The sequence below is a fragment of the Macrotis lagotis genome, chromosome 7, assembly GCF_037893015.1.
Source record: "Macrotis lagotis isolate mMagLag1 chromosome 7, bilby.v1.9.chrom.fasta, whole genome shotgun sequence".
Lineage (NCBI taxonomy): Eukaryota > Metazoa > Chordata > Mammalia > Peramelemorphia > Peramelidae > Macrotis > Macrotis lagotis.
This window is the reverse complement of record NC_133664.1, coordinates 16,775,288-16,836,235: the sequence shown is the minus strand read 5'-3', so window position 1 is coordinate 16,836,235 and position 60,948 is coordinate 16,775,288. Positions and strand designations below refer to the sequence as shown.

Sequence of the window (60,948 nt, the reverse complement as noted above, 5' to 3'; positions counted from 1 at the left end):
AAGAATTAGACTAGAGGCCTTTTAAAGACATTCACCCATCAGTAGTTAAATCACTTAACTAATAAGCAGGAAAGCTATGTTTATTTTACATGCTGCCATTTATTAAAGGCGAATTCTGCCAGCTCTTTAATTATGAACGAAATAGATCTGAGAATGAGACAACAGTCCCATTGCTCAGAGCGGCTTCCATTTCTCTGCCATTAAAAAAAATGTCTTGCCACTAAAAATTGGGGAGGAACAAATAAACACATTCAGAAGTCATCCAAAGTCCTCAAGTGAACTGTGTTTCAGAAGATGGGAACTGGAGGCGCTGGGCTTCTCTAAACCTGGGGCTTAAACTTCTTAGTCCCCTCCCCCAACTTGTAAAACGAAATTAAATCACGCTGAAAATAGCAATTTTGCCGAGAATCATTAATCACCTCATACAATAAATACTTCTTTGTAATTCAACAGCAATTCTGAAAGGCATTCTCCTGGAAAAGTCTGTGGAGGAGCAAAGGATGTCCCTGGAAAAAATGTGGTCATATATAAAGATGGAAAATCTGGGCTGCTTCCTAAAAACATGCAGACTCTTGAAGGAAACGAAGTGCTGGCTGCGAAGTCTCTTATGGCAGATTATCATCATATAAGGTAAATGTTCATATTTACTCTTTGTGTTCTGAGAGTGGGAGGTGCCTAGAAATGAACAGGCCTTGGTTTTTGTCTGTGTGTCTGTGTGTCTGTGTGTGTGTGTGTGTGTGTGTGTGTGTGTGTGTGTGTTGAGGGGGGCCTTGGGTGGATTATCTAGCTATATCTTGAAAATGAGGTGGAGAGCATTTCTAAAGATAAGGACTTGGAAATGAAATGCCTGAAGAATTAAGTTTAGTGTGTGCTTTTTCAAAACTCGAATTACCTGGATAATTATCTCCATTCCACACTTCATTCGAGTCTGTTGTGATTTTCGAGCCAGAATATTATAACCATTTGGGAAATTCTGCTTTGGAGTTTAAGCCTTGGTATTGTCCTTCTTTTGCTAGGGCAACCATAAGAGGTCATTGAGAGGACAAATTTTCTATCCCATTAATTGTTTTTTTTAGAGAAGCCCATTGGCCCTGGGGACCCTTGACCTTTAAAGATAGTATTCTGTGTTGGCCTTACAGCTCTCTATCCCCACAAAATAGTCTCCTGCTCTCTCTCTCTCTCTCTCTCTCTCCTCTCTCTCTCTCTCTCTCTCTCCTCTCTCTCTCTCTCCCCTCTCTCCTTTCTTTTCCTCCCTTTCTCTCTCTTTTCTCTTTTTGCCTCCCCCCCTGCCCTTTGTCTCTGCACACACACACACACACACACACACACACAAACACAAACACACAGCTGCTTTAGCCACAGAGAAAAGCCATAGAACACCAAAGCTAAAACTTTTGTCCACATCTGAAATCAACCTAAATCGGATCGGAGACACTTTAATTGTCACAGTGTGAAGCAAGTGTTTAACACTCTCCCCCCTGAAGGAAAATGGCAGTTTGCAAGCCCTCTTTCCTAGTTTTTGCTGAAATCTATGATATACCCGGTGTTTTATTACAGGAGGAATTCAACTGTGACAGGCAGAGTACAGTACTTAACACCCAGAATCGAGCTCCATGGGAAGATTACCTAGATATATTCCAGTTGGGGTGGGTGGGTGGGTGAAGTTAGCCCTCTGCAGAGCTTCCTGAATTTTATACTTGGGGGGGGGGGCTCCTGGGAATTTTCTTCATTTTCCCAACCTCAAATCTCCTTCACAGTTCGAACCTGCCTCCCATTAGCATCCTTCTTACCCCTTTCCTTCTTACTTTCCCTCCCCCTTGAAAGCTCAGAGCTCTTGGTTACCCTTCAGTTCTCGTATCATTTCATTCCAGCAATTACAATGAGGAAACCGATTGGACTCAATTTAAAATATAATTATAAAGGAACTTTCGAAATATCAATAAAGAAGATAAGAACCTCAGGTTTCCTGTGGGAAGGAGTGAGCTCCATTGAGTTAGTGGGATTGTTCTTTCTGGTCCCCATCACGATCTCTTTGGTAGAAGTTTTTTTAAATTAAAAATATTATATATACACACACTGAGGCCTAATCTACTGCACACCACCCCCGCCTTTACTCTTGGTCTTAAAACGGTTACACCCATCATTTCTGTTCCCAGGACTTGGATGTTGGGGGAGATATTTGATTTCTGACTCCTTGTTAATACAAGGCAGAGTATTGATGGTGGCTTGAGACTGAATTCAGCACCTTGCCCCAGTCAACAGGGCTAGAAGATGTGAAGGGAAGCTCAGAGCAGATGTATTAAATGTATGACACGGCTCTTATTCAGTAACTAAGGGTAAAAGAGGGTGAGGCAAGATTTACTCTACAGCTGGAGAGCCACATAACAATGAACTCAGTTCATGTCCAGTCTTAAAATTAATGGCTAATTTTACCCCCGCCCCCATTTTCTTGGCATTAATATCAGCCTACAATTCAGTAGAGACTTCTGCCTCTCTCTGAATAGGTGTGATGGGTCTATAGAAGCACATATCTATACACACGTGTCCTTTGTCTGTCAGCACACAGATATGTCAGCATGTTTCTAAGTCTGGCCTGTTTGGGAAGAAATCTACATTCAATTTGGCCAGGTCCTAGAGATTCATTCTTTCCAGGCACCAGGGCAGCCAAGCCAAGGAACAATATAATATGTCCATCCTGAGCATGTTGGATCCAAAGGTTTCTGGCTATAGAAGAGGCAACCTAAGAAGGCTGCACTGTTAAGGCAGCAACCCCTGACTCAGAATCTCCATCAGGAACCAAAGGACTCAGGCTGCACCTTAGAAGGAGGCAGTTCTCAGATTATGGCCGGTTGCTCATTCAAGATAGACATGGGAAAGTTGCCCTAAGTCCCAGAGATCTGGCTGCCTAAGAATGCAAAAATGAAACCCCAGTGGCTCGCAGAGAAAGGTGTTGCCTCTGTTCTGGGGGATGATATTGAAATGGTAAGCTTTGGAGTATCACGTGACTCATTAAATAATTAATGCCGACAGGCAAGAATGGATCTGTGGTCGCCAGGATCTCATTCACTAGGAATGATACTCTCAGAAGTGAAATCCAACTTCCTGGTTGATAGATTTCCAAATACATATTTTCAATTCATATTCAGATTTATCTCGAAAGACTTTAAACTCTTTAAGAGGGGGCAATAGGGATTCTGCCGGTGAGTATGGAGGGCTCAGTCTTCCTTCTTGTTTGACCATTTTGTGGATATTTTCCCGTGGGTCGGATGAGGGAATAGCAGATCATGGGTGGATGGGAGTGGAACTGGGGGGGGGGGGAGATCTCCTGGTGGTTATAGTCTCCCTTTTGTGTTGGATGGGTTGATTACTTTTGGTAATATTCTAATTCAAACTGTGGACTGCTGGCTGCCACAGAGCAGGAGCAAACCTTTGTCCTGTTTTCTTGGAGCTAATAAATCACAGGCCACAAGAGCAGGGCCAAAAAATAAAGCCAATTCCTAATTCCAAGGGTTTGGGGTGAGGGCAGGAGAGGAGAGGAAAAGGAGACAGAGAGAGAGAGAGAGAGAGAGAGAGAGAGAGAGAGAGAGAGAGAGAGAGAGAGAGAGAGAGAGAGTCATTCTAAAGGAAAAGTCAGGGGTGAATTTTTGTCTTCCTGATTCATTCATTAATGAGCATGATTTATGTTTGTACCAAGTTGGGGCGCCCATGGTGTGCTTTGGACTTCCTCGGGTAACAAAGTAGCAACAATAATCATAACAATAATCATTATCTTGGTCATCCGTCTCATAAATGGCATGGCAAATGGCGACTTAGCAGTTCCTTTCTGGGAGAAGTTGTGTTGAAAGTCCTGAGTGGAAACACTAAACAATGAGTGGTGGTTGTGGCTAAATGAAGCTAGAAGTGGCTTTCCGAGATGCAAATGGAAAATTTAAAAGAGGAGGAAAAGGCTGCTGCTGAAGTATATTGCCATTTGTAACTGAGTATTGATTACAGGTCAAAGGAGATCAGAGTGGATACAGAGGGAAGTAGCAGGCTGATTTGGAAACAGGGCAAGGCAAGTGTAGAAGAGGGGTGGGTGGGGGGGCTAGCAATGCTTCCATCCACTCACTGAGCAGGCTAAGGAAAGGCAACTTTCACATTTCAATATTGTTGGGCAGCCAGTGGGAGAGCTGGACCCTCACTTCTACAATGGACCATAAGTCAGGATCACCTCTCTGGGCGGACCGGGTGGGTGGGTGGGGAGCACACACTGAATGAAGACTGGAAAGAAAAAGGACCGTTGAAAGGGATGGAACTCTGAAGTCACACAATCAAAGTTTCTTTCAAAGAAGTTTTCTCAAGACAGACTTTGAAGCTCTCCAAAACATGAGTTGGAAGATCCCACCACTCTCATCCTCCCCGCAACAAAGTTGCACGATCACATCATTGCCCTTTGCTGGTCAGACAGAAATTCGGGGGGGGGGGCATTTTGTCTGCAAAGAATGCATGTTTCTGGCTTGCTCTGCCAGCAAGGAGATGGATCCAAATAGCTCCCTCATTGGCTTCTTGTAATATTATTTTTCAAGGGATCGCTTCGGGTTTTCCAGGTTCCAGCAGAAGTTCGTCTAGTGTCTGAAAGGTCCAACACAGCTGGGCCCTCTTGTCAGGCTACAATGAGGCTTGGCTCAGAGATGAAGAAGCCCGAGTTTGAATAAAACAGAAGACAAAAACTCCCGCTCACAATGCTGTGCCCGATTTGGGGACTGAAGCCCCGGTCTGAAACTTCCCCAGCGACTAGGGAGATGTCGAATGTCTACTTGCTCAAACGCTCCCCACCCCCCAAGAAAACCCCAAGGCTAGCCTTTGTTAGCAAAAGACGACAAAGCCGACTTCCATAGCTTAGAATTTAAGGGCCAGAGAAGAGGGTATATAGCCCAGATTGGCTGAGAGCAGAGAACTCCCTTTTCTATGCCCATCTCCCTTGCTCGTCCCCATTCCAACCCCGCCCCACAAGAAAGAAAGAAAAAAAAAAGACAAGAGAATGGGTGTGGAGCTAGGAAATGCATTTATTTAATTTTTTTTTTTAAAGAAGTAAATGATGAGATGGGTAGGTTAGCTCCTTTCGGGTGATCAAAGTGAATCTGGGAAGAAACTCTTGGTGACTGCGTTTGTGAGCTCACCATGTACCGAAGGAGGTTCCTGTTCTGCACGTCCCTCACTCCCCCGATTCTCCCCTTCCTTCCCAGCCACGATTCACCCACTGCTGTCTGTTTGTCTGCAGAACTGCCTGGGCACCGGCAACGATGAGTGACTGAGAGCTTGGGCAGGAAGCCATTCCATGATCTGACTCCACTCTGAAGAGGTAAGAGGGCTCCAAATGTCTGACCTCCGTGGCATGTCCTGAAAGGGGGTTGGCATGGACTTTCCATGGGGGGAAGGGAGGCAAAAAATCTTTTCTCCTCCTGCTTGTGAGGGGAAGGGAGGAGTTTTGATCAATTTTTAACCCAGTTGGAATTTTCTGGTCAGCTTCTATTCAGCGCCCATCCCCAGCGAGCTCTGGGTCTAGCCAGAGAAAGAATGTCCAGGAACCGGAGCTAGATCTGCAGGGACATTTAGATTTGGGGGCGGCTACAGATCCTGGGAATGAATGGCGTGGTATGGTGTGGTGTGGTTAGCTAGCGCCTTGTCGATCTCCTTCTTCCAACTAGCCCTGAACAAACCTCCACTTGGACTACAACGGTTACCAGCCAGTGAGGACAATGAAAACAATTGGGACTTTTTTGGGGGGGAGATGATGTTGGTGGCTGGGGGTGGACTGCTTTTGGCAGACCCTTAATAAGGGAGGTTAGGAGTTGAAAAAATCAATCTTGATTCACTTTTAAGAAAACTGGTCTCAATGACCCTGCTTTTTCCCAGGCTTTCTTTTTCTTCTTAGTCTCAGAGATAAGTGAACTCACTGGCATTTCATAGATCTAGGCCTGCTCAACTGTTTATTTCTGATCTCTAGTCCTCTTCTGAAGTGGACAGAAGGTCGCATGATCTAAGATGATTGTAGTGGTCTTTATCGGTTTTAGGATTTTCTTTTCATATTTAAGACCAGGGAAAAACTCTCTGGAATCCTTTCAAGTTCTTGCTGAAGTTGTTTGGGATGCAGGAAGGCAATTAGTGTGGTTTATTACCTTGTAAAAGGGTCATAAATTAAGGGCCTATGGGGGGGTATCTATTGGAGGATTGGGGTAGCCCTCAGAACCCTGTCTTTGCACAGAGCTGTTGCTGAACACGAAATAACTTCTTTGTTCTTTGGAGGATGACTCTCTTTAATGGAGGTGAAAACAAGGAGTTTCAGGAAAGTCTGTCTGTATTTCTAAGGTTTAAATCTTCTCTGACATTTACCCTTCCCCTCTTCTCCCTCTCCCCAACCCTATCAGATTGTGACTTCTTTGCAACTTAGGATGAGTCAGACTCTGCTGATATGATTGTTATTCTAAATTTGATTTGGATTCGATAGAAAGTGAAGCATGTTAGGAGACTGAAATGTCACTTTTATCAGCTACTCTGGGTCGTGTGCCTGCATCCCAATATACTTAGGGTATCAGTTATCAGCACTCTTCCCATTGTAATATGCTTGTATCAGGGAAGAGCTTCAGGAGTCTACCATACCTTTTACTGCCCAGAAAATTGAGAGTTTGAAGGCATTGCAGTTGTACCTAATAAATAATGATGCTTCCCTCTTTCCTCTGAGATCAGGAGAGCCTTCTTTACCTGGTGCTTAGAGAGAAAAAGAGACCATGAGAGACAGGGACAGAGAGAGAGACAGAGACAAAGACAGAGATAGAGACACAGAGACAGACAAGAGACAGATAAAGATGGAGAGAAGAGCCATCCAGATTAACCACTGAAAGAAAAAGATCTTGAAGTATATTTATTGTGGAGAGTCATATTTGAATGGGAAAATCTTCTGATAGCTTTTCAAATATTAACCAAAGACACCCTTTATTGGTTTCCCTGCCATTTACTAGACAGCTCTATTTTTTTTTTTGTTATTTCATTTGCCTGGACCCATACTGAAGTATCTCTCACTCACTCCAGTCCCAGATAGCCAGTAGTTTAATTCTAGGAAAATTTTTTAGAAGTTTGGGAGTAGGATTTAGTTATTATGGAAGGTTGGAATATAAATTTGAGGGGGAGCAATAAAGACTTTCTCCCTCCTCAGACTGCCCTAGGTTACAGTGGAATGAAAAGGGAAATTTTTTCTCTCCTCTCTTCCATTAGAATTGTGATACATCATAATTCTTTCCTAGGGAATGAGTTGTACTTCTCAGTGCAAATGAATAATTTTCGGTTGGATTTTCCTAGTTATTTGAAGTCTAGGCCCCTGGGAAGTCTGCAGAGCATTGTCCTTTTGCCAAAGTCCACCCTTCAATTTCTACTTCTTTGAAAGTCCTTAGCCACCCCCCTTCTTGTTCTTACAAACTGGCCCCACTCCACTCCAAGATGTTAATTGTTAAACAGAAGTTTGTGCATTAACTTAGCGGTTAACAGAAATGAGGACCTTCTGGGGACTTGAGCTGGGAGACCCAGCTTCTTTCACTAGCATTAAGCCATTTAACTGAAGATGTACCTCTCTGTCTTATGATGGTGATTTATGGTTGTTGGAGTTTCTGTTTGCTTGGGATTCTAAGGTCTGAAACCGCTCTGCCCCTCCCACCCTCAGTGGAGAACACTTTTTGTTTTGTTTTATTAAAGCCCAGATCTCTTTCCAGGCTCATATTCCATTTTGATGGCTTGGCAAGCCCTCAGGATTTGGGAGAATGTGGAGTGGTGAGATGAGTGTCACTATCTTTCTTGGGAGTGATGTGAGCTCTCTCTCTCTCTCTCTCTCTCTCTCTCTCTCTCTCTCTCTCTCTCAACCTTAAATCCCAGCTGTGATCATTTTCACTTTCAGTTTACTCCTACAGCTGGACTAAGTCAGTCTAGTTAAATCAGAATATCCCAAGGAGACAAAGAAGGGTTTAAGAAAGAAACTACTGGCTGAGTACACTCGCTTTCCCTAAAGGTAGGGGTAGACTTCAGGGCAGGGCTCCTCTTTTTGAATTTCCAGATGACTTGTTTCCCAGGCTGGTTATCCCATAGTTACAGAAGTATAGATTCAGTCCCTTTCTGTTCCCCTTGGAAAGAAAAGAGCAATCCTCTGGAGTTTCTGATGATTAAAACTTTACAGAAAGGAAGGTAAGAGGAGAGTAGGGAAAAGTAGGGAAAAGAGGACAAAAATGGAATTCCAGGACTTACTAGGGGTTTCCTCAAAGTTAAAGGAGAAAGAGTTAAGAAGGGCATTGAAGATATTTTCCTTGTTAAACCCTGGTCACTGAGGATTGGAGTCAGAACAGTAGGGACACAAGTGTCTCCAGATCGGAGAGCTGAGCTTCGGAAGGCTTGGAGTCCTGTATGGCCTCATTTGCCTGTGAGAATATCAGTTGTCTGAGTTCATTTTCTGTGTTGTTGGATAAAACGTTATGGATGTTGGAAAGGACTAAACAGTTTTAAGGGAAGCCCTTCGGATGTTCATGCAGATAAGGCACCAGCTTGTTTTCTAGGTTAACTCAAGGGACACAAGTGAAGGTTGTTTTTTTTTCTCTTGGACAATTAGATCATTCCCTCTCCGCCCCCCTTTGCATTTTTCATCGTTAGAAACCTATAATTTCGTGTAGCACTGTGCATAGGAAATGCGTAAGCCCAGGTTGAACGGGGATGGTCTCTACAGAGTTTGAAAAATTCAGATCCACCCCACCGGAGTCAGGCACATCCTTCAGAGCCCAGGCTCCCACAACTCAAAACATCTCAGCTTCCAGGAGACGCATCTGCCTTTGTCAGGTAAATTACAGGCCCTTTCAGGCGCCCCGGCAGCCCCGGTTGTACCGCGTGGGTGTGGAGCAAGTTCCACACAATAGCGGTATAGTGGAGCCTGTGGGGACGCTAGTCTGGCAATCAAGTGACTCATTAAGGAGTTTCCTTATCGAAAACAAGGGATCAGCGTTTTGATTTATTATTGGAGCAAGGACCAGATGAGGCTCTGGCCCTGAAAAAGATGCGGGGTGGCCTTCGATTAGCAGCCGAGCAGGGGCTGTTACAAAAGTTGCGTAGACTCTTTGAATGGGACGATGTTTTGTTTTGTTTTTTTGTTAGTGTAACTGGTTGGAGTGAGTGTGTGTAAAGAAAGAGAAGTGAATATGGGGAGGGGGCAAAAGGACGGGGCTGAAGAGTGAGACTGTCCCAATAGGAGTACCGTCTGGCACTACAAACTTCCTGAATGCTTTTGGACAAGGCTGTCTTCCTTCCTTGTTTCCTTCCATCCTTGTCTTTTTTCTTTCTTTCTTTCTTTCTTTCTTTCTTTCTTTCTTTCTTTCTTTCTTTCTTTCTTTCTTTCTTTCTTTCTTTCTTTCTTTCTTTCTTTCCTTCTCTCTCTCTCTCTCTCTCTCTCTCTCTCTCTCTCTCTCTCTCTCTCTCTCTCTCTCTTTCTCTCTCTCTCTCCCTCCTTCCCCCCCTTCTGTTCTGCTTGAAAATCGAGTTCCTTCAATGATTCCCTATTTCAAATAAAAGGATTTAAGTTGACGCGTGACCACGTGAGCAGATAATGCGGCGCATTATTGTGGCACTCGGAGCGGACAGCGAGGCGGGCTTCGTCTGTGATTACGTGCTTCCCGATTCCCTTCAGAACGAGAGCTTCCCCCCCCATCTCCGCACCCCCACCTCCCTTCTTCTCTTTCCCCTTCTCCTCCTCAGAGAGCTTTCCGAGACGGCTGCAGGATTCTAGGACTCATGGAAAGATTCCCGGCGAGCTGATGGGACCCGAGGCTTCGGGAGGAGGATGGATTTGGTTTTAAGGTATTTCCTTTGATTGTTCGCGTCTTCGATAAATTATTGCTGATCGAGGCAAAGGTCAGCCCAGGAGGCTCCAGGGAGTATGCCGACCAGATTGCAGCGCCTCTTCTTTTTCCCTTTGTCTTGGTTCAGAACTGCAGATCGTCCCGAACTCTCAGGGTCGTGCAGTTAAGCCAGAGTTTCTTTTCCAGAAAAGTATGTTGTGTAGAGGTGGGTGCAGGAGAGGAGGTTTGGGGGCCTCCCCTCCTAAGGAGCCGTCTTGGACTTCCACAGTGTTAGCTTGTTTAGAATGGGGTCTCCTTCCGGGAGCCTGGCCGAAGGTGAAAGCCAGAACCCAGAGCTCAGGCCTGGGGAGTTAGTTTTTGTTGGTGTGTTTGGCCAGCGGGGGACTTGGGGGTGGGTGGAAATCAGGGGGCCTCTTGCCTGGTTTGTTGGAGACGGTGGCCTCGCCGTGGCTACCGTGCCTGGTGGAGATGGGAGAGGGAACTGCTGTGGCTTCCATCTTATCTGCGATGGGTCTCACTACTGTGTTTACTAGTCGGGTCCTGCCTGGGCTCCTACTCTTTCCTGGCAACGGTACAGAGGCAGTCCAAAGCGGGGAGAGGGACTCCATTGTTTTCTTCTCTCTATTCTGTGCAGCCGAGGTTGGATGGGAAAGTGGACAGTCTCAGCTTGGAGAGAGAAAGGGGGAAAAAAGGGGGGGATACATAGGCTGGGGACAGGGGCCTCCCCGGATTTGGTTTCTCCTAAAAACTGGAGAGGAGGGGACAAGCCTTGGGTTTGGAAAGATCTGGTGAAAAGGACAGGAGCCTGGACCCACTTTTCTCTCCTTGAACGTAATCCCAGTTCTTGGCCCAGAAGCTAGGGAGTTGGGAGACTTTAGGCCCGGGACCCCAGGTCCCAGGGACCCCAGGCCGAAGTATGAAGTGACTGGGCTGGGCAGGCAGAAGCCAGCTCTGGCATGGGACTAGAGCGGGGCTGAGATTTCTGGCAATCCGAGGTCCCTGGCAGACGTTCCCCTACCCCGAGGAAGATGCTACTGAGAACTGAACCTGTTTGTCTCGAATTCCCCACCTCCGGCTCTAAGCTCCCTTCGGGGACATAAACAATCTGGGGACTCGAGAAGAAGCCAGGTTTGTTCCCTGGCTGCAGGGAACGGAGGGTTGGTCAGGGGAACTCCTAGGACTTTGGAAGTAGATCCGAACAAAAGCAACTCTTTCCTTCTTTTTCACTTCATTCTCAATTTTTTAAAAAAAAGTCTAACCAGGTTTCCTGGGTTAAGTGGCAATTTCTTCTCCCCCAGAGGCCCTCCGCATCTAGCCAGGGCTACTCATCCGCTCCCCATTGCCGATTTCTAGGTAAACATGTTTTACAGCGGCTATTTTAAGTGGCCTAAAACGCGCCTAGAAAATAAAATGTAAGCTTTAATTGCAGTTCAATTACGTGTCAGCGTTTCCTATGATTTATGACCCAGTTCTGGGGCGTTTTTGACCCAGTTAAGGAGTCATAAATAATATAGTTTCTCTAAGAAGAAAGTGAGGAAAAAGCGGGGTTTGCAGAGCGCTCCTTTATTATCTGTTTAATACAGGCGAGGCGAATGGATAGCCCAAGAGCCTCTCCCCGATCTCTCCTCTCAAGGAGCCTCCACACGGAATAAAAAGTGGCAGCCCCAGTTTCCAGAATTCGCTCCTCCGGAAAAGGGAAGGAGGCAAAAGCCCAACCGAATCAAAGTCTCCTTCCCGGAGGCACGGCCTCGTCACCCCCATTTTAAGAATGGCGTGGAGGTAGATTGCATCCCGAGTTTTGCTGCCTCGGGTGAGATTTCGATAGTCGATTCTAGATAACAAAAATCCCTCTCCCCCCCATCCTTAGGGAAGCTTAAGGAAGCTTCCTTAGCTTGTATCGGGAAACCAAGGCTCCTAAGAGTCCCCCCACCCCCCAGAAACCCCAAATAAAAGATTGGAAGGTGCCTCAATTTGCTCAGAAGAGTTTGAGTTTCTTCTCTTCGAGAGCCCAGAAATTGTAGTTTTTCTGAGGCTCAAGGCCGGGAGGAAAGATGAGAGCCTCAAGCTTCCCTTATTGAACTTGTTCCTCCCGGAAAAAAGGGAAGCGGGTTGAGTTCAGCAGGAAGATGGAAAGAAAAGGGAAGAAAATGTAGGAAAGAAATCGGACTTTGCAAGATGGAGAGCAGAGCCGGGGGGGCTGGTGGGGTGGGGAGTGGGAAGTGGGGAGAATCTCTGAATCGATAAATCGTTTCAAGGCGCTTCGTTTTATTTTTGTTGTCGTTTTAAAACAAACAAAACCCAAATCAATTACGAAGGGAAAACCCCAACCACGGATGAGCAGAATTATTGTTAGAATTCCACCATCCACCCTTCCAAAGGCTCCATTTCTTTAGGGGACTCGGGGAGGGGTCCCCGTTCGCATCCCAGGCCTCCTTCTTCCCGTGGATGCCCGCTCCCCTCTCCCTCTTCCAAGCTCATGGCCCAAGCAGAGAAAGCCAACGAAGAAAACACCTTTGTCTGCCCCGGAGCCTATTCTGCTGGTTCGGAGGCGCGCGCCGGGCAGCGGAAAGATCCCAGGCTATCTATTTGAGATTCCCCCCTTCCCGGGCAGGTCTTTAGCCCCCGGCCTAGGCCACCCTAGCTCAGGCTTGAGGATGGGCTTCCTAGGGTCTTCTCAGGGCGAGCTCAAATGCAAAAGAACTCGGATGGATAGAGACCTCTCCTGTCCCTCCTCTCCAAGCGCAGCCCATCTCTCTTCCCTATCCCCCTCGAACCCCGGCTGCCGCGGCGGCTTAGCGTCCTTCTCTCCTCGCCCCGGGCTTCTCTCAGCTCTCCTTTCCTTCCTCTGGCTACTTTAGCACCGACTCGGGGAGCCAGTCGCATCGGCAGTTTGGAGGAGAAAGTGCGGGGTTGATTAGTGACCCACGCCTCCTTTCTTCTGGGGCAAACTCCAAGCTGGGGGTGGACTCGGGGCTTGAAGAGAAAATGCAGGCCAGCGGATTTTTCGGCCCCCTCTCGCCTCGCCTCCTACGCGACCCGGCTTCTCCTTTCATGTTGGGCCGTCGCAATATGCCATAAGGAGCAAGTGTTTTCTGTTTTAGTTCTCTGTTTACAGCTTTGGAGCATGAAGTCATAAATCTTGCCTGGCCATAAATGACAAAAAACCATTGGTATGCATGAGCGGCCGCCCTGGCCTGAGAGCGCCTTCGGATGGCTCCCTTTCCCCCGGCTTTGTTTTTGCTTTGAGGTGACACTTTGGCTCCTTGCAAGTTTAAACATCCTATTTATATTTTTAACACCTTCCTTTGAGAAGGATGGGACCGTTGACGCCTCGGAATGACGCAAAATCTCTATTTCTCCCTTGCTGGGAGGCCCTCTGGAGTCCGCCTCTAATCCTCTGCTCCGGGCTAGGCCCATTTGGGGAGGGCGATGGATGGCCGCCCTGAAGTGGCTCTGACCCTAGAAGTGAAGGCCCGCACCCCCTCACCCCCCACCCCGCATGGAGCTAGCGTCCCTGTGAGCTGCTGCGGCTAAACCAGACCTGATCTGGGTCACAGAAGAGTTTCTGCACACCCCAGAGCCCGATGGCACATTCCAGCCACTGAGGCAGGGTGGGCGTGGGGATGTGCGTTTTCCTGCCTCCCCACCTCCCCTCATCTGGGCTGAACCTACCAAGATACTTTCTACTCCAAAGTACAGTCAACTGCAACCCTCGCAGGAGACTGACCCCTGTCCACCCTCAGGGAAGGATGGGGAAATGGAGGCCCAGGTCTCTTTCCCTGAAATCTGGGGGTGCTGTAGGGGCCAAGGAGAACCTCTTCCTCCAAAGTTAAGCACTTGGAATCCTAGGGAAACTTTGGTCCCCCCCCCCCCCCCCCCATGCCTGCTCACTATCTTAGGAGGTTCCTCCAACAGATTCATAAGAAATAAAGACCCTGGTGAGAAAGCCCCTTTGTGAGAGCTGTTTGTCTTCATTAGCATAATTTTCCTGGACTTTAGTGACGCCTCAGAGCAGGGAGGGGGTGGGGATGAGGCGGTGGGGGTGGGGGGAGGCTGCCCTCCTTTCCTCGTTCACTCCCTCTCTTCTCACTCCTCAGCTTCCTCAACCCCCATCCCCCACTCCGGCCCGCGCTTCCCCAGTCGGCTTTGCCTCTCCCCCACCCCCACCCCCACCCCACCCCCAGCCCCCACCCGCCCAGCCGCTGCTGCTCCGCGTGTAATATTCATAAGAAACATACCCATCTCGATGGCACTACCCTAGGCAAAGCCCCGCGCGGCGAGAGCTCTTATCTCGGGGCCCCGGCTGCTGCCCTCAGGAAGGGCAGGGAGGGGGCGTCGGGGAGGGGGTGGGCTGGGGGGGAGGGGGGTCCTGGCCGCCCCAGCCGGCCCTGGGCGAGTCGCGTAGGAGCAGCGAGTGGAGTCACGCCTCTCCCGGCGTCCTGGGCTCCGGGGGTCTTCCTCCCGGCGGCCGATGCCCGGAGCTGGTGCCCATCGCCATCGAGCCGGAGGGGACCCGGGCCGGGGCCGCGGGGCCGCGGGCGGGCGGGCGCCCGGGGGGAGGCGGCCGGCCTCCTTCCGCGTCCCTCGGCAGAAGTTAAGGTAAGCAGGGCCGCAGGCCGCCGCCGCCGCCGCCGCCGCTATCAGTGCTCAATGGCGGAGTTGGTGTCTCGGTGATTTATGGCCACAGACTTAAATCTCGGTTCATGAAGAGTTCACAAGCTGCAGCTTCCTTGCAGGCAGTGACTGATACCCTCAGCCTTCGAGTTCAGGCCGTTCCCCCCCACCCCGCCCCCCCACCCCCACCTCCTATGCCCACTTTCCTCTTCCCTTAACTTTTCTTTTTCGTGGGGATCGGGGAGTGGGGCCTGGGGGGGGGGCTCGTCTCACCTGAGTTCCCCTTCTGATTTGGGGTGAGAGCTTGAGGGGGGAGTTAGGAGAGCAAGGGGGTGGGGGAGAAAGGAGCCTGAATTGGGCCCTATCTAAAAGGAAGACAATAGGGGCTGTTCCATGCAGCCCATTTAGCCTCTGACTCGCTTTCTGCTCAGCTGCACCTGGTTATGACCCAGAAATAGATTTTGGGGGGGGTATTTGCTCTTGAATCTCGGCTCAAGCCTTTGTCTTTGGGGTAGAGGGGGGGGCCCTCCTGCCAGGCCGACCTCCAACTTCATCAGGAAGCAAACTTGGGGGGAGGTCGTTTGGGCCCTGAGGGTCGTCTGGGGTTCTGAGACAATAGGGATCCCTTTGGGGTTGGACCTAGGAAGTGACTCGAAGCTTGTTGTTTGCCTTTTCATGTTAACCAAGCGCTACACAACTTCGAGAAAGCCTTGAAGTTAAGCAGGAGCCCGATCTGGCTTGGGATAATGGATTAGCAAGTCACTTGAAGTATTGCACTTTCAAAATCAACTTAATTTTGTTTTATCTAATATCTTGCTGTTCAAGTGTCTGCAGTGATTTTCTTAACCTGACATTGTATTTAACACAAGCCTGGTATCTAAAATATTTACAATGTTAGACATTAACACTGTCAAATGGAATAGGAACCCTTTGCAGTAGGAGAACAGGAAATTGTGATATTAAATTCACCACTGGCTTCTACACTATTATTTAAGATTTGATTTTCTTCCAGTTGTGCTATCTGGATCTTCTCATCTATTTCCAAGGGCTAAACAATACTCCAGAGCCTAAGGCTCCCATACAATCACTTTGGGTAAGGGATGCTCTAATCTGTAATTGAGGTGCTGGAGAATTAATTGTGCCTGCTTTCCAGATGTTGATCGCATTGTGGGTTTAATAATACAATCTAGAGGAGCAGATTATTAAAAACGAAATCACATCATCCACTGATAGGTGGGCATTTTTAAAAAAGCTAACACAGTGGCTGCTATTCTCTTGTAATCCTGAACCACTGGGAATGCAAATATATAAATTGGGGCTGAAAATGACCATTTCCCTCTCCACAAATAGGTCATTATTACTTTCTTAAGAGCCCAGAGGAAACAGCATTACTGTTGTCAGTGTGTGTGTGTGTGTGTGTGTGTGTGTGTGTGTGTGTGTGTGTCCACACATGTATATAATATACAGCGTGGAACTTTTCTGAACTGGTCACAAGAGGTTGGATTTGTTTATTTTGGAACCCCAAAGAAGCCTCAGTTTCTCTGCACTCCAAATCTCAGATACCGCTTAACTCTTTCGACACCTTTAATTGGTTATTGGGGGGCAGGTAAAGTAGTGCAGTTAACAAATATCTTTGGAAACAACAAAAAGCGACTAAGGCACTGAAGCAGTGAGTTCTGGTTTGTCTTTCCATCCCCTCTTCCCGAGCCAAATGACCCCCATACATCAAATTACATAGCAGTTTCCAAGACAGAGCCTATTATCGTTAAGTTGGAAGGAAAGTTCAATCGGTGGTCATGGAGATGAACGCTGGTTTTTCAGGTTCCTGGTGGGTCCCCCCATCTAATCCATCATGTTTTAACAGGTAGAATTTGGTAGGTGCCATGAAAAAGCCAGCACCTCAGACATTCCTGGGAGGCAGGGATGGGGTGCCTTTTGCTTTGGAAGACGGCTCTGGGGGTGGTTGCTGAGTCCGGGGGATCTGGGAGCAGGGTTCATGAAAGAAAAAAGAGAGGAAGAAAAATCAGCCCCCTTGTTTGAAACGTGATTTGGTAGGGATAGGTGAGGAGAGATTTTTGTTGGTCTTTTCCCCTCTATTACCTCCAATTTCTCCGAATGAGGTGGATTTGGAAACCTGAAGCCCCAAAAGGTTAGTCTGGAAGAAGGTGGCAAATAGCTCAGAATAGGAGATCTTTGAAATTGGACTGGGTCTGCAAGGGTTGGTTTCCTCGAATCCCAAAGAAACAAGCAGAACTTTCGAGGTGTGTGTGTGTGTGTTTCATATGGGGGGGGGGGTTCTTTGTAAGTCTCCAAATATGCAGGAGGAGATTGTGTAGACTAGAGAAGAGGAAATAATGATAGCTCTGGGAATTAGAAGCCTTGTCCCTAGGACTAACTAACCAATAGCCCCCTAGGGTTCTTAGCGTCTCCCCAAAGCGGAGGATGACAAGGACCCTCAGGAGAGGAGGGGACAAGATTGTGGCTCTCTGGAAAGGAAGATCCCAATGGTCCCAGTTGCTTCCTGGCCGAGGGATGGAATCACGAGAAAAGGGGAGCGGAAAGCATGGCCCCCAAACCCCAGGCCGCTCTCCCTATCTCCAGGCCCAAGTTAACCAAATATTGGAAGCTGCCAGTAAATTCCAGCGGCTTTTTATAGTCGGCCTCCCTGCGCCCCGGGCCAAGTCATGCTGCTAAATATTGCTGACCACTTTTTCTTCTATGGCTTTCATGTCAGTTAGCTATTGAAAGTAAGATGGATTTGTACTGAGCCCTCACCGAGCTGCGCTTCTCATCTCCCCCCCCCCCCAGGTCTGTCGGGGGCGGCCATTGGCAGAGGAACGTCACGTGACGGAGGGGGTGCCAATGTTCGGCTTCAAGGGTGTCAAGACCCTGTCAGTGTGTGAAATAAATACTGGGATACAACGAAATGCAAAAAGCGACCTACTACGACAGTTCGGCTATCTACGGCGGCTACCCCTACCAAGGAGCAAACGGTTTCCCTTATAATGCGAGTCATCAACAATATCCTCCACCTTCGGCGCTGGTGGAAAGCGACTACCACCGGCCGGCCTGCTCCCTGCAGTCCCCTGGCAGCGCGGTGGCCCGCCACAAGGCCAATGACATCAACGAGAGTTGCATGAGAACCCTCGGGGGTCCGGGTGGCCAGGCTCAGGGCCTTCCCGAGACACCCCAGCCCCCTGCACAGCCCCAGCAGCAGCAGCAGCAGCAGCAGCAGCAACAGCAGCAGCAACAGCAGCAACAGCAGCAGCAGCAGCAGCAGCAGCAGCAGCAACAACAACAGCAGCAGGCTCCACCACCGTCATCCCAACAGCCCCAGCAGCCGTCTCAGCCCCCTGTTCCTTCGGCTCCATCATCCTCACAACCCCCTCCCTCTGTCTCACCACCTCAAAATGCCAGCAACAACCCAGCCCCCACCAAGAGCCCCATGCTCAATTCGCCTACCATGTCCAAACAAATCTTTCCCTGGATGAAAGAGTCTCGTCAAAACACAAAACAGAAAAACAGCAGCTCCAGTTCAGGTAACCATGGTTGGCATGGTGAGGGATGGTACCCACCTACCTCCCTTTCCTCCCATCACAAGTTCCCCTTGTTCAGACTGCTTCCTCCTTCCTTCCCTTCACTCTACCCTGATACAGAACCAATAGAGCTGGGGGAGGAACACAGGACTGCATAAAGATCCCCATCCTTTTGGTGTTCTCCCCACTCTGGGGTTTGGGCTCTTCCCATAAACTTTTCAGATCTCTTTTCCCCAAGGGAGTGAGTGGCTCTCTGAGTGTAGCAAAGGAACCAGATAAGGAGAACATCTTTTCCTTTTCTTAGAATCTTAATGATGGTCAGTACAGCCCTTCCAAGGGGGCCAGAATGAGAATTTATGTCCATTCCTTGCCTTTCTAATGTCTATGGAGGCCTGAGACCTGGGCCCTTAGAAGTCCTGAGTCATAATCCTCTTTCATTTTTTCCCCCCTTTGGGGCACAGATTGAATATAATAAGACAGTGACCCGGGACTGAAGTGTAACTCCAGTAAAATGGTTCACGATCACCTCAGTCAGAATCTTACAATCAGATAAAATTTTTGCTCCAGCAGGTTGAGGGTCTAAGTAACACAGTTCTAATAAACCCATGCTCTGAGTTAGCCCAATAAAGTCAGACCTTAGGAGAAAAAAAAAGAAGGCAGAGGGATGGGGGCTTGTGGTGTTTGTCATCTTAATGTGAACCACATGGGCCTGAGTGATACAAACCCCAGTGGATGAAAGAGCCCTAGCTGTAGCTTTCAGGCATCTTGTTTACATCTGCCCCCTCTCCAGCTTAAAGTAGTTCTAAACCTGGAGCAAACCATATTTGACTGGGGATGCCTTGGGGGAGCCCAGGAACACCATGAGTGTAAGGAACATTTTGGGAAAGTCGAATGAGCCCTCCATTCCATATGCCTCCCAGCTAAAGGCTTCCACCCCATCCCCCACTCATTTTCTAGGTATATGATACCCATTCAAGGCAAGGGCAAGTTGTACTCTCTGATGGCTCTCCTCCAATATTCAGGATGCTTCAGGGCCTCTCTTTTAAGCATGTCTCCTTGGATGTCTTCACCCTCAATCTACATGCCTGAAGAATTGGAGATCTGAGGCAATTGAAGAGAGAATTAAAGCAAGCTACCCTCTTACTGGGAAGGGGGGACTTTTTAAGGGGAGTTTCCTTTTCATCTTGAAGGATGAAGATGAATTTTACATTACACTGAATTTCCCCCAAAATTTGTTTCACATTTTCCTTTCACCCTTCCCAACCACTGTATGTTTCTCTAAAACACCTGAAAGAAAGGACTTAGTCACTTCATTTGGAGGGGGAGGGGGGTCATTTCAATTTAGGCTGCTGGAGAACTCCCAGGACCTGGAGGGAGGGGAGCAAGAGGGGGAGGGGGTGGAGAGGAGCAGGCCATGAAGGAGCCTCACACCTCTCTGGACCAGCTGTTCTAATCCCCTTCCAATGGTCCAGGGGTATGCCCATGTCCATTGCTCCAGGCTGCAAGGGACTGGGGGTTCTTTGGCGGTGGAGTACTCATCTTCTTCTTCTCTGTGTGTGATTTGTGTAGGTGAGAGTTGCTCTGGCGATAAAAGCCCCCCGGGGCAGGCGTCATCCAAGAGGGCTCGAACAGCTTACACAAGCGCCCAGCTGGTGGAGCTGGAGAAGGAATTCCACTTCAATAGGTATCTGTGTAGACCCAGGAGGGTCGAGATGGCCAACTTGCTCAACCTTACCGAGAGACAGATCAAAATCTGGTTTCAGAACCGCAGGATGAAATATAAAAAGGATCAGAAAGGCAAGGGCATGATGACGTCGTCCGGGGGGCAGTCCCCTAGCCGCAGCCCGGTTCCTCCTGGCGCTGGGGGGTACCTAAACTCTATGCATTCTCTAGTCAACAGTGTACCCTACGAACCCCAGTCGCCCCCGTCCTTTAGCAAGCCTCATCAGAACGCCTATGGCCTCCCCAACTCCTACCCAGCTGCCCTTAACAGCTGCCCACCTCCTCAGAAGCGGTACTCGGGGACTGCCTCGGTCACTCCAGATTACGACCCTCACCCCCTCCAAGGCAACGGTAGTTATGGGACCCCACACTTACAGGGAAGCCCCGTCTTCGTGGGGGGCAACTATGTGGAGCCCATGAGTAATTCCGGGTCTTCCATCTTTGGTCTGACTCATCTCCCCCATCCCGTCTCAGCCAATATGGACTATGGGGGGGCCGGGCCCATAGCCAACAACCATCATCATGGACCTTGTGAGCCCCACCCCACCTACACAGACCTTACAGCTCACCATCCTTCTCAGGGAAGAATTCAGGAGGCGCCCAAACTGACCCATCTGTGATGGACCTCGGGGTGGAGTGGACACAAAGTCAACCCACTTCTTTCTTTGTTTTTAGTTCTGTTGTGGTTTTCTTTCTTTCTCTCTCTTTTTAAATGCTCCTTCCTTCCCTCTCCTTCTCCTTCTCTCTCCTCCCTCCCCTCCCCCACCCCTCTTTTGTTTTCTTGGGTAAAGCCTTTTTATAGTTTATATGACGTAGCAATATTCGTTGCTTGAATGGCTCTAGGGTTTCCATGGTGATATTTATCTGCCCCCCCCCCCCGCTCGAGTCCTCTGGCTCTCCTTGGCTGGGGTGGGGGGGCGAGAGGAGGGGGCTTCCTTCCTTCATCATCTTTACTCTTTTATCAGAAACAGGGTATATGAACAAATTTTCTAGTCGAGTTCTTCAATGTGAATTTGTTCGTACATTATGGCTCCCGAGGGGAAGCGATTACGTTGTGTTTTATTATTATTAATTATTATTTTTAGTTGTTTTTTATTGCACTTCTTTTAAAGAGCGAGAAAGGATATCAAAGGGCGCTTTGAAACAGGGTCTCCCTGGACAAGAATGAATCTGTGTCCGTCTCTCGATGTGTGTATGCTGGTGAACAGTCAGATTTATTTATATTTTTTGCAAACATTGAGTAATCTAAGTGTTTAAATATTATTTATCCCCATCCGTTCATATTTATATTAAAAAAAATCTCCCCTGCCCCCCGGCCCCCCCAGATCTATACCCTGATCGTTCAGGAGCTCTCCTCTGACCTTTTGTTCAGCAGCAGCTTGGTGTCCTAGCACGGTTTGGCTGGAAAGGGAAAGAGCATTCCTTGACCCGGACGGTAACGGGTGTAACAGCACTAGAGAGAAGCCGCCTTTGCATTTTGCCAACAGCAGTTTAGGCTTGTAACACCGGGCTGAACGGAACCAAGCCCGCCCCCCGCCCCACTCTGTAAACGTGAAAAAACACTTCAAGATGCGTTCCGAGAGCTCGACATTCCTTGCTGCTCACGTTCTCAAAAACAAGACAAAAAAATAAAGTTTTTATTCTGACTAATTCGGTTTTCAGAACGTGTTCTTTGGCCGATCTTGGGGGCGGCTCAGGCCCTGGACAAGGGAGGCGAGGCACAGGTAGTCAAACGACACCCCAACTCCCCCCACTCCCCCTGCTTCTTCAGTCCTTAAGGGCACCCCCCCCAGCTCCCTCCGGTCACTCCCTTGGAGTTGGGCTGGTCTTGGGGTGCCACTAGAAGAGTGGGTGGGTGGGGGGCGCCCTCCGTGCGGGCCCCGGGTCTGACACACTGCGGCCGGGCTAGCTCGGAGCTGCCAGGCCCCGGGTCGGAGCCAGTCAGTCGCCCTGGTTGATCGCAAGCCGGGAACAAAGCGCCGCGATCACAGGTGCTGGTGCTGGGCCCGAGAAGCTGCGGGAGTCGAGCTGGGGGGGGGGGTGGCATGGGGGCGGGGATGGAGATTCACCACTCCTTGCTAGAAGAGGAAGGAAGGAAGGAAGGCGATCGCCATCTTCTCTTGAGAGTCTTTCTCTTTCCCTTTCTCTCTGGGCGGATCGCCCTCCACTCCTGCCTCTCCCGCGGCCTCCTTCGAGCTGCCCCCAGGGAGAAAGACGCTGCTCTCTCCTGCACTGGGGACCTCTTACTCCCACACTTTCCCTCCCAGGGTCAGAAGAGAGAAGCTAAAGACGGTTACATTGTGCGGGGGCTGCCTTAAATAAAGGCCAGCGGAGCCAGGAATACAAATCAGAGGCGGCGGGACGCCGTTTCCAAGGGGCAAATTCGAAATACAGTCGTTTATGGCTTCCCATGTCGTTAATCACTCCTGGAAGAGACAGTCCATCATAAATCGCCTCTGAGGTTCGAGGCAGAACTACGGTAGTTCAGGCTCACAAAGGGGGCTGAACGTGAAGGGAAAGCGGGCAGCCTCCTAGCCAAGCCTTCTCCTTTCCTGGACTGTTCCCTGGACAGTCAGGGGCAGCCTCCAAGCACGAACCTTCTTCCCAGGATTAGGTAGATTTCTCCCCTATTTTCTCAACCTGGTCTCCTCCTTCTTCTTTCTTGGATTTTTTTTTCCAGAGACAGAGAAGGACAGAAACAGAGGCAGAATCAGACACTGACAGAGCAGAGACAGAAGCTGGTTTGCTATCATTCTAACAAAATGCAATGTTTCCCAGGCTTATCTTTTTTTTCTTTTCCTGACTCCACAGGAACTAAATATTGGATAGCTTTTCATGGAGATGCAGAAAGAGCTACCCTCTTGAGAGAGAATCCAAAGCCCACACATTAAAAAAGAAATATTTCCATCCTGAGTTTTTTTTAAGTCAATGGATTTTTAGATTCAGATTTCAGCCTTTTATCAGCTCTGAGCTTAAAGCATGAAGTGAAAAGACATCGTATCTATAGCCAGGCTTGTATTTTACACGAGAAATCTCTCTCTCTCTCTCTCTCTCTCTCTCTCTCTCTCTCTCTCTCTCTCTCTCTCTCTCTCTCTCTCTCCCTCTCTCCCCCTTTCTCTCTCCCTCTCTCCGATGCGTCTTTCAAGGCAGAGGAAAAAAAATGTCGCCATTTTGTTCACTCAAAAATATCCTTAATCTTGTGCTTTATCTTCCTCTGAGGATTTTCCTGTAGAAATATCCAGGGTAGATATGTACGTGTGTAGACAAATGCATGGAGATGTGCGATTTGCTTTTGGTTGGGGCAAGAAGCAAGGTTTTGAATTTTTTTTCCTTTAAAAGAAGAAAGGAAAAGAGTAGCGGGAAGCCGCCCCAAGGAGATGCTTCCTGCGAACAGATCCATTTGTATATTTCATCTATATTTAGGCATTTCTTTACCTCCCCTTTGCCAAGATCAATGACTAAGAGAAAATTTGAGGGAGCCTTGCTTTCAAAAGAAATCCCTTGCTGTCATTTCTCCCCATCTCTGCCAGCCCTCTATGTAAAAACGGCGCAATTGGTAAATACATAAAGCTAAAATTTAGACTTTACAAAGAACGTAGTCTCCATGTCTTTGGACTGAAAGAGCTGGGAGAAAAAAAGATCCATTTCTTCTTCAAAAGCACCCATTTCTAGACTACTGAATCTGTAAGTTGGTGGGGAGGAGGTAGAGAAGAAGGGGCTCGAATGAATTCTTACTGTCCTTTCAGTCCATTTCTAACAGGATTTGCTCGGAGAGTGAATTGAGTGGATAGTTAGCTCCTTTGCTGAGGACAGAGATTTTAAAAATGGAATTACACTACGATTTTCTGCATCTTATTAGCCAAGACACCCAGTTTTACTTTCGAGGGGAAAAAACCCATTCTATCTTATCCAGTTTCCTAGATGTATTTTGGGGGTAAAATTCTTATTAAAATACTCCCCAAATTAAAGGAATAGATTTTTAGACGTTTCCCTGTTGAGTGGCTGGAGGAAAAAAAAAGAGTTTCTTCCAGATGGTATTTGAATTAGAAGCCCCCGAAAGGGGATTCAGCGCCCACTCAGCTCCACTCACAAAGCCTGCCCAAATCTGCAGGCGGATGCTTCCTGCCTTTTTGCTTCAGCTCCCATTCCAATCCCAAGATTTCCCAGCAAAAGGCACAAGCGGACTTCGCTAACCCCAACCCCGAAAAAGCTCTGCTCCCCCAAACCATCCCCCTAACCCTTTCTGCCACGGAAATATCTAGAAAAGAAACATCGGTTCCTGTTTACTTGCGTTTCTTGCTCTTCCCTCATTTCTCGGCCACATTTGGTCTTGGAAAGAGCAAGAAGCTCCCCATGTGTAGTCAAGGGCCAGGAGCTGTCAGACCTTTTGGTGAATAAGATTGATCGCGCCCAGACTTCCTTCAGAGCTTTGTGTGGAATAAAAGCAAGAAAATTAAAAACCTACATTTTTTCCCCCCGGAAAGCATCTCTATCTGCAAGGCGTTGCTTTGAGCTAGGAAATGACCAATCCCACACTGTAGCTCCTTTTAACCCAAACCGCTTTAAAAGCCCAGAATAGGTGATTTCTCCCATGCTCTGACTGATGGAGTGGGGATTTCTGGTTTTATAATCGTGGATTTTTTTTCCCCCTTCCTAATCCCTTTAGAGGAACTGATTCGTTTAGCTCTGTGGATACTGAACTAGCTTGGAGGTTTATTTGGCCTAGGTCAAAGGAAGCCAAAGCGGTATAACCATCACCATCATCACCAAGGTATTTTTTTTTTTTGCGGGGAGGGGGGGTTCAAATACTATTCTCTACCTTTTAAATTTTTTTCTCTCTTTTTTTTTTTTTTTTTGCCTTCATGGCTTTTGGCGAAGAGGTTTGGTAGTTCAAAGATCATGTTTTAATTTCGCAGGAAACTGAATTGGATCTGGGAGGCCTTCAGTTTCGGGATCCTCCCTGCACGAGAGTCCCTGGAACTGCTCCTTGGGTGCCTTTTCTCGTCCCCTCCCCCCTCATGCTCTTTTTAACGCTGGTTTCGATTTCACCGAACAGAACAAGGGTCCGAATTTCAAGTCCCAGCCCTGGAGCTGTTGAGACGGCCCAAGAAAATGAAGACTCCAGGTGACTGATGCTGGGAAAGAAGCCTCCTTTCCAGGTGCGGCGAATTTCACTTCAAGAAATCCAAATCCCAAAGAAATAGTTCAGCAACAACAATAACCACAAAAAAGGAAAAATGGGATGGGGGGAGAAAAAGCGACTTTCTTCTCCTTGGCGCTGATTTCCAGGAAATCGGAACTACTCCCCAAGAGCCCTTGTGCTACGTACGGGTTATTAAACCCAAGAAGTCAGCCACCGGGAGCATGCTCTAGTCTGCATTATTACATGCTTCGGGCTCTATGACTCCACTCTACCTAGGTGGGGTACATGGATCTGGGTCCCTATTGGCATAGGCATCTATCTGGCACGGTCCACTCCGGGGAAGTTGCCTGCAAGGGAAAGTCTTGGAGCCCAAGACAAAAGCTGCCTTCTATGTTCCGCTTCCCCCAGGAGCCAGATGCCAGGCTGCTGCGGAAAGTCCGGCGAACAATGGGCTGAGAGGACGCAGGCCAATTGTACACTTTCACTGTACACCGGGGAAGAAGGGGGAGGGGGATGGCAGAGAAAGGGAACCATGGAGAAAGAAAGAGGAGCAGAGAGGGCTGGCAAAGTGAGAAAGAGCCAAGGGAGGAAGCGAGGAAGGGAGGGAGAGATAGATAAAGAGAGGCTGGAGGGGAGAGAGGGGAAGGAAGAGGGGAGAGAGAGAGAGAGGGAGGAAAAGGGAGACAGGAAAAGGGAAGGAAGGGAGGGGGAGAGAGAGAAAGGAGAGAGGAAGGAAGGAAGAAAAGGGGAAAGGAGGGAGAGAGAGATAGAGAGGTGAAGGAAGGGGAGAGGGGAAGAGAGAGAGGTAAAGGGAGAGAGGAAGAGGAAGGGAAAGAAGGAAAGGAGTGGGAGGGATAAAAAGAGAGAGGTAGGGAGACAGGGGATGGAAGGGGAGAAGGGAAGAGAGGAAAAAGAAGAGGAAGAGGGAAGGAAAGGAGGAAGGGAGGGAGAGGGAAAGAGGTGGAAAGGAAGAGAGGAAAGGAGGAAGGGAGAGAAAGAAAGAGGGAGGTAAAAGAGGGAGAGGGGGAGAGGGGTAAACTGGGAGGGAGGGAGGAATCGAAGGAGGGAGGGAGGAGGGGAGAGAGAGAGAGAGAGAGAGAGAGAGAGAGAGAGAGAGAGAGAGAGAGAGAGAGAGAGAGAGAGAGAGAATGTCCTGCTGGCCTTTTGATTTTTCTTCCCTTTTTCTTCCCCATCTTCTCTAAACTAGTTCCAAAGCTAGCACCTTCAGTTTGTCTCTCTCTCTCTCTCTCCCTCCCTTTCTTCACTCTCCTCCTTCTTTCCCTCCCTCCCTCTGTCTTTACCCCCTTGTCTGAAAAGAACTTATGTGGCTAAGATGCGGGGGCCCTCGGGTGTCAAAACTTTGAAGATTAATGGATTACTTTGTTAATGACTTCAGGCGTCAGATTGATTTGTGAGGTGCGAAGCGTCTTCCTGACAGTCCCAAACAATGCTAGGAGTGTGCGGGAGGAGAGGGAGGGCAGGAGTCGGCCGGATAGCATCCCGGATTCACCCCCCCACACACACACACACACTCACACACTCACACACAGCCACATGCAGATACAGCCATGCTCGTGTACACTCACACACACACTCACACACACAGACACAGACACAGACACACTCCCCCACACCCACACAGATCTGGCTGGGCTCGGAGGCCAGCGTCCCCCTCACTCTCGCACTCCCACCCCGGCCCTCCACACCCACAGCCAGCGAGATGTATTTTTTGCCTTTAAAAAAGTGTAAATAAAGCCTCGCTAGCCCCCAATGAGGCGTTCCTTCCCGACTTTTTTGGATCAATCAAACAGACAGTGGCTTCTTTTGATTAAAGCCCAAATTGTCATTGGGCAGAAGCAATCATGTGACAGCCAATTCGGTCCAATTTCAACCTTGTCTCCCTGAATTCAATAGTTTAATAGTAGCGCGGTCCCCATACGGCTGTAATCAGTGAATTAGAAAAAAAACACCCCAGCAGCGAGCTTCTATGAGAGATTTTTTTTTCTTCTCTCTCCTTCTGCCTGGGCCTTCCCCCCGCCCCCCCGAAGCCCCTCCAGAAGAGGGAACTTTCTCTCCGAGGGGGCTCCGCGGAGAAGGCCATGAATTACGAATTTGAGCGCGAGAGCGGCTTTATCAATAGTCAGCCGTCGCTCGCAGAGTGTCTGACATCTTTTCCCCCTGTCGGTGATACATTTCAAAGTTCATCAATCAAGAGCTCGTCGCTTTCCCAGTCGACACTGATTCCTCCTCCATTTGAGCAGACCATCCCCAGCCTGAACCCGGCCAGCCACCCTCGCCACGGCAGCGGCGGCGGCGGCCGCCCCAAGGCGAGCCCCGATGGCAGCGGCGGCGGCGGCGGCGGCGGCGGCGGGGGCAGCCCGGTGCCCGCCGGCGCCCTGCAGCCCCCGGAGTACCCCTGGATGAAAGAGAAAAAAGCGTCCAAGAAAACCGCGCTGCCTCCCGCCTCCTCGGCCTCCGCCTCCGCCACTGGACATGCCTGCTTGAACCACAAAGGTCAGTTCAAAGACTCCCCCCCCCCCCACCGCCTCCCACCCACACCAACTCGGCTCTGGGAGCCCGGCGTTTTAGCCTTTGGGGGACCCTTGGGGGGCGATCGGGGGGAAGGGGTGGGGAGCAAGATGGGGAAAAGGAGAGAGGGCGGCCCGAGAGTCGGCCCTGTGGGCTCTGGAGGGGAGCTGGTGGAAGAGAGCAGGGCGCTGAGGGGGTGCCCCGCGCTATTAAACCCCCCACTTTCCCTAACTTGTTTAATACGGGATGATTTATTTGAGTTGGAGCTGACCTCCTCTTGTCTCGCTGTCCTAGACTTTGGGTATTTGACAGTAATGAAGAGTGATAGATGGTTCTGGCTCAGCTAAGCAGCTGAGGCATTCATTATAAATCGCAGGATGGCGAATCTAAAGTTTGTTCCCGGATGGAGAGGTTGGGGACTGGGAGGCATCCTTGGCCGGAGGTGGCCAGGAAGGGGTGGCGCGGGCCGGGCGCTCGAGGAGGGCAGCACAATGGATTTTGACTGCATCCAAGGGCGGCCATTTTGTTGCAGTGATACTTTATGCTATATTTATTCTCCAGTGGAATAACCCCGCTCGGACCCTCCACCTCCAACTGTGCGTGTGTCTCTTGTCGGTTTCCCTTTCTGCAGACTCCCTGGACGTGGCCGATAACAGCAGCGGGGGCTCCAGGCGCCTGAGGACGGCTTACACCAACACCCAGCTCTTGGAGCTGGAAAAAGAATTTCATTTCAACAAGTATCTCTGTAGACCTCGGAGGGTGGAGATCGCAGCCCTGTTGGATCTGACTGAGAGACAAGTGAAAGTCTGGTTCCAGAACCGCAGGATGAAGCACAAGAGGCAGACCCAGTGCAAGGAGAACCAAAACGGAGAGGGCAAATACAAGACCCTGGAGGACCCCGAGAAAGCCGAGGACGAAGAGGAGAAGTCGCTCTTTGAGCAAGCTCTCAACGTCTCCGGGGCCCTTCTGGAGAGGGAAGGCTACACGTTTCAGCAAAACGCCCTGTCCCAACAGCAGGCGCCCAACGCGCACAATGGCGACTCCCAAAGTTTCCCCGTTTCGCCTTTAACCAGTAATGAGAAAAATCTGAAACATTTTCAGCACCAGTCACCCACTGTTCAGAACTGCTTGTCAACAATGGGCCTGAACAATGACAGTCCGGAGGCCTTGGAGGTCCCCTCTTTACAAGACTTCACCGTTTTCTCCACAGATTCCTGCCTCCAGCTCTCTGAGGCCGTATCGCCCAGTTTACCAGGCTCCCTCGACAGTCCTGTGGACATCTCAGCTGACAGCTTTGACTTTTTTACAGACACACTCACTACAATTGACTTGCAGCATCTGAATTACTAAACACATTAAAAAAAAAAGCAAAACAAAAATCCCTTTGGGGGGTTGCCTTCTCTTTCCCCAGGAGCTGATTCAAAAAAAAATTCCCTCTCTCCTACCCTTTTCTCCCCCCCCCCCCCCAAACTGGTCAGGGTTTTCTGTTGAAGTAACTCCCCTGCCCGAGTTCCAGAGCCATCTTTGCAGGTTATAATGAAGTTGTTTTGGATTTAACCCAAATACCCTCTAGATGATTCCTTGAAAGCAATATATGAGGCCTGTAAGAAAGTGACCATATAATTGTATCGTCACTTTCTTTTTATTTTTGTATTACATTAGAACGCATTGTCATAAGTATTTTTGGTAGAATAAATTCTCCTTTGCTACAAGTAATTTTCTTATCCCCCTCTTCCCACCAAGATTCATAACGGTTCCTTTCCCTCCTTTTAGTCTAACTTGGTAAATAAAATTCTGCTCACAATCTCTCTTCTTTTATTTCCATTTGAATATATTTGTTAGGGGGGAACATTCCATTTTATTGTAAAGGTTAGGTGCCAACAGAAGGAAAGTTAGAGGCTGGGCAGAGCTTCTGAGAAGCATTCCCCCCCCCCCCCTTTTAAAGTGGAATAGATTTTGTTACCAGATTATAGTAGGGACAAGCCATAGATGTGACCCCAGAAAGGAAAGAGAAATCTGGAGCCTCTCTGTCAGGGAAAGTTGGAGTTTTTGAAAGTGGAGACTTAAAGTGCCTATGAAATAGTTTCCCTTTATGTGATGAATGTGGAGTTCCTTTAAAAAGAAGAAAGAAAAAGAAAACTCCATGTGTCTCTAGGTCCATAGCTAAATCACAAACAATTCGTTTATTTCGACACCTTTGTTTAAAACATCTACATTCCAATGATGACAGCAACAAAAGTCCCATCAAACCCAGCCAAAGGAGTTTGATTAGTCTCCCAGCTGCTGAGAGGTCCCAGGCAAACAGACCTAAAAAATAGAGAAAGAAAAACAAAACAAAATAATGGTTACAGGCTGTAAGATGTATTTCAGAGGGGTTCTTCATTCAACTGGGCCACTTCAGTCCTTCCAGGAATTTGTGTTTTTTTTTTTTCAGGGTAGGAAAAATAAATCAATATTTCATTCTTAAACCTGTTTACATGGCAGATAAGGATTCATTAAAGTTTTGAAGTCAGGTTAGCAAATTGAAATCTAAAATGTAGTATGGGTCTGCACAACATCTTCTAAAATAAGGAAGATTCCCAAGTCAGAGCAAAAAAAAAAATCTATAAAATCTATAAAATGCACTTTAAATGAACATCAATAAAATATGATGTAGGGCTGTGCTATTGGGTTTGTTCTGGTTTTTTTTTTCCTCTTATTTTCTTCTCCCTTTTTTCTCTCTCCCCTTTCTGTGAACAGTTTTTTTACCGTGAGAAAACAGTGCAAGCAACATGTGTGAGGGGGTTGGTCCGATTTACTAATCGAAGACCTTAACAGTAATATTTGGCAGTTACAATGAAATCTCGCCTCTGTGGGTGGGGGAATGCATGCCCCCCCTCCCTCCACTCCTCAGGGCCCCCTCCTCAAACAACCAGGCAACATCCGAGAGAAACTGTGGGATTCTCTTTGCCGGAGCCCAGCCGAGAGAGGTTGGGCTGCGTTGGGTTGAGCTGGGCTGGGCTGGGCTGGGCTGGGCTGAACTGTGTGGGCCAGAGCTGGGAAAAGGGCTGGATAGGATTCTTCCTACTGCTCATAAATCAAACTCTTTCTATGAATGAGAATGTCATCAAAGAGATCAATTGCAGGAACACATGCACAAATACAAGTCCTCTTACGTATTTGCTCGAGCTGGGGATCCCCGTCTGAAAGCATTAAGTTAGGAGGCGTTTAAGCTATAAGTCATTTTTATTGCTCTTTTAAAACAACAGCTTGGCTAAGCTGCCGATGCCACGAAAAGCTCGGAGCCTGGGCTTCCCCCTCTCCCCCTCCCTCCTTTCCTTTCTAGCAGAAGGCCTTGGGGCGGAGGGAAGAAGCGTTTAAACCTAGCCATCCTCTTTTTATTTTAATGACCGATCTGGCCCCCCTTCCCCCGACTGGCCCAAAGCCTGCCGTTTTTAAAAAGCATGGGCTTCTTGGATCGCTGGGTGCCCTCACTGCTAGTCTCCCCCCCACCCCAAGAGGCCAAAGACGACTCTCCAACCGGTGAGTCGTTTTCGAGATCACTCTCCTCCTGGGTGGGGGAAGGAGCTTTTGCCTTCAAGTCTCTGGTCGCCTTGTGTTTCTGGGGGCCAGTCTTTTGTGAGATGGCCGGCGGGGAGAAAGCGAGAGAGAGACGAAAGGAGCTGAAAGAAGTGGAGGCGATGCTCTGGGCTGCGCCGAGTCTGTGGGAGCTGGGCCCAAGCAGCCGAGAGGTTGAGCCGGATGGAAAAACAGCAATGGGTACAGTATCTTGGGCTCTGGTGCTGGCTTTGCCTGGGTGGATGTGTGTCTGTGGGTATGGACACACACCAGGGAAGCCCCTGATGGCTTCCACTTAGTGGGAAAGAGGAGGGAGAGAGGGAAAAGAGGAAAGAAGGAGAGAAAGGGGAGAGGGAGGGAGAGGAAGAGAGATGGAAGTGGGAGGAATGATTAAAAAGAAGAGAGAAAGAGAAGGGGAAAGAGAAAGTGAGAGGAGAGAGGAAAGAGGAAAAGAGGAATGGAAGAAAGAGATGAAAGTGGGAAGGAATATAAGGAGAGAGGAAATAGGACAGAAAAGGAAAAGGCACTGTTAGAGGACTGAGGGAAAGAAAAAGAGGAGAGGGGGAGGGAGGAAGTAGAGGAAAGAGGGAAAGAGTGTGAGGGGAGGGTGGAAAAGCAGGAGGGCAGAAGATGGAGGGAGAAAGAGGGGGATAGGATAGAGAGAGGGGGAGTGGAAGAAAGCAGACAAGATGGAGAGGCAAAAAGAACACATTCGATCATTCCCTATTATGTTTCATTGTGACTGAGCAGGCCACAGACTCTTGGGCCGAGTGGGAGGCTAACAAAAGAAATGGGCTTTTAACAGCAAAAAAATGGAGAAATGGAGAAAAGGGGGGGGACTCAAAGTGGAAGCTGCATTCTTAGAAAAGAATCCCTTATCTGTGAAAAGAATCCCTTATCTGTGATGATTGTCTAGCTCCCTACTTCTCTGGTCTCTCCACTCCCCTCCTCTCCTCATCCCAAGCCCCGATTCCACAATCTCTGAGAAGGAGCCTCAGAACTGCATGCTGGCATGGGAAGAGGGGAAAGGGGTAGTGTTTCTTAGCCAAGGCTTAGACTCTTCTCAGAGGCTCCAACCTGCCTGGTGACATGGTAGTGATCCTGATGGAAGAGGCTGTGTTGGGGCCTGTTTCAGACTCTCATCATAGCTATGGGTCAAAGGGCAGAGGAACAAATGAAAAGAGAAGGGAAGAAGTATAAGGGAGGAATACCTTCTACCAGGGGGAGGGGAGAGTAGAAATGGAGAAGGAGTGGGCTGACGGTGCTCTTGGGGGGGGGAATCTGGAGAATTCTCTCCAGTTTTATTCTTCCCTCTGAGGAGCAGGCTATAGTGGAAAAGGCCACAATAGGGAGAAGGAAGAGAGCTCATGGTTTCTATTGGAGGGCTCAAACCAGAAATAAATGGAAAGGGGTTAACTCAGAGATTTCGAAAGGACCCAATCAAACTCTGGTTTTTAAAATGGGAACGGGTGGGAGGAAAGAGAGGAGGAAACAAGTGACCAACCCAAAGCAGTCTTTAGATCTGTGGCTTTGGGGATCATTTCCTCTGCAGGGATCTGCTCTAAGCAGATCCCAGCTATTTATGCCTATCCACAGTGATTACCTCTCCCCCGTCCTCTCAGCTTCGCTATTTGTTCCAACTCCTCCCTGTCTCAATCTCTGATTTGTTCTGTTTGGCCTTTTCTCTGCCCGCCAAGCATTGACAACGATCCCAGGGCCCCACAGAAACCAAAGAGCCCATTAGTAAGCTGCGAGAGAACGAAGGTGACTGAAACCAGGACTCCTAGCCTGGGAAAAGATTCCTCCTTGGAGCATTGTAGCCCTCCAGGGAAGACTAGGCAGCCAGGCAGTGGAGGAAGCAGGCAGGGGAGACTGGTTCTGGCCCTGGGGAGGGAGGGAGGGAGGGGGTGTTTTGGGGGGGAGGAAAACTTACTTTCTATCTTCAACCATCTGGCACCCCTCCCACTTGGCAGCCCCCACCCCCCATCTCTAGACACACCGGATGGTGGCCCTCGGAGATTTGGGGCTCTGGTGGGTTTGGGGGAAGGAAGAGAAGGTGGTCTAGCCCCCCCCCCCTCCAAGGAGGAACGTGATTATAGTTCTATCTTAGTCCCACCCCTATCTTTTATACCTAGGCACCCGGTTCCGGGTTGGGGTTAGACAGAGGCTTCAGATGTCCTGACTTGCTGTGGTGGCCCTTCAGCCCTGGGGGAGCCCACCAGATGGACAGCAGCTCCTGGACCAGCCCCGGAGCTGGCCCATATTTGCCAGCGTCCGCCCCTTTCCTGGCACCCCCCTCTTCTCCCCCCTCAGTTACTTGCGGGTCACCTCCGACTCCCTTGGCAGAATCGAGTTCACAGGAGGAGAAATGGGAGGGGGGGCACGAGGGGGATTGCTGCAGCCACCGAGGCCTTTCCCAGCAATCCAGGGTCCCCCAGCTCTCCCGCCCCTGGGAGTCAGATTACAACAACGTCTCATTGCCATGCTAATAGCTGGGAGACTGGGGCGGATTGGGGAGGGGGAAGCTCCTTGGCTTTGGAGATCTTCAGTGGAGATGAGAAGTTTTCCTCCTCCTCCTCCTCCTCCTCCTCCTCCTCCTCCTCCTCCTCCTCCTCCTCCTCCTCTTCCTCTTCCTCCCCCTCCTCTTCCCTCTTCTTCACTTCTTTCTCCTCTTCCTCCTCTTCCTCCTCCTCCCCTCCTCCCCTTCTTCTTCCTCCTCCTCCCCTTCTTCCTCCTCCTCCTCCCCTCCCCTTCTTCCTCCTCCTCTTCCTCCTCCTCCTCCCCTCCTCTTTCTCCCCCCTCCCTTCCTTAGCTCCCCCTTTCCGCTGCTCGCCTGGGTCCCCCCGTTTCGCAGGCAGTCCCGGTTCCCGGGGGCAGCCGTGGGCCAGGCACCAAGCAGAGGGTCGGGCTGGACAGCGCCGCACACTCACCGCGAGGCCAGGGCGGGGGCGGGGGCCGATCTTCCTCCTCCTCGTCGGTTCCCTCGGGTCGCGGGGTGGGGGCGCCTGTCCCACCCAGCTGCGGCGGGCCGGCCAGCCGGAGCGCTCCGGGCCCAGCCCCGCTCCTCGTCTCCTCTCCCTCCCCCCGCCCCAGTGCCCCACTCCCCGGGCAGTTGGGCGGCCCGGGCCGAGCCGGAGCCTCCAGCGGGGACGCGGCCCAGGGTGGCGGCTCGGGCCCGGGCCCGGTGCGGGGCTCCCGCCGCCGCCGCCGCTGCCTGGGGGGGCGACTGCGCGTCACCTTGATGGAGGAGCGCCCGGGATTTAAATGCCACCGAAACGGTGATCCATCACCAGCAGGAACAGGCAAACTTTCGTAGGGGGCTCTGCCATTGGCTGCCGCGGTCACGTGCGCCCCGTCCCTCTCTCCCCCTCCCCCGCCCACTGCACACTGTACATTCATATCATTTTTCTCTTTGGCCCCATGGAGGAAGTGAGAAAGTTGGCACGGTCACCCCGGGTTCGGAAGGAGCCGGTCACGGAGTGACAGGCCGATGGACAATGCGAGAATGAGCGCCTCCTTCCTGGAGCACCCCATCCTGGGCGCAGGCGACTCGGGGACCTGCTCGGCCCGAGCCTACCACCCCGATCATGGGATCGCAACTTTCCAGCCGTGCGCGGTCAGTGCCAACAGCTGCGGGGGCGACGAGCGCTTCCTGGTGGGCAGGGGGGTCCAGCTGAGTCCCCCACCCCACCCTCACGGCCATGCCCACTACCCCCAGGCGGCCGCCTACCAGCACCTCAACAACCTGGGTATGTCTTACTCCCACTCCAGCTGCGGCCCGGGCTTCGGCTCGCAGAACTTCAGCGCAGGGTACAGCCCCTACTCATTAAATCAGGAAGCAGACGTAAGCGGCGGGTACCCCTCGTGCGCTCCCGCTCTTTACTCTGGAACTCTCTCATCTTCCATGGGCCAGCACCACCACCACCACCACCACCACCACCAGGGTTATGCCGGGGGCGCGGTGGGCTCGCCTCAGTACACGCACCACCCCTATGGACAAGAAGCGCAGAATCTCACCCTGGCAAATTATAATAACTCCTTGTCCCCTCTCCATGCCAGCCACCAAGAGACCTGCCGCTCTCCTTCAGCAGAGACGTCACCTCCGGCACAGACCTTTGACTGGATGAAAGTCAAAAGGAACCCCCCCAAAACAGGTCAGTTGTCTTCTCCCAGAACACCTGGCCACTGCAGCGGCCGGTTTGAGATGGGGGGGGGGGGCCTGCAGGCTTACTTCAAATTTGAATCGGGGGGAGCCAACTGAAGAGGAGGAGGAGGATAGACTTCGTAGGGGGCGGGTGGCATGGAGAACTCAGGTGTGCTCAGGTCAGTGATGCCCAGGAAATCATAGGAGGCCAGTCCTTCTCTCCCTGGCTTCCTGAAGGGGGGGGGGGCACTTAATATCTCTGGACTGCGGTGAATCACGGTTTCTGTTCACACCGACCGCTGACTTCAAGTTAATGCTTAGAACCTCCTCAGTCACCGCCCTAGTAATTCTGGGGGCTCACGTTCTCTTTCGCCCCTTCACCTGGCTAGCATTTGGCAGCTTGAGGGGTCTGAGTCACTCACCCGCACTTCATAAAGAAAAACAAAAGGCAAGGGATGCCTGGGGGGGGGGGAAGGCAACCCAGCACCCAAACTTCTTCTTTTCTCTCCCCCTGCCTTGCCCTCCAGGGAAAGCTGGTGAATACGGGTATATTGGTCAGCCCAACACCGTGCGCACCAATTTCACCACCAAGCAGCTTACGGAGTTGGAGAAAGAATTCCATTTCAACAAGTACCTGACTCGGGCCAGGAGGGTGGAGATCGCGGCCTCTCTGCAACTCAACGAGACCCAGGTGAAGATCTGGTTTCAGAACCGTCGAATGAAACAGAAGAAGCGAGAGAAGGAGGGTCTGCTGCCCATCTCTCCCACCACCCCATCCCGGAGCGAGGAGAAGGCCGAGGAGTCCTCCGACAAATCTACCTCGTCGCCTTGCGTCCCCTCCTCCCCAGCCTCCTCTACCTCAGACACGCTGACTACCTCCAACTGAGTTTGCCCCCGGCCTCCTTCCAGCTCCCCCACCCCAAGAGACTCTAGTGCAGGACTGCTAACCCCAAGCACATTCTTAGCTTATCTTTCCCTTCGTTTACAGTGTCTCTCTTTTTGATGTTATCTTCAGGTCTTCTTCAGGCTAGGTCACAGAGTTTCAAGAGAATTCTGGCCCAGAGATGGAGAGGCTGGGGGGCAGCTAGCTTCACTGATGGTGGGGTGCCACCATCTGGTCTTCTGATGACCTCTGAGCCCCCCTCCCCATCTATGATTGATTTAGACACCCTTTGGAAAGTTCCATCACTTCTCCCCCACCCATGCTTGCAGAGAAGACATATCTGTCACCTAACTCCAAATCACCCCCCCCCCCCCTTCTCCTCATTTCCTTGACACTAAAGGCAGGCAAAAGAGAGTCTAAGACCTCAAGAAGAGGATGCACTATGGAAGTGTTTACACAATTCATCTTTTTAATTTAATGCATTCCGTTTCTTGTGTGTGAGTTTGCTGGTTGTAAATACTCTAAGAGATTTATCTTTATACAGATTTTCTAGAAATGATGTTTAGCTTAGGAGATTAAAACAGGGTGGACACACTCCCAAAGCTGGGTGTAATTTTATACAGGACTAAAAGTGACTAAATAAAGAAATTAGACTGGACTGCTGAAGCCCAATCAGATGAGTCACAGGGAAAGAGCCCTGTGTCTCTGGAGGAGATAAACAGGCCTGGGCTACACTGGGGTGTTTTGTTTTGTTTTTTAACTTCCCTGGATGTGCTGTGTCCGTCTTCCCCAACCCTTCCACCTCTTCTGGTCTCCTCCTACCCCACTCAACACTTGTGGTGGATTGTTTCTGAACCTTGGGACATGTTATCCCCAAACAGCTTATTTCCACAGTAATCTTTTCCTAGATTTGATGTATCTCCAACCCAATCGTAAATGTGATGAATGGCGAAATGAATGTATATTTCATGTGATTCGTGAATAGGCTATCTGCATGATGCACAATGGTTTGAGCCCCCAAAGATACTATACTGAGTTCTATCAGTTGTCCTTTGTGGTCCCACAATGTTTCTGAGTCTGTACAATCATGAAAAGTTCTGAGATTCCAAGAGTGATGGAATTCAGAGCAGAATTTACGGGTCCTAGAATATCTGTAATAAATATATTCACATTTCAGGTATGCCTGAGCTTCCTTGTATTTCCCTCCACTCGGTTGCAATTGATTCCATGTGGGAAGGGGAAGGGAAAAGGGGTGTCTCTCCTTTCAAAGAGGTTGTCCTTTATTGGATAAAGTCAATTTTTTCCTCCTCACCCTGCAGCTGAAACTCACTCTTCCTGGATCATTTTCTCAGCCTCATATTCGATACCTACATTTTGCTTCTGGATGTGGCGGGATTTTTCTAAATAATATTTTTTGAAGGGAAGTTTTTTTTTAGTTGAAATCATAGGGAAATTTATGAAGTGGGTCTATTTTTGCAACAAATACAGGAACTTCCTGGGTCAAGTGCTAACCTTTTCACCTCTAACTGAATGTTGACATATATATAAACAGACGTTCCTTCAAAAGCACAAACTGTCTTCAGTCTTTCCTCACATCAGTGAACCAACAATCAAGGGACTCGCATTTAATTACCTCCAATATGAAGCTGAACTAGGAATGGAGCCCTCCCCATATCTCCCTCCTTCCTTTACCCACCTTTTCTATTTGCTGATTGCCATTGATAACTTTTAATATCTTCTTCTCTGCCTCTCCCCCACCCCTCTGAAAGTTCCTGTTTCATCTTTCCCTCTATTCTTCCTTAAGCTAAGTTCCCATCATCTCCATACCCAAATTTGATTTTCAAAGCTCTGCCAGATCTGAACATTTTGTTGGGAGTCCCATGCTCCAATTAGAGGCCCCAGGAGAACTGGTTCCCTATGTCCACCGCATCCACTTTCAGGTAGACTTGTAAGAGTTTCTTACTCAGAGGAGAATTCAGGAAGGGAGCAACACTTCAAAGCTACACAGGCACCCCTCTTCCAAATCTTTACACCACTCCCCCAAACTCCCCACCCCTTCCTACTTCTGAGAGGAACATTCCTCCCCGAAGGTTCCAGAAGAAGGAAAAAAAAAGCCTGGCAGCCTCCTAAGGACAAATAAATGTTTCTCCTAAGAAACAAACAAACAGACTGCGCTTCTTTCCTTCCCCAACAAAGGAATGCTTTGCGGGGAGCGCCAGGGCTGCAGAGTTGCAGGTTCGGGGGAGCATCTCCGCGAGATTCTGCACTCCCTTGTCAAAGGAGACAAGTCTCGATCTGCAGGCGCCGCGGCCATATCAAGGGCACCAGGAGAGGGCTAGGGCTCCCCGCCTCAGCGCGGGGACCGTCCCTAAAAAAAGCCTGCAGTTGATGCAACCCCACTTCAAAGCAGAGCCCAAGATTTCTTTCATTTTCCCGCCAGGGCTTATTACTGTATCTTTTGTTTATTAGTCTAAGGGCACAAAACCAAACAGATGGCCTCCTTCCAAAGACTTTCATGTGCTAAGGGAGGTATTTGCATGCCAGCGACGCTGATTTCAATATCTAAGAGCAGAGGGGTCCCAACCCCGGGGCCCCGGCCAGCCAGCGTCCAGGTACCGCCAGGAGGAAAAGGGTCCTTACAGCAAAACTGACCAAGGCTGGTTTTTTTCCTCAGCCAACGAAGCAATGCAATTTAGGCCGGATGCCTCTACCTTCAGCAACGAAAACATTGGTATCTTTTCAGCTCTCCCAATCGATTAAATCAAAATAGCTAAACATGACCCACTTCAAAGGCTCTCTCTGTCTTTGGGTCTCGGAGGAGAGCAGAAAAGTTAGCCCCAGATAAATGAGAAGGGTAAATGAAACCCCAGAAAGAGCTAAAATAGGGGGACTCCATTCCCCCCACATTTTTGACTTGAGAGATAGATCGCGGGGTGGGGAGGGTGTGGAGATCACCCTTCTCCGTCCCCTTGGTTGACCCATCGTTCTGAGAGCCCCCCAGCCCGAGCCAGGTTTCGGATTATTTTGCAGCCCCCCCCAAGGTAGAACATCCCCCCCTTCCAGTTTACTTTTGGAGCTTAGGCAGAGGCTGGGGTGTTTTCCTCTGGGGCAATCAGATTCCAAGCGATCAATATTTACTCAGTCTGAAAGGGTTGTTGAAAAGGCAGCATCAACAAACTGCTTAGCTGCTCACCCCGGTTTAATCTCAGGTTCACCGAAAGTTCAAACAGAAATTAATTCAGAGATGGGTCACTTTAGAAAGAGCCCTCTGCCCAAGGCAAACCACTCCCGTCCCATCCCTGCCGAGGAGGGGGGCAACTTTCCTATTCTTTTTTGGCTCAACTGTGTTTACAAAAAACTTAAAACACTTTCCTCTCCCTCCCTAGGGGTCTTCTTTTTTAATTTGATAGTTTCCCTGCTGTCCTCTTCCTGCCCTTCCCTCCTCTTCGAGCTTTCCCTCTGCCAATCCATTAGCCTCCACTTGGCTTCAACTAAATGACATCGAATATTTTAAAAACGCTAAATTAAACTGACGGAACGGATCCTATTTATTTCCGACGCCACGAGCTATGAAATAGGGCTCTTTGTGTTATGAGAGTCCATCTCCTAGGAGAAGGACTAAACCGAGATTGGAGAGAGAAGCGCATGTACGCCTGAGTAATACGGCCCTCTCTCTCTCTCTCTCGAGAGCATCTCTGGAGGCCTGGGCGCAGAGGTGGGGGGGGGGGGGTGCGGTGTGAACGGGGACTAGAACAACCAAGGGGTACTGTCTATGGGGGTTACCCTGGAATTCTCATGACCTCCAGCTCCATCATCTGGGTGTATGTGTGTGGGAGTGGGTGGGTGGGGGACCGAAGCAACAGAGATGGAGAAGATGGAGATGAGGGGGAAGAGGTTGCTGTTGGAGGTGGGAAATGCTGCATATCGTGGCTAATTGCCACGGAGCTCCAAAGGTCAGAGTTCACATAATCACTGCATAAATGAATGCTCAATGGGGACTTATTAAACTCTCTCCTAATGGCAGCTCACGCCTGGCCAAAACGGCGAATATTCCTTCCCAAGAACGACTGTCCTTTTTTTGCATTTTCTTTCCCAAGCGGGACTACCCTTTCTGCATTTTCCTTCCCAGGAAGGACTGGCCTTTTTGCATTTTCCTTCCCCAGAACTGGCCTTTTCGCATTTTTACTTACAAAAAGCACAAGAGTCCCTTTTGTACTCCGCAAGCCCACACACTTCTTTTAAATTCATTTTCTGATCGGGCTGCAACAGTATTTCAATTGGCAGGCAAGAACCGTTCACGGGGACTTGTCTGTGAGTGTGGCCTAATTGCGAAGAGAGACCACTTTGTGATAGAAAAATCTCCTTGGCAGCCGAATTTCTGAGGGCAAACTGAGGTGCCTGGTTTCGGATCATTTTTGTTCGTAATTTTCTTCCTCTTTTTTTTTTCCCAAGAAAAAAACACTGCCCCCCCATCTTCTGATCCACTCACTGTTTTTCTCTTCCAGAACCCAGTCTTGCCCCTCTGTTCGGCTTCTTTCACACACCTGTGACAAGAGGGAGGGAGGGTCTCTGAGTTCTTGGTCCATGATTTTCTTACTTGCCAGATTTTTCGGCAAAAGCTGCATCCCAGGGCTCCAGCCTAAGGTTCTCTGGGTTATATTGATCCCCAAGCACCCCTCTTCCCACTTCTGTTAATACATCCCCAATCGAATCTAGATCTTAGCAATTAATCCACTTCCCAAAAAAATGCATTTCAAGGTTTGAGGGAAGGCTTTCAAAAATCAATTCTGAGAGAATTCTGGTTTTTCACAGACATTTGAAAAATTCCACCGAGATCTGGAAAAGAATCACTGTGGAAGTAAATCTTCGCCATGACCCCATTCCATTGGCAAAGGTTGCTGTGAGAGCCCAGGGGCTCTGCTGAGGCATTCCAGGGTGGCTTCTCAGGCTGGATTTTCTTCCTGCCTTGAGCCTCTTCCTCAGCCTGGCCTCCTGGCCTGTCTCTGCCCGTCTCCCTTCCTTTGCTCGGGTGACTCACTACCCTACCTGGAAAAGAACAAAACAAAACAACCCCCAACTTGGGTCCGAACCTTCACTTTGCAACTCTGCCCTCCGGGGGAAATCGCTAGATTAGGGATGTAGGGCGGGCGGCCCGGCATCGCTGCTCGAGGCTTCTGGGAGAATCCCTCGAGGCTGACCTTCCACTATCCTATCGGTAATCACCCCGGTCATCGAACGGAGCTGACCTTCGATTGCCGAACTCCAGCAGCCCGGCGGCTCAGCTCCGGTTGGCTCTAAGCATCTTCTCCTTCTCGATTCCTTCTTTCCCTTCCACCTTCCTCCCCGTCGTTTTGTGATCCCAAAGCGCAGGAATTTTTCCTTTTATCCCATGACTTCCCAAAGGCTGCAGCTGGGTCTTGGCTATAAGAAATCAATTACGGGCCCGGTTTTCGCTTTCAACTTTGGGGACACAAGTCAAGACTTGTGTCTCGATTTAAAAATAGAAATCCTCCCGGGAATTAGTGAATATGAAAACTTACTTTCGCTTCTTCTCTGGTGTGTGGAGTCGATTTGTGGGAATCGTAAGCTCTTTGAGGTCCCCTGCCACGAACTGGGGGTGTAATTAATTAATTTTCGTAAAAAAAAATAAAAAAACAACCGATGATCACAAGTTCAATACTATTCCTTCCTCTTCCCCTTCCCCAAAATCATCCCCCTTCCCCAGCAGTAGTTTTATAGAACAGGCCAAGGCGCCCTTTCTTTAAGAGAAACTAAGGACCAGGGAGCTCTGGTGAAAGACCACGTTGCGGATTTTTCCTTTTTTGTTTGCTTGTTTGAGGGGGAATCACATCAAGGCTGAAACAAATGGTGGCAATTCTAGGTTCTCGGATTGCACCCACTCTGATGGGATGCGGAGCCGGGTGAAGGACTGGGCTCGGACCCTCCAGTGGGCTGGCAGAACTAAGACTTCCCCAGGGCTGCGTTGGAGCCAGTCCCATCGTTTTGCTCTAGTTCCAAGAGCTGCTCCAGGCGTTCCCCAGAACTCGGGCTGTTCTGCCCTTAGTCCCGAGAAAGCTTCAGGATCCCGGATCAAGGCTGAAATTCGACCACATTGGGTTCACGCAATCCAGTCGCGGGACCTTTCTTCAGCTCACCCCTGCTTTTAATTCTTATAGGGAGGTCTGATCAAAAAGCTAACTGAATCCCTGCCCCAAGCACCCTTCAAAGCGGGGGGGCTTTGTACTTACTACCTGTAGTTACAGGGAGATTCCATTGCAACCCAGAGTCCTAGCATTATGGACAGGGCCCCCAGAAAGTCTACTCCCACCCCCCATCCCCATTTACCTCTATGCGCTAGAGACTGGGGAAGAGGGCTCCTCTTAAAGCCTGGGACTTTCCATTCGGACTTTCCAGTCCTCAAATAGTGACATAAGTTTTCTGCATGTTGTATAAATACAGGTTCCACAAACTGTCCATTTCCCCAGAGTTCCTTGCCTTCCTTCACCACCCTTTTGCTGTTGGAGTCCACTGAATCGCCCTTCTACCCCTGTCATGGAATCATCTCCATAGGAATTGGATGGAAAGTAAAGGAGATCCCAAGGCAGTGAGGCCCCCCTTCTATGTACCAGAGGAGGTTGAATAGTTGGGTGGAAGGTCCAATAGACCTCACATCTAGACTTTCTTGGAGCATGGAGGCTCACCCTCTTTGGTCTTCCATCCACCAATGTTGCCATAATAAAATGAAGCTAGAGAGCAGGAAAAACCCAGGATTTTCCCTCCTTGAAGAAAGAGAAAGACAAAAGAGTAGTAAATCAAACTTACTCCTAATCAACAGACACAACATAACTTCAACAACGCCCTTATTTTTTTCCTCTGTAGTCATGAAGATGCAATAGAAGAAAGAGGCAAATGGTGTTAATCTGCCATATAATTCGGAGCCTCAGAAGATTTGACCACAGGCAATAACTTTCCCTCCATGTCCCCAGATCTCATGCATCCCAAGTCTCTCTCGTTTATTCCCTCTTTTTCACCATCAGTCAGACAAGGCTCTTGGGCTGTAAGCAAGATTTCACAGCTGCGCCAACTTCATAGCACATCTCAGATGTTGGGGCTGGAAGGGAGCTTGGAGGCCATCTTGGTTAATGCCTTTATTTTATTCATCCAGTCCCTCAGAAGTCTTTATGCACCAGACTGTAAGGCTAAAAAAAAGACAAAGATGAAGCAATTTTTGTCCCCAGAGAGCTTATATTCTTGACTGAGAGTGCTGAGGATGATGAAACAGATCTAGGGGATACAATGTATCAAGATAGAGAAGGGAACCCAGGAAACAATAACAAGAAAGGCTTTCCTTCCCCTCTCAGACCAAAGGACAAAATGATGTCAAACGCTAGGAGTCTGGAGTTTTCATCTCTGAAGTAGGGTATTTCTATGACAAGACAGATCTTATTTCCCTTTGGATTCAGGTATCTTCCTGGCCTTCTGGTTTCCCTGGCCCCATGTTTCTCTGTCTCCTCTTTTCCTCAATATAATCAGGCTGTACCAACTCCAGACTGATTTCTGATCAGATGGGCTCCCAGATCACTCTCAGCCCCCTGCCCTACCTGCCTCTACTTTGAGTGATGCCCTTCTATGATACTGAGTCTACATGTACCACACCACTTTATTGTCTTGCACTTCCTGTAATTGTCCCATTGTACCAGTTTTCTTTTCCCAACAAAATTATAAGCCCCCGGAAGCCAAGGATGGACCCTGCCTTATAGTTTTCCTGAGGGTATGGTTAAGAGGAAAGAGCAATGCACTTAAGGATCAAGAAACCTGACTTCTAATCCTGGGTCTGCCCTGAGCTATTTGTATGACAGAAAATAATTTAACTGTTAAATTTCTATTTTTGTAAAATCAGGGGGCTATGCTACTTCACTTCTAAAATTTATTAGTTATTCAATAATTCCCTTTGAATTCTTTTTTTGTTTTTTTGTTTTTGCAAGGTAGTGGGTCTAAGTGACTAAACATGCCCTGTTTTTTTTTTTAGGTTTTTGCTAGGCAATAGGGTTAAGTGGCTTGCCCAAGGCCACACAGCTAGGTAATTATTAAGTGTCTGAATCTGGATTTGAACTCAGGTCCTCCTGACTCCAGGGCTGGTGCACTATCCACTGTGCCACCTCACCACCCCCATGCCCTGTTCTTTCAATTGTATCCCTGTAAAGTATGCTCCCTCACCATCCTGATCACCCTCCTCTGGAATCTAGCTTGCTTCTTAGTGTCCTCCCTCAAAAGTGCAATACAGAACTGAATGCAATACTCCAAATGTGACCTGATCAGGGGGAGAAGGCTCATCTCCCTTTTAATTTATCCTAAGGAACCCATCCGTTTTTTGTCTATTTGAATAACACTGATGTCCAAGAGAAACTCAAAATTTTGTAGCCAGAGAATGGATTAGTACAAGAAGAATCACTTGATTGTGACTGGCAGTAATTGTTTGAGAAAACTGCTTCTGAAGAGATGAAAGATCATATACTTATGGTCACTATAAGGCCACAAACTCAAATATTCAGTAAAACATTATTTTATTTTTATAAAAATAGAAAAAAGGGATAGTGGCAAAAATTACAGATCACACATGACTGATTTATCTATGAAGGGGCTTAGTAATTTAATATCATCTCTTATTGAATGATCAATTGAAAGAGTCAATGACACCTAGCCTCCCCCTGTAGTGAAGTTTTTCAAAAAATTTCTGTTATGTGAAGGGAATAAATCCCTATTCCATACCCGATTAAACATTATAGAGTAATTTTCTTCTCCTTTTTTGGGGAAATCCTAGACATGAGCAGAGACATCATTCTTAAGCAACTTTCCTCCAGGATAGTGGATATAATGAACTAAAAAAAAAAGAATGTAAGAAAATGAGACTGATCTTTTTCTTGGAATCAAAGTGGTCAAGCTATCTCACAACTAAACCTAGTCCAGTTCAGATCAGTGCATGAGTCTAGAGCAGAAGGTTGCCCTCAATAGGGAAAGGATAGTGCCCTGGCCCTTGATCTTAGCACTTGTTAACTTTAGATGATTATCTAGATGGTTGTAATCATGTGGATGTTGAATTTTTCATGTTTTTATTCAGATATCTGGTATTCTTTGGACTCAGTTGTATTTTAAAATTATTTTAAAATTTAAATGAGTTTCAATTACTAAACTTGTAGTCCCTCCCACTTCCTCACATTTTATTTTATTTAATGAAAAAAAATCCTTTTTTGGGCTCAGGGGGTTCTGGATCAGTAATTTAATTGATGCAAGGGAACCAAGTCCCTCCAATAAATGAAGCTCCCTTTTTACTCACTTAAGAGAAAACCCTCAGAGTTTAAGGTATACTGAAAACCCCTTAACCATGGATAACCATGTTGTCCAGGAAGTTCAGGGCAAGCTGACTATAAAGTCTTTTGCCTCTCTTTGGCTCATACTGGAAGCAGTAGGAGTCAGCCCCTCCAGGGACTTGACTGGCAGGATGTCAGAGTCAGCTTCCCAGAGGTTCTTCTCCACCAGAGTCAGTTCTTCCAAACTCCCTTAGAAGGGTATTGTGAGAATAAATAAGATTTCCAATGAAGCATTATGGGCTTCTTGGGAAGAAGTATGCTATATAAGCAATCTTTGTTAGTATTAGAGCACCATATTAACTTATATTAGCAGTGGAAGCAGCAGTAAGAAAAAGTATTTACTTAACTATGGAAAAAACACATTTAAATGCAGAAATGGCAAATCAAAATGATTTCTCAGAGTAGTCAAATACTTAGTAAGATTTTAAAATTAGCTACTCAAGAGATAGCAAAGTTATTTATGAATAGTTAAATGACTCTAAGTATTTGTGTGTAGGGATAAATTGGAACCTTAATTGTCTTTCATTTATTTCTCCACCAATTTTTTTTAACATTTTTAGTTAAAGTTTAGAGTTCTAAATTCTATCCTTTCCTCCTTTCCTCCCCTCCCTCTCCCCGAGATGGTAAGCAATTAAATATAGGTTACACATGTGCAATTATATAAAACATTTCCACATTTGCCAGTTTGCACAAGAAGACTTGAATAAAAAAAATGGAAGAAAGTGAAAAAATAGCATAGTTTGGTCTGTATTCAATCAATATCATTTTTCTCTGGAGCCAGATAGTATGCTTCATCATTAGTTTTTTGGGATTGTCTTAGATCGTTGTATTGCTGTGACATTTCTACTTCTTCACTGAACAATATTGCTCTCCCTGTGTGCAATATTCTCCTGGTTTTGTCCACTTCATTATGCATCAGTTCATGTAAACATTTCCAGTTTTTTTCTGAAACCAACCTGCTTGTCATTTTTTAGACTGTAATAATATTCCTTTACAATTATATACCACAGATTTTTTAGCTACTCCTCAATTGATAGAGATTCATTTGATTTTCAATTCTTATTCATCACTAAAAGAACTGCTAAAATTTGTTTGTGCAAATAACTCTTTTCCCCTTTCTTAGGATACCTAGATTATAGACCTAGCAGTGCTTTACTGGATCAAAGACAGTTTTATAGCCCTTTGGGCATAGTTCCCAAATGCTTTCCAGATTGATTAGCTCAGTTCACAACTCCACTAACAGTGCATTAGTGTCCGGTTTTCCCACAATCCCTCCAGTATCCACCATTTTATTTTTTTTTTCTTTTGTCATATGAGCTTATGTAAAGTGGTATCTTAGAATTATTTTAAATTGCATTTCTTTGATCAATAGTGATTTAAATTTTTTTTATATGACTATAGGTAGTTTTTATATGACTATAGATAGATCTTTGTCTGAAAACTGCTTGTTCATATGTCTTGACCTTTTATAAATTGGGCACTGACCTCTATTTTGATAAGTTTTCCCCCCATTCTCTATGTATGTGAAAATGAGGCCTTTATCAAAGATACATTCCACAAAAAAAAATTTCCTCCAGTTTTCTGCTTTCATTTTAATTTTGGTTACACTGGGTTTGTTTGTGGAAATTTTTAAAATTTTTATCCAATCAATATAATTTATTTGTATTTTGTAATACTCTCTCTATTTTTTTTTTATTCTAAACTGTCTTTTACTTATGAAGGTCAGAGGCCTTCCCTAAGATCTTGTCAATGCTTTTCACACAGTAGGTGTATTGAACTAAACTGAATTGCATTATGTGCATTAGAATAAGACAGTACCTTGAACTGGATTTGGAACCAGGGGACCACGCTTTAAATTTGGTTTTCTGATCTGGGAGACATTATGCCAATCATTCAGTTTCTTAGGGTCTCATATGTCTTGAGCATGTCTATTTCTACTCTCCCTTTCCATTGCTACCCCTCCTTTACCCATGGAAGAGACAGAACAGAAGGGAAAATGGATTGCATAAGATAGAAAAGGAAAGAGTAAATCAATCCCACTTTTTCCTGGATGCCATTTTTACTAGTTCCAGCAGTTCTGACAATGTTACCATTGGGCATAGAAAAGGAAATCCATGGGACAGTGGTTTTCTCTTTGAATAAACTAAAGAGAACAACAGCTGGAAAGAACATGCATTATCCCTAAAAGTTCAAGAAAAGAGAGACAGTGGGTTTTTTTTTTAAGTTTTTGCAAGGCAATGGGGTTAAGTGGCTTGCCCAAGGCCACACAGCTAGGTAATTATTAAGTGTCTGAGACCAGATTTGAACCTAGGTACTCCTGACTCCAGGGCTGGTGCTTTATCCACTATGCCACCTAGCCACCCCGAGACAGTGTTTTTCAAAGAAAAGTGCTGACTTTGAAATCAAAGTCCCTGACTTTAAATGTCAGCTTTGCACTTTGCATTATGTGGCATCGGGCAAATAACCTTAACCCCCTGAATCATTTCTGAATGAATATGAACTGGAAGGCCTTTTGAGGACCTATGAATTTCTGATGCTCTGGAATGAGCATCTCTCTGAAACTCAGTTTCTTCATCCATAATTTCGGAAATAATAATAGCGACAGGCTGTTATGAGACTCAAAATTGAAAATAGACATGAGGGGCTTCATATACAGTAAGTGCGTAACCTTTATTCTGTAACGATGTCAATTTAGAAATGAATCCATCTCCCTGTTTTGATTGATGTCTCTTTTAAAAGGAAAAGTATGACTTATCAATCATGAGAAGGGGAAACCTGGACAAGACTGTGAAAGGAGGAGAGCCAAGTCATCCCAGTCAAGTTGATATGTGTCGTCATAGACCAAGAGTTCTGACTCCAGGCAGAAGTCAGACTGGTATTTTTCTTTCCTTCTTTGATGCTTTTCTGGATCAGGGATCTCACTGTCACAGATGTTCTGCCTGACAGTCCCTCCCTTCCATGTCTGCCCATGTGGTGGGATGCTGCCCAAACCCTCTTATTTGATAAAATAAGGCATTCACCAAGTGTACTGGATGGTTTTTTATGGGGATACCTTGACACTGTATGACTGCAGATGTAGCATACTGATTGTTGGTTATCCTCTGATCCTACCACATGCCCAGTCCATTCCCCGCCTCCCCCTAATCATATACTTCTCCAGTGAAACACTTTATACTGCCTCAACCTCATCATGAATCCAGAGGGGATATGGCATTCCAGTATTACCCTCCATGAAAGACACTGAATCAGTAGGAGAAAACTCTTCCTGATGGGAGCAGAGAGAGAGAGAGAGAGAGAGAGAGAGAGAGAGAGAGAGAGAGAGAGATCCCAAGAGCTCTCTGAGGGCTAAGATAGACAAATCCAGATGCAGAGAGACAGCCACCCAAGGGAAGAAGGAGCTTTAATGGGCATGGCTATTTGCATCAAAGAGGAATGCTCAGTATGTACTCTTGAAAAAATTCCCAATAACCAGGAATTGTGAGTTTGTTCTCTGATCATAAGTGTCTACTATTTGCTAGAGTTCACTCTTCCATGGACTTGTATAGACTTATGGCAGACTATGCCTTTGATTTATTATTATTTGCTGTCATTATTGGTGAGGGGGATGTTTTATACCATTTCGTTTATACTACCCTAGTAATAATCCTTTGTGAAAATAGCTAATTAAGGCTGCTTGGCTATCGATGGGAAGCACACTGGGGAGAGTTCATGAACAACAGTCCAAGAAATGCCAGACAATCATGATTATCCTTAGACTCATGAAGAAAGAAGTAATCAGCCGCTTTCTAAGGACCTGGTCACTACATCATGAGTAGGTTAGGGAAGCCTTTGAGAGAAGGTACTATATAAACATGATAGAATTTAGATAGAGTAGAGCTGAAAGGGACCTTAGAGATAGGTAGCTAGACTGGCACAGTGGATAAAATGCCTTCCCTGGAGTTAGGAAGACTCATCTTCCTGGATTCACATTTGGCTTCAGACATTTACTAGCTATGTGACCCTGGGAAAGTCACTTAACCCTTTTTGCCTCAGTCTCTTCACTTGTAAAATGATTTGGAGAAGGAGGTGGCAAAGTATTCCAATATCTTCAAGGGCAACTAGGTGGCATAGTTTGGTGTTTAGAGCTCTGGTAATGCAAATTCAAAAGTAAAGCAGCTCCTGACCTGAAGATGCTTGCATTCTAATAGGGGGAGACAACATATTTATAGCAATGATAGCTAAGGAAGGGAATATCTGAGAATTCATAAGAGACTTGAATTGATCCATAGGGTGTGGAAAGTTAGAAAGCAAGGAGGGGGAAGGAGAAGTGTTGCAGCAGGGTGGGTAGCAAGTTATCCTAAAGGGATGGCTGGATAGGATGTGAAATAATGTGCAGTCTAGTGGCTAGGCAGGTGAATCAGGATAGTGGGGTTTGCCTACATTCATTCGTCAACCAAGACTCTGGTATGAGAGCTCCAAAGACTCCCTTAGAGGCCTTCTCTCTTCTTGTAAGACCTTACTCTATGTTTTTTTGTTTTTTTTTTAGTTTCTTTTGCAAGGCAATGGAGTTAAGTGGCTTGCCCAAGGCTACACAGCTAGGTCATTATTAAGTGTCTGAGGCCCGATTTGAACTCAGGTACTCCTGACTCTAGGACTGGTGCTCTATCTACTGTGCCACCTAGCCGCCCCAAGACCTTACTCTTTGGATGAGCACACTAAACCTTTTTCCTGTATTGAAATCAGGGGACTTATAGCACAAGAACAGAGTGCAGGCCTTGAGTAAGTACAATAACAACCCATCCCTGGACCATCCCTGCACCTGTGGGACTGGAACATGCATGTGAAGATGAGGTGTCACACTCACTTGCATGCCAATGTATACTTTGAATTGTATTTCCCAATAGACAGGACCATTTTCTGCTGCCATAGCCACATTCTTTTTCTAGTTCAACATGGGATCAAAGCCAAGAGGGACAAGAAATAGTGATGTTATGGCACTCAAGGTGATCAAGCTTGCTCTCCTTTGTGCCATTTCCAACTGAGCCAATGGGTCTTTGACCCATCTTTGGTTTGCACTATGGTTCACTATTTGATAACAAATGTTTGAAAGTCCATCTAAAATGATCGAAAGTTCTCTATGCTCAACAGAAGAGAGAATAGAATCTCCCAAAATCAAAGAACAGGTTACATATGGGAAGATTTCTGACTATTTTACTTTATGTATGAATCACAATAAAGTCTAATCAGTCAGTCTTGACTTTAAATAGATATTCCCATAATGGTGACAATCTTTTTTCTCATGGTAAGACGTTGTTATAATAAGTTAAAATAATCGGAGAGATAAGTAGCTGTTATAAATGGACCATTAAAAGCAAGAATGTGCTAAAGTTATTATTGATTTCTCCCTGTCTCTTACTTTATAAAAACTAATGTAGGGTTTTGCAATGGAGTTACCTATTTCAGCAATAAATCTTTGGGGCAAGGCCAATAGCCTGATGTTTTCGCTTATATGTAATTTATAGTTTCATTGATTTAAGATTCTGAGTATCTCACCCTGTTGGAATGAGCAAAGATATTTCTTAATTGAAAGATATAAGAATCTTGGGATAAAGCCACATGGTAGGATAATTTGTATTGAAGAGTTCCATTTGATCAATGTTAAAATGAAATACTTTGACTTTTGTTAAAGCGTCAATTTAAAGGTACAAAATAAGGGGGAAGATGCTGGGATCTTCTCATCATTTGCGAAGTTGATTCATCCTGACATTGAGTGTTTGTTTCATCCAGGATGAGGATCGACTTCCCCACATTGATGATTCCACATTGTGGAACTACTATAAAGGGAGCCCTGGCTACTTTTTCTGGGTGAGTCATAAATGAGAATTGTGGGAAAGCAATTCAGCTGACAGTTTTGTGTAAATGTAATGCAAGTAAGAATGAACTTAGGTGATTCCTTTCCCGCTCCTAATTATGAGCCCAGCACTGAAGTCTTTTCCCAGCCAATATTTGGCATCATTACTTTCATTTGTCTACACATGCCAGGATAACAGACATCAAAATGTCTCCTAGAATCCTAACCACATCACTGCTCTTTCTGAATCCTACTCTCTGACTTTTGATGCCAATCTGAGATATATGCCACGAAGGCCTTCTCCTTCTTTTGCTTCTTCTTAAAATAAAGAAGCTACCTTTTGTTTTTATCTGGCATTCATTTCCAATCATCAGAGTCTACCTTACAGTGAAAGCCTCTTTCTTTCTTTCTTTCTTTCTTTCTTTCTTTCTTTCTTTCTTTCTTTCTTTCTTTCTTTCTTTCTTTCTCTTTTCCCCTCAATCTATTCTCTCTTTCTCTCTGTCTCTCTCTGTCTCTGTCTCTCACTGATTTCAGTGTTTTTTGAATTATAAAGATTTTATTTATTTTGAGTTTTACAGTTTTTCCTCTAATCTTACTTCCCTCCCCCCACACCCCACAGAAGGAAAATTGCCAGTCTTTACATTGTTTCCATGGTATACATTGATCCATAGTGAACATGATGAGAGAGAAATCATATCAGTGATTTCAGTTTTAATCAACTCACCAAACATGTTTATTTGAATGACTCCCAAATGTTCATAGCTCTCCTGATCTCTAATTGGATCATCTGTCTGTTGGAAGTCAATTAATCAATGAGTATTTATTAAGTTCTAGGAACTGTATTAAAACCTGAGAGCCCAGACACAGACATACAGACACATGGACATGGACAATGAAGCAGACATAGACACAGACACAGACCCAGCATACATGGACACATATACACAAACACTGAACCTTCTCCTTCCTGCCCTTAAAAAACTTGACAGGGAGGAAATGTGCACATATATGCATTTACAAAATACATCTCTTCCTTGAGGCCCTTTAGGCATCTTCAACTCAATATGCCCCTAACATAATCCATTATCTTTTTCTCTAAAGTCTAAAATCAAGGTTTTTCCTTTTGCCATGTCTTGGATTCTTTTGACATTCCAGTGAATTTTAGGGATCCTGACTCAGGATAATGTTTTTTATATTGTTGAGGGAAATACCAAATTTTAGTGAGTGAATAGGGAAAATAAAGATGTGGTTTTTCCCCCATCTTAGTTCACAGACTGTTCCTGAAATTTCTCCAAGATCCCAAGTTAAGAATCCCTGTTCTAAATACTTCTTTCACACTCTCCTATTTTTCCAGACACCTGGGTTCTGTGACCTTTAACCTCTGTAGATCAACAACTGAAGAATCATCTTCAAATCTTCATCCTCCCTCACTCCACATAGCCAAAAGTAGATTTCACTTATTGTCTGTTCTCTTAAACCAACATCTGACATTCCAATGACTCACTTTGACTTCCTTTTCATGCATATTATTGCAATCACATTGTATTGTATTATGGTATAATTTCTGTTTCTACTAACTTTACTCCAAATCAATTGATAAAAGTCTTCCCAGATTTATCTGAATTCCTCACATCCTCCATTTCTCAGAGCACAATGATATTTGATGACATTCAGGGGCTATAATTTATTCAACCATTCCACAATCTAAGAATATCCACTTGATTTCCAATTTTTTTTTCTATAAAAAATGTGCTTTTCTGATTATGCTGGTCCAAGGTGGGGGGACTTTTCTTACTGACATCGAGCTCTTTGTAGTCCACTCCCTTTTCTATTGTTGATGAAAACCATAAGTTTATTCCTTTGTGTATCTTCCAAGTCCCTGAAGCTGTCCACCTGTCCTACATAAGAAAGGACTGAAAGTCCATGCACATTCTGAAGAGGGCAAGATAATTGGAAAGGAAAAAAATTGGAATGATTAAATATATCATTAATTTGAAAGAATTCCCACCCAACTTTCTCCTTTTCTTTCTCCATCTTCCTTTGAAATATGTCCAGCCCTCAAGGTCCACACAGTCCACTAGAGCTAAAGAAGAGAAATCTACCCTCACTGTCATGAAGACCTATGAAATTAAACGAAACACACAATGAACAAAATTGGTGGATAACTTCCCTATTAATATGGCTTTTCCATTCACTCTTTTATTTATTCATTCACATATTCAATGAAAAATGTCAGAGAGGTAGAAGGGCCAAGATACAGTACTGGACTGAGGATCAGGAAGAACTGGTTCAAATTCCACTTCTGACACTCACCATGTGACAAATCATGATCTCAGCCTCAGTTTCCTCATACTGTTTAATGAAGGAACTGGACAATTTGACCTCTAAGGTCCCTTCCTGCTTAAGATATGTGATACTCTAAAGCTAATAACCTATGAATTAAAAAGAACACCTCAGTGCTCATTCCTTGGAGAGAAAGCAGTGGTATTTCATAGTGCCATCAATTTTATCAGTGATAGGTACATGTCAAAATCAGAGTAATTAGTTGGCACAAAGACTCTGTGAAATGTGTTTGCACTATCGCCTTGGTGATAAAGCTTACAATTAAAGCTTGTCCGTCTTTTACCTATGATGTAGAGAATTGAGATGAACACAGGCGAGAGGATTTCAGAGGAGGATTCGTCAAAACAAAAACATCAGGTAATACACTTTCTGGATGATAATGCATTTTTGGTCAATTATTTTTTATATTCAAGGCAAATTTTTCCACTGAAAAATTTTCTATTGCTTTTGTACTGAGAAAAGACAGTACTAACTAGTTTCAACCTGTTTTCATTAGGGCTTCTTTTCTCTTGCAAGGCTAGAAGAGTCATTCCTGTTTATACAGATAAGGCTGTATTTGTTCCAGGTCTTAACTTCTAGAGGGTGAGAGCTCCTAACCTCCAGGAGAGAAGCCGGGGACAGAGATGCTTCCATTCAGCTGCATAAGGATGGAGTGGTTAATGTCCAACCCTATCACTAGGCATCATCAAGCTAACAGAGATAAAGAGAGAATGGAAAGCTAACCCAAGCCTTGAGTTGACAGCCATCTTTAACCACTGTGACCCAAGGATGACCCTAAGCTCCCTTCTTTGGTGGTGAAGGATTTAAGCTATTATTGAGTAAGGGATCGAATATCTGGGAGGACACAGGGAACCCCTTGCAAAATTGCACCTGGGTTACTTTCCAAGCCAAATATACATAGAGGTGACAAAGAGCATATATGGCTATCCACATTTAAGGATATATATGTATTTATATATGTTCTCAGTGGTTCTTCTTGAATCTTACTTTAATTGGCATTTTTATCGATGTCTTTAAAAATATCTTACCTTGGCATAGCCTAATTTGGGGTCAAGCCTGACTTTTGGTTTTACACATTGGCTTAAATATCCCTGGGCAAATCCCTAAATCTCCTTAAGATTCCAAGTAACCAAAAAAGGTGCCAACTGGCATGAGTAGAGGGAAGTTTTTTACTTTATCCTAGTGAAATCATAAGTCCTTATTCCCACACCCTTCATTTCCCAATGGAGATAATGTATCCTTCCCCCTTCTTCTGCCAAAGATCCTTTTTTTTTTAGGTTTTTGGCAAGGCAAATGGGGTTAAGTGGCTTGCCCAAGGCCACACAGTTAGGTCATTATTAAGTGTCTGAGACTGGATTTGAACCCAGGTACTCCTGACTCCAAGGCCAGTGCTTTATCCACTATGCCACCTAGCCACCCCCAAAGATCCTTAATAGCAAATAATAACAATAATAGTAATAACATTAATTTAAAAAAGAGAAAACACAGTTCAGCAAAATTGATCAATGCTATTTCATTAAAGTTCAACTGTGCATGTATTGGTGCCTATTCATTGTGTTCCACTTGGGTAAAAAAGCAAGGAAGCTGACTTTTCATATTTGTTCTTTAGGGGGTCTCATTTGCTCATAATTACACAGCATTAAGTTTTAATTATAAGATATATATATATATATATATATATAATATATATATATTAATTTGAGAGTTATCAATGCAATTATATTAAGAAACAAACATGTTTTAGATTGACGAATCTATGCTGGGCGCAGGGGGCTGGGGCAGTCTTCCCAATCCCTTTGCATTAAGAGGTCCCACTTCTCTACACTCTTGCTATGATGTGCATTGAGTTCAGTCTTGCAGAAACCTGACTTTAAATTCGAGGAAGAGCAGGCTCTCTTTTGTCACACTCATCAGCTTTTGAAGCCCTTACTCTGGAGTTTCGTGGACAATTTTTGTAAAGCTTAGGCTTTGGCTAATATGTGGGTGTCTCCAAAGGTAGAGCAGAAAGGTGCTGAATGTAAAGTATAAATCAAATATGGGACAGCTATTTTTTTCCTACGCACAAAAGTGCAAACGGCTATGAAATAATCACAGGACAAACTGCCGAAACAACGTAAAGCAAGATTTAATAACTGAACTTAAAAGTATTATTTTACTCTCCTGGTAGATTTATACTTAAACCTCACTAGAACATAAAATAGTGTATGGGAATGCAACTAGTCATTGGTACTTTTCACCTAGGCTCTGTGCTGTCCAAAGCATTCCCAGTCTCTGCCTTTTGGTTCAGGCTAGGGATCATGCTCTTGTTGATGGTTGTCTTTCTCCAGAATACTGGAACAGTTACTAGAACGTCTCTCCAGACTTGTCAACTTTTTTTTTTTGGTTTTGCAAGGCAATGGAATTAACCGACTTGCCCAACATCATACAGCTAAGTATTAAATGCCTGAGGTCACATTTGAACTCAGGTCCTCCTGACTCCAGGTCTGGTGCTCCGTCCACTGTGTCACCTAGCTGCCCCAAGGCTGTCAGGTTTGTTTTTTTTTTTGCAAGGCAATGGGGTTAAGTGGCTTGCCCAAGGCCACAAGCTAGGTAATTATTATGTGCTGAGGCTGAATTTGAACTCATGTCCTCCTGACTCCAGGGCCAGAGCTCTATCCACTATGCCACCTAGCTGCCCCAAGGCTGTCAGTTTTGACCAAAACGAACCAAGACTCTTGACCCCTTGAATTCACAAGTTTGTTTCCAAGATTGAACACCTTCATCTTGGGATATATGTTCACCTAAGATTAGGAATAAATAAACACAAAAGTAATAACCCAAATTCAGTCAGAGCTTTTTCCAAAATGGGCATTTTAATAGGCAAGGGCAAGTTATCACCCTATGAGGAATGACAGTCTTAACAGAATCCAAAGTCAGTGGGAAAGAGAGTTCTGAGGTTCAGATATTTCTTTTTAAATAGTCACTGAGGCATCAGTTCTTCCTGCTTAGGGACCAATAAATAAGGGGATGCTTTGTCATCTCAAACCCTTCAGCTACAAGCAGGCTCCAAGGCATCTACATGGCTGATTGGAAGCAGGGAGGGCAACTCTTGGATGGCCCCTATATGTCAATTCACTTATCACTACATTTGAATATATTATTTTACATGTTACACATATTATATATGTGTACATATATGCAATAGATCACTACATATATCATTGTATGTATTTGTATATATATATATATATTTATATTTGCTGTATTTATGATTTAATTCAAGGAATGCACAGATGGGAAAACTTCCTCATTCATGCAAGTCAGCATCTTTTCTGTAGCTTACAATCTTGGGAAGGGGCCTGGAGCACTGAGATGTTAAGTGACTTGCCAAGGTCATACAACCAGGACGTGTCAGAAACAAGTCTTCCTGAACTTGAGGCCAACCCTCTCTATTTGATAAGTGGGTCAAACATTTCTCTTGGCTTTCTTTTTATGACAGTTGGATGAATGATACATCCTAAAGTGCTTAAATAGTGTCTGGCATGTCTTCAGAGGAATCGACACCTCCTTAGTCTTTTGCCAGTTCTCCACCCTTAGAAATCGCTAAGAACGAGAATAGATCACAATTCTCCAGTTTTCAACAGTTCCTTCCAGCTCTGCCATTCTCTGATTCCAGGCTTCAATCCTTCAAAGTCGAGTTGTAAATGATAGATTCTCAGGGTAACCCTCCCCCCACTTCCCCAAAACAGGCCTCATTCCTCTGGACTGGTTGCATAAAGGGAGAAAAGCTATGCAAAGCAGCTCTTTCAATGAAATGAGTTGATTGGGAAGACATAGGAGATTTGGAAGGAGCTCAAGGAATAGAGGGGTGCTCTCTCTAGTTGAGTCCCTGGGCAAGAAGAGTAGAGTTTTGTGCTATTGTTGTTTCCATTGTGGAACACTTTCTTTTTGGGGGAAGCAGGAGTGGGCGTGACAACAAAGTCCCTGAAGCTAAAGGGCAAAGCATATAATTCAGATTGATAAACCAAATGTGTATTTGTTGGTGAAGGTAGTAATATAGCTATTTGTCTATATAGATACATCTATTTCTAATATAAGTATATTTATAACTTATACAAATATATTTATAATAAAACATATTATCTTTTCTATGTACATAAATGACTATATTTACATATAAAGAAAAGTATACATGTATGCATATAGATTTTTATATATTGAGCCTGTTCTATAAATGACAGTTTCAAAGAATTACTTGGCCCACTGAGAGATTACATTATTTGCCCAGAGACAGTGTTAGTCTATCAGAAATGGGTGTTGAGTCCAGTTTCTCTTGACTCCAAGCTCAATTCAGTTCCTCTATTTACTACACTAGTTGGCCTCTGAATAGAGGTTGTCATGAATATAGCTCATAACCCCTAAATTGGATATTATTGAATAGAAAAATTTGTATATTGCATATGCATACATACCTAAATACATGTTTGTCTTGTGGGTACCTATGACACAAGCAGTGGGGTTCACTGGGAAGTTTGTTGATTTTGAGGTAAGAGAAATGGACTTGATATGTTGAAATTCTGCTTCTGATGCTTCCTACCTTTGTGACCAGGGCAAAGTCCCTTAGCTTATTGTACCCCAGTTTCCTCAGTTTCCAGTGGTTGGTCTCTGCACTTGATGGTCTCTGTGGTTTTCCACATCAGTTTGAGGTCTATAATCCTACATATGAAGGTATATATAAATACATATATATATATATATATATACATATATATATATATCAAAGAATTATACCGTATAATATGTAAACTCATATTTTGTTGTTTTTCCTTTTATTACATTTAAAATAATGATATTTTGTCCATTTAAAAATCATTACTAGTCTCTTCCTCACTTTTGTTATTGTCATGATTTCCTTGTCTTCCCATAATATGTGATTTATGTATGGTCTATGTGAAATTTATAGGAGTAGATAACTGGAGGTGACCTTGAAAGCAACATAATTCAGTTTTTCCCAATGCTTTTTGTTCTATGTACTGTTTTCAACATCAATAAAAAAGTAGTGAACTCCCAGGGTAACTTAATATACTACTCATAATATATTTAGTATTATTAAGTTCCCTAAATAACTACAATGATAACTTTGGCCCCCCAAAACTCCTTATTAAAATTTACATTATGAAATTTTAATTATAATCATAAAATATGAACTTAATCAATCACAAAGAAATAGCTACTTGATATAAAATATTTACTTTTCGACTGACTAATGGCAAACACATTTAAATAATAAATTTACTTAATGTTCAATCGTATACATGTTTAATTTTTGTTAATGTTTATACATAAACTAACCTTTGTAAGAAAAGAAGCTCTTCAGATATGACTCCCTTTTCTTCCATGACTGGCACACTAGCTATAATCTCACAAAGACTCTATTGAAGAACTGACTGACTCCATTGTTGTCAACCAGATGATTTGAAAATCCTACAGAAGGAAGAATAATGATATGAATATAAGAAAATGATAAGTTCAGAACAGAAAACAGCAAACAGCCTTAGTGGAGCAATGAGGATAAAAAGTTTGTTTCCGTAAGATATTTGTGATGCTCCATGATATTTTCAAAATGTCATGCTTATCTATCAATCATGATTTTCAAATCATGTGACCTTTTCACTGCAAGATCACAGTTTGCAATGCCTTGATCACATGACCACAAGGCTGATGAGGTAAAATTATAGAGTAACAAGGGAACAAAGGAGTTTTTCTGGTATAAAGTGCAGGATATGCATGGCAGTAACAACCTCTGTTGGGAATTGGTTTGCAACAAATGGAGATCTCTTCTGGCAGTTTGGAAACAATTTGATGACAGGTTGAGAAATTGTAAGAATACATTGCACTTAGTCAGAAGTAAGCAGCATTTGATATAATTGTTACATAAATACAGAAATCATTGTGCACACAGCCATGACACTTTTTAAAAAGTTTTTCAAGGCAATGGGGTTAAGTGGCTTGTCCAAGTGTCTGAGTGTCTGAGGCTGGATTTGAACTCAGGTACTCCTGACTCCAAGGCCAGGGCTCTATCCACTGCGCTACCTAGCCACCCTGGAATGACACTTTTGAATCACTGCAGAAACAAATCTAGAACGTTTCAAACAGGTTTGTAGTCACAGAGAAAAATATACTTGCAACATAATTTTCTCATTTAGGGTGTTATTAAAGAATTTTTGCTATGATCCCCTTGGATCATCATGAATCATCATGAACCAAAGGGTTCTAAACTCACAGATGCAATTTAACTCCAGCATTTTACACATGAGAAAAATGAGACAAAGGGGGTGAAGTGTCCTGCCCAGGATCATACAACTAGTAAGTGCCTGAGGCCAGATTTGAACTCAGTTTTCCCCTCAGTAGCTTATTTGGAGTACCAAAAAACTGCTCTTCTTAAAGTGAAAGGTAATAGTGACCAGTACATTTGATCTGCTTTTAATAGGACTGAACCTGGGCCATGGCATATTCAAGGGTCTGGACAACATCTGGGGGCCAGGAAGATGAAATACCTAAGTCTCGCTTTAAACCATGATGTTGACATCACTACATTATAATTAGATAAGTTTCTTCAGCAAGGGCTACATCTCTTTTATTTTTTCCAGCTCAACTATAGGATGTTCCATTTTACAGATGAAGTAACAGAGACCAGATGAACAGAGAATAGATGTGAATTATTTAAGGTCACAGAGTAAATTGTGGGGGTAAGATCTGATCTCAGACTCCAGGTTTGATACTTTTTCTGTGGATCATTTTTCTGAGACCAGATTCAGTTCCAAATCTTCCTGATTCCCTTTGCCACTTGGTTGCCCATCCTGGACCAAATAACATAAAATGAGGAGGGGGGCTAGCATCTTGTAGTTTTTTTTTCAACTAATCATTTCTAACTTGGTGGCAAGCTCTAATTGGTTTTCTTTGGTAATAAGCACTCTCTAAATTTGCTTTCCCTGGACAAAGTCCAGTTGCCCCACCCTCATAATATAGTACCCAAAGGGGCCATAGCAATGTTTCTCCTAGAATTCTAGGGCTTCCATTTGGTGGGTTGTGTGTCTAAGTAAGATCTGCTTCTATGATCCTGTGACAAATGAGGGTTTTAATCTGACTCATCTTTAATCCACAGTTCCATCTTGACCAAACCACTGCATCTAGTGACCTTGGCAATTTATTTATGCTTCCTCCTGGGCCTATTTCCACCTACAACAAGTGAGTCAGAATGACCTCATTAGCTTATCTGAAATTGCTAAACCAATGGTTGGCATAATGGAATCCTCTATAGAGAGAGGATTCCATTGCATTATCTGGCAATAATGCTGACATCTAGGAATCCTCAGCCATGGTGGTGGGGGGGGTGCCTGTACTCTACTTCTATGCCCATGCCCTCTAAGCTTTCT

The 60,948-nt window shown here is 46.1% G+C and overlaps 3 protein-coding genes across 3 annotated transcripts; all 3 read left to right on the top strand.

Moving 5' to 3' along the window:
• Nucleotides 1-17,395: 17,395 nt before the first annotated feature.
• HOXA3 (homeobox A3) lies at nt 17,396-21,489 on the top strand. Its single transcript, XM_074195539.1, has 2 exons — nt 17,396-18,016; nt 19,583-21,489. Exons 1-2 carry the CDS (start codon nt 17,404-17,406, stop codon nt 20,353-20,355), a joined length of 1,386 nt encoding a protein of 461 aa, XP_074051640.1. The 5' UTR covers nt 17,396-17,403; the 3' UTR covers nt 20,356-21,489.
• A 4,526-nt stretch (nt 21,490-26,015) lies between these two features.
• HOXA2 (homeobox A2) lies at nt 26,016-30,179 on the top strand. Its single transcript, XM_074195538.1, has 2 exons — nt 26,016-27,392; nt 28,039-30,179. The coding sequence occupies exons 1-2, from the start codon at nt 26,978-26,980 to the stop codon at nt 28,755-28,757; spliced, it is 1,134 nt and encodes a 377-aa protein (XP_074051639.1). The 5' UTR covers nt 26,016-26,977; the 3' UTR covers nt 28,758-30,179.
• Nucleotides 30,180-34,378: 4,199 nt separating this feature from the next.
• On the top strand, nt 34,379-37,156 carry HOXA1 (homeobox A1). Its single transcript, XM_074195047.1, has 2 exons — nt 34,379-35,119; nt 35,637-37,156. The coding sequence occupies exons 1-2, from the start codon at nt 34,456-34,458 to the stop codon at nt 35,993-35,995; spliced, it is 1,023 nt and encodes a 340-aa protein (XP_074051148.1). The 5' UTR covers nt 34,379-34,455; the 3' UTR covers nt 35,996-37,156.
• Nucleotides 37,157-60,948: the final 23,792 nt, after the last annotated feature.

Coding starts and splice junctions, on each gene's coding strand:
- HOXA3 (XM_074195539.1), top strand. CDS start 17,404: ATGCAAAAAGCGACCTACTACGACAGTTCGGCTATCTACGGCGGCTAC. Junction 18,017..19,582: donor AAACAGCAGCTCCAGTTCAG/GTAACCATGGTT, acceptor TGATTTGTGTAG/GTGAGAGTTGCTCTGGCGAT.
- HOXA2 (XM_074195538.1), top strand. CDS start 26,978: ATGAATTACGAATTTGAGCGCGAGAGCGGCTTTATCAATAGTCAGCCG. Junction 27,393..28,038: donor TGCCTGCTTGAACCACAAAG/GTCAGTTCAAAG, acceptor CCCTTTCTGCAG/ACTCCCTGGACGTGGCCGAT.
- HOXA1 (XM_074195047.1), top strand. CDS start 34,456: ATGGACAATGCGAGAATGAGCGCCTCCTTCCTGGAGCACCCCATCCTG. Junction 35,120..35,636: donor AAGGAACCCCCCCAAAACAG/GTCAGTTGTCTT, acceptor CTTGCCCTCCAG/GGAAAGCTGGTGAATACGGG.